Source organism: Amblyomma mixtum, chromosome 3 (assembly GCF_055824585.1).
Source record: "Amblyomma mixtum isolate Tamu chromosome 3, ASM5582458v1, whole genome shotgun sequence".
NCBI classification, from domain to species: domain Eukaryota; kingdom Metazoa; phylum Arthropoda; class Arachnida; order Ixodida; family Ixodidae; genus Amblyomma; species Amblyomma mixtum.
In genome coordinates, this window is record NC_143014.1 from 312466869 (window position 1) to 312538567 (window position 71699).

General features: G+C 48.6%; 1 protein-coding gene and 4 pseudogenes across 1 annotated transcript; all 5 read left to right on the forward strand.

The window, feature by feature from the left end:
• Positions 1 to 18796: 18796 nt before the first annotated feature.
• LOC149355628 (uncharacterized) lies at positions 18797 to 19891 on the forward strand (annotated as a pseudogene).
• Positions 19892 to 25649: 5758 nt separating this feature from the next.
• On the forward strand, positions 25650 to 26744 carry LOC149355629 (uncharacterized; annotated as a pseudogene).
• Positions 26745 to 33987: 7243 nt separating this feature from the next.
• On the forward strand, positions 33988 to 35299 carry LOC149355630 (uncharacterized; annotated as a pseudogene).
• Positions 35300 to 40368: 5069 nt separating this feature from the next.
• On the forward strand, positions 40369 to 41463 carry LOC149355631 (uncharacterized). Its single transcript, XM_089576147.1, has one exon. The coding sequence runs from the start codon at positions 40369 to 40371 to the stop codon at positions 41461 to 41463; it is 1095 nt and encodes a 364-aa protein (XP_089432273.1).
• A 5052-nt stretch (positions 41464 to 46515) lies between these two features.
• LOC149355632 (uncharacterized) lies at positions 46516 to 47611 on the forward strand (annotated as a pseudogene).
• The last annotated feature ends 24088 nt before the right edge of the window (positions 47612 to 71699 follow it).

A 71699-nucleotide genomic window follows, 5' to 3' on the forward strand; every position in this document is an offset into this window, starting at 1 on the left:
AGGTTGAATTTAAGTGAATTAATATGAAATATTGGTGAATTAAGGTGAATTATAGTTCATTAGGTTGAATTAAGAGTGAATAAGGCATGAATAAAAGTGAATTATGGGTGAATAAAAGGTGAATAACGTGTGATGGTGGTGAATTATCGTTGGTTACTATAGCAGCTAATGACATCACGTTATGTTGGCACAGTAAAGAGGGGCAACGAGCGCCGAGCAGGCGTCATTGCTTTCACTTTACTAAAATGCTGGCTACCGCAGTAATTTCGAACTTTTTTTTGCTTAAAGTTAGGCACCCGCCGCAGTCTATCAGTAGTTAAGCCGCTCGGCTATCATGCCGGAGAACTCGCGCTCAGTCCCGACCGCGGCGGTCGCGCTTTGTTGGGGGCGGAAGCGAACAGGCGTCCGTGTGCTGTGGGATGTCGGTGTACATTGAAGATCCCTGAGTGTCCGAAATTAATCCGTACCCCTCCACTACGGCCCTTATCGCCTTCTTTCCTCCATACCCTGACCGCGCGGCTGAGGTGTCCACTGAGAAGTGAGACCATTACTGCGCCATTTCCTTTCCTCAAAAATGGCTGTGGCTCAGCTCGGCTGAGCTGGGTTATACGGAGTGTAAGAAAACCGAACCAGTGACTGATGTCGACGCGGAGACGTTGGCGGCATGCGCCGCCCTTTTACGCTTGAGGAGGAAATGATCCTATGAAGAATGGCGTTCAGATACTCGGCCATACTGCCGCCTCAAGTGTGACCATCGAGAAGTGAGAAAACTACTGCGCCATTTCCTTTCCTTAAAAACTACAAACTTTTAACGTCGCAACCACTTCAAAATGGGACTCCCTAACAATATCGCTACGGCTGGCAACACTGTCTACAGACATGGCCAATGTCCCGCTGATGCACTTGACCTCGGCACTGCGGTGTTGCAGCTAACCGTAAGCTGCACACTGCGGCTGTCTCCCTCGATTCAGCCATGCGCAGACTGAGCTCGTAAGAAGCTTTCTATTCTTTCTATTCTTGATTGGGCCGCCGCGGTGGCTCAGTGGCTATGGTGCTCGGCTGCTGGCCCGAAAGACGCGGGTTCGATCCCGGCCGCGGCGGCTGAATTTCGGTGGAGGAGAAATTCGAGGCCCGTGTACTGTGCGATGTCAGTGCACGTTAAAGAACCCCAGGTGGTCGAAATTTCCGGAGCCCTCCACTACGGCGTCTCTCATAGCCTCAGTCGCTTTGGGACGTTAAACCCCATAAACCAACCAACCAACCTATTCTTGATTGACGCCGACAACATGCACTCAGCATTTAAAGGTACAGAAAATTACGAGGAACTTTAGCGGCTAAAGCGGTGAAAGGCGAAAGCCTGAGTGCTGCATTCTGCTACGCGATTGTTCATTTCACATTTTGTCTAGTGCATTAATTAACTTCCAATTAATAACGCTTAATCTTTGCCTTTTAGAGTGTAACGCGACAGCGTGTTGTAGCGCTGCCAGGGAGTCCACGGAACGCCACCACCCGTTCGGCGCGACGCGTTGCCCTTTGAACGCAACGCTTTTTGAGGAAAGGAAATGGCGCTCTAATTCTCTGTCATCTCGGTGGACACCTGAACCGCACCGTACAGGAAGGGAGCAAGTGGAGTGAGAGAAGAAAGAGAAAGAGGGGCAGTAATGAAGAAAATGAAAATTGTATTTGAGGAAAGGAAATAACGCAGTAACTGTCTCACATATCTCAGTGGACATCAGTCGAAAATTGTATTTGAGGAAAGGGAATTGCGCAGTAACTGTCTCACACATTTCGGTGGACACCCGTCCAAATTTGCGCGCAGTGACGTCACGACCATTTCGACCAATCAGAAACGCGGACAAATTTGCTAACACGTCTTGGTCACGACAGTATGAGCCATTAAAGGCTTTCGCCTTAATACGTGTGCTCTGAAAGGTGCAAATTACTGAGATGATCTATAATGTCATCGATATCCGGTGTGTTGCTGCAACAGTTCCTCCATGTTATGCTGTAGTACGGGAAAAGTTGCTCCAGTGTGGTCGCAGCTATTCGTTAACTGCATGGTTTATTTGAATAACGTATATAATCGCATAGGCATAGTAGAGAGTTGCTATTCTCACTGCCTAAATCTGTAAATTTAGCTGTTACGCCAAGGAGGTGTAAAGCAAACAAAATTAAAATGTGCTATGGGTGTCTAGGTTACAATTGCGGTGAGTGAAAAATTGGTTTTGAGGAAAGGAAATGACGCAGTGACTGTCATATATCTCGGTGGACACCCGTACCACGCAGTAAGGGAAGGGAGGAAGGTGGGAGTAAAATAAGAAAAGGGTTCCGTAATGGAGGTCTCCGGGTAATTTCGACCAATTGGGGATCTCAATGTGCACTGACATCGCACAGCACACGGTTTCGCCTCCATCGAAATGCGGCCGTCGTGGTCGGGTTCGAAACCAAGTACTCCGGCTCTAGAGGAGGCGGTGTAAAAAGTCTCTTCTCGCCTTTGAAAAAATGAAGGCGCATAGCTACTTTTTCGTTTATAATATATTTTAGAGCGCTCGCCCTAAGCTGCGGACTGCTATCGGCGAAATCCGTGATTGCGGCTAGAGCACTCCGCAATAAAAAAGGCTTTTACGCGACAGCGTGTACAGCTCGTTCGGTCGAAAAGCCGTCGGCGTCGTAGTAGTAGCTGTACTTGTAGTTGTCGGCACCGCGCGTTGGAAAAAATCGTATCATGCCAACCGTTGGCAGCAGAATGTTCCGAATTGTGTCATACGATTCAGCGTTTCGTGCGATAGCATAGACTTAACAATTCAGTTAGAGCCTAGCTCGCGGCAGGGATTCAAACCGGCAACCTATAATCGGGAGCTGCGAATGTCCACCGAGATATGTGAGATACGGTGTCATTTCCTTTCCTCAAATACAATCTTCATTTCCTTCATTACGGCAACTCTTCTTTCACTGCCACCTTCCTCCCTGTGCGGTTCAGGTGTCTACCGAGATGGCAGAGAATTACTCCGCCATTTCCTTTCCTCAAAAATGCGTTGCGCTCAAAGTTGTTTCCAGCGGGCAAGGCGTCCCGCCTATCGGGCGATGGCGTTTCGTGGACTCCCTGGGAACGCTGCACCATGCTGTGGCGTTCCACTCCTAAAGGCGAAGCTTAAGCGTTCTCAAATTTCCGCCCTCTGCGAGGCGAGCGCCTCCGGCTCTACTGTAGCCAGAAAAATAACGGACAGCTATAGAAATTATTCAACCTCTCCTTCCACATCACCAGTTTGTCTTCTTTCTGTCAGTCCTTTACCTCTTTTTCTCACGGCCAGTGTCGCCATCCCCGGCAGTCACCTTTCCTTCTAACCAATTTAAGTGTCGACGCGCGGCTTCCTCTGCTTTCGTTCGCCCGATTGCGCGATCCATTTATGCGATGCACCGCCTTAAATGTGTATTTTTATGCCCTCTATTTCCGCAAATTAAAGGATTGCCGCAACGCATCCTTGGGATCAGTACCGTCACGGCTATCTTTGCTCGAGCCGCGAGAAACGTAAAGGTGAGTTGAGCAACCAGGGCGGCACAGTTGCATGTGTTCTATTTAAAGTGCTGGTAGCGCACAGCGATGGTTTGATCCAGCTGCAGCGCTGTTGTGTCTGGTTCGGGGTCTCCGTTCGTCGTCTACGGGCTCTCCTCCCGTACCTCATTTCCTGCCACCAGGTTCGCTCCATCCCAGGTTGTGAAATACATAGTTTTATCTTCCGTGACGTGAGATATCCTAGAGTATATTTTACGGGTTAATTGGTTTGTTCATAGAAGGTTGTGGCCAAGTACTACACCAGGGTGGCCAAATCCTGTTCTGGTGAGGAAGTGCGTTGTCGGTACTGGTCACCGAAATCAGGCCGCACTCCAAGCCTGGTTATGCAATTCCATCGACACGCGGAGTTTTTTTTTTTTTTTTAATCCGGTGGAGAATTGTGTGGCACCAGGATTCGAACCCCGGTCCTCTTGCACGCGAGGCGGATGCTCTACCTCCACGCCATCGCTGCAGTTAGACAGGCAGAGCAGAACGGTGGGGCTAAGAATTAACATGCAGAAGACCAAAGTAATGTTCAACAGCCTAGCAAGGGAACAGCAGTTCGCAATTGGTAGCGAGGTGCTGGAAGTAGTAAGAGAATATGTCTACTTAGGGCAGGTAGTGACCGCAGATCCGGATCATGAGAGGGAAATAACTAGAAGAATAAGAATGGGGTGGAGCGCATATGGCAGGTTTTCTCAGATCATGAACGGTAGCTTACCAATATCCCTGAAGAGAAAAGTATACAACAGCTGTATCCTACCGGTACTCACCTATGGGGCAGAAACGTGGAGGCTAACAAAGAGGGTTCAGCTTAAGTTAAGAACAACGCAGCGAGCTATGGAAAGGAAAATGATAGGTGTAACGTTAAGAGATCGGAAGAGGGCGGAGTGGGTGAGGGAACAAACGCGGGTTAATGACATCTTAGTTGAAATCAAGAGGAAGAAATGGGCTTGGGCAGGGCATGTAATGCGAAGGCAAGATAACCGCTGGTCCTTAAGGGTAACGGAGTGGATTCCAAGAGAGAGCAAACGTAGCAGGGGACGGCAGAAAGTTAGGTGGGCGGATGAGATTAAGAAGTTTGCGGGGATACAGTGGCGGCAACTGACAAAGGACAGGGTTAATTGGAGAGACATGGGAGAGGCCTTTGCCCTGCAGTGGGTGTAGTCAGGCTGATGATGATGATGATATTTTACGGCGGCGCGCACAGGGCCTCCTGGTTTCACTTGACCAAGAGAAGGCGTTCGACTTTTTAGAGCTCAAGTATATTTACGGTACGCTGGATGCCTTTGGTTCCCTACCTTCTTTCGTGCTTCTCATTAAAAAAATGTACAGAGATATTTCAAGCACACTGTTCCTCGATGGCCGGAAAAGTACCGCATTTGATGTTGGCCGCGGCGTCCCTCAAGGTTGTACGCTCCCCCCCCCCCCTTTTGTTCGTCTTAGCATTAGTGCCTTTCCACTTGACAGTCAATCGCCATTCCCTTATTAGAGGTCTGGCTTTGCCAGGCAGCGAAGTGGTACGCGTCTCCGCTTATGCAGATGACATCACTCTCTACTTAGCTGATGAACGCATCCACCTTGAAAGATTAAACGTTTTTTTGAGTTCGCCTCTTTTTCTGGGGCTGCACTTAATTACTCGCAGATTCGTTACTTATTTGTGGGGTCTCCCCACACTCCTATTACATCTGCGATACCTTTGTAGTAGCGCGCAGATGCACATTTTAGGTGTGACCTACCAATTCTAGGAGTGTGTTATGAGAGGCTAGTTGGTAAGACATTCTGAAGAAATGCCTGTCTGCATCTTTTCTGTGTCCTGTCTCCTGCGTAGTTTTATTCTTCAGAGTGATCTACCAGTGTGCTGGAATATGGGATGGTGTGTGGTCTTCGGTCGTCGAAGGCATTACAGCTCGTGTGCGAAGGGCGCAGACGTTTGACCTGCCTCTGCTTGAGAGGCACTACCTAGTTCAGTCCTTCATGCTCGGTGCCTTCTGGTACCTTTGCCACATTGTTAAACTACCCCTCCGTGTCATAAGGTGGGGGCATGCAGACTGCAGTTTTTTTTTCTTTTTTTTTTCTTGCTCAGGCGGAACCGAGCTTGTGGCTCGTGCTGTTCTTGGACAACCACGGGAGAGAGCAGGTTTTGCCTTTCCAAATTTCTTCATCACGTCTCGCTGTCAGCTTTGAAGGGTATTTTGCGTTTCTTGCTAGGAGACGCGTCTCCGGCGCGAACCCTGACTCGGTACTTTTGGGGCTATTCTTTACGCTTTTTTATCCCGCGGCCCCTGTTAATCATGGACCTCAGTTAGAGCAGCCTACCGCTTTCTATGCTTTGTCAGTGTCCTTTTTCAGGCATGTAAGAGCAGAGAGAGAGAGAGAGAAACTTTATTATAAAAAGAACTCAGGGCACGCCCCTCGGTCCCCACACGACCGCACTGCACTCAAGTTTTTATGTTCCTGAGGTCTATATCACTGGCAGCCTGGCCGATGGCGATGGTCTGCACGTCCGTGTCCTCGGAGCGCTGTCATGGTCTCCCAATCCTCCCAGGTCTTGAAGGTCTTGAATGAGTGCATGCGCTCCTTCGTGAATCCCCGATCCGAGGCCACCTGAGCCCAGTTTAAAGAACCTCAGGCATTTAAAAGGCTGGTTGCCTAGTTTCCGGTATTTCCGGAGTGCGCAGGCACCCAATCAGCTCCACATGGCGGGGTGGGGGCGCATTGGGCGAGTACAGTATGCCAAAAGCAGGGACGTTGACTCGGCGTCGAGCAAAATTTCGAATCGCACTTAGACAGCAGCATCCGATGTCAACATCGTCGCAGACCGAGTGGTGGACGTTAGGGGCAGCCGCCGCGGTGGCTCAGGGGTTAAGGCGCTCGTCTACCGAGCCGGAGTAGCCAGGCCCGAACCCGACCGCGGCGGCCGCGTATCGATGGAGGCGGAACGCAAAAGGTGCCCGTGGGCTGTGCGATGTCAGTGCACGTTAAAGATCCCCAGGTGGTTTCGATTATTCCGGAGACCTCCACTACGGCCCCTCTTTCTCTCTTTGTTATTTCACTCCGACCTTCCTTCCTTCTCTTACGGCCGGTTCAGGTGTTCACCGAGATATGTGAGACAGATACTGCGCCATTTCCTTTCCTCAGAAACCAATTTTTACATTATGGACTCGTTATTGTTGCCTGTTGTGACGGCGGTTCGCCGCTCAGCGATGCGCCACGTTCAATGAGCGCGACAGCGTCGACACCTCTCCCAGGCCATTTACCCGACTTTGCCTGGCAACTTGGCTGGGCAGTGCTGCCTACTTGTGATCGGTTCGAGTGGTGGGGTGTGTTACACTCTAGTACCTCTCCAAATTTCCCGCTCCCGGAGTCTAATCGCCCCGCTACAGTTACCTGCGTGGTAGCGTGTCTCTTTTGGCGCTCGGTTCATGCGGGATTCCGTGGCCGGGGCCTTTCGTGTTTCGTCACCCGCGGCTGCTTACCAAGAGGCCGTTTTGCTCACCTGTTAATTGTTGCGGATCTTCTTAGTTTATGGCGCAGTCGATGCGCCGCGGCCGCTGGTGGCTTTCGACGCTGCGCTGTGTAGCCAATTCTTAGCTGTCTTCGGCTGGAACTAATAAGTTTTTGTCTGAAGAACTCATTTTCTTGGAAGAGTTTTTCCCGAAATGATCATGCACATTTATTTCCGTACACAACGATCACCTTGCTCTCGTTTTTAGGCAAAACTGGTGCTAAAGTATTTCTCTCTGTGCCAAACTATTACCGTTTCACTCTTCTGTCAATAGGCATGCTATCCTGTTTCATATCGCCCACCATCCATTGCTCTTTGTTACTTAAAGATGCATACGGTACCTCTTTAATTGGCTCACTTTACTGCTTAGTGTCATGTCTACTTTTGAATGTGAATGTATCCGGTAAAGAAAGTGCTGGCAGCGCACAGGGGTGATTTGATTCGCCTGCAGCGCTTTTTGGTGCCTCCTAAGCGGGAGGTTGGGCAGGTGGTGAATGGATCAGTTATTGAAAACTCGGTGTTTCAGAATCGGCTGAAGTGACAGTGTACACTTCAGCGTGTGGTTATCAATGAAAGAAAGAGGTTGGGAGGGAGCGGGAAATGGAAGCATGTGGACGTGACGAGGGGTTTTCAGTGTTTAGGTGCGAAGAGGGAACAGGACACGAGCAATATGGAGAGACACTTATCCGGGAGCAATGATTCTTGGATTAAAGCGTTGCGGAGTCTACTGGAGTCTCTGGAGCGGTTTGCACAGGAATCTCTTTCGGTGGTTGCTTTCAGTTTCTCAGAAGCTGATTTTGTGTTCGGAATATTCTTAATGTTCGGCAACCGCACTGCGCTTTCTCACGAAGTTGCACACGCGACTGTACTAAAGCTTGTTCTCGGGCAAGTTTGTGCATGTCTTAGGTGGGAAACAACACACGAAAAACGAAGACGGGAAGAAGGTGACACGGAGCGCGAGTCCGTATCACCTTCTTCCCGTCTTCGTTTTCGTGCGCTGTTTCCCACCTAAGTCTTACTCAAGCAAGCTTCCCTCAAGAGAACAAGGCGAGTACAGGCTCTAAACAGGGGAGAAAATAGGACAAATTTTGTGCACCCTGATTTGGTGGGAGCACTACCTGTCCAGTCTGCCCATGGTGAGCTGGGATGCTGTTGGTGTAAGTAGACCTCTACCGGCCTGCCGCACTGGCTCACATGTGGCTGGTCTCGGGAGAAACATGCGGTTGCTGGCAGTTATAGGTGCAGCAGGCGCACACTGCACCTAACTGCCTGCCTACTGCCTGCCTGCACATAGCCTGCACACTGCGCGGGTCTCTCCCGACTCAGCCATGCACAGACTGAGCTCATAAGACGCCTCCTTTTCTTTTTATCCATGATAGACGCTGACAACATGTACTCGGCATTTAAAGGTACAATACGTGTGTCTTTAAAGGTGCAACTTACTGAAATGATCTATAATTGCCATCGACATCTATCGTTTTGCGGCAACTGTACCTCCATCGTAAGCTATAGTGCCAGCAACGTCGCTCCATTGTGAGCGTAATTACTCCTTTATTTCATAATTTGTTTGAATTACTTACATTATCGCATAACCACAGTAGAAAGTTGCTATTGTCAAATCCTTATTCTGCGAATTTAGCTGTTAGGCAGAGGAGCTGCAAAGCAAACAAAATTAAAATGTGGTATGGGTTCCCTGGTTACTTAGAACTGCGGCGTTGGCTTTGTTCGCTTTACACACACGCTATCTCCATCCACTGCACGTAAACATGGCTTACAAAGGCGTTGCCTCAATTGTCACTATGCCGGCTCGGAGGACCCGGCCGTGCAGACCATCGCCACCGGCCGTGCTGCCAGTGTTGTGGACCTCAGGAACATAAACACTTGAGTGCAGTGCGATCGTGCGGGAACCCAGGGGCGTGCCCCGAATTCCTAATGATAAAGTTTATCTCTCTCTCTCCTCAGTTCTCACGTGTGAGCCGAACACACACTGCTGGCAGCAGTTGCCTCGCGCTCGTAGCGTCCACTATGTTGGAAGAAACAGTTGGATCGAGTGCGCTTTTAGCGCAAAAGCACTGTTAGCCCCGACCCTGCCAAAACCGACTGTTTGCGGAAAGCCTCTGAGAGAGTCACGAAAAGAAAGGCGAATAACTGGCTCAGTTAGTCAGTGGACACTTTAGTCGCGCTTTGATAGAGAGGGATAGAAAAACTTTATTATTTGAAAGTTATTCAGGTCACGGCACTAGGACCCCGCACGACCCCACTGCACCCAAGTGTTTATGTTCCTGAGGTCCATAACACTGGCAGCACGGCCGGTGGCGATGGTCTGCACGGCCGGGTCCTCCGAGCGCAGCAGGGTCTCCCAGTCCTCCCAGGTCTTGAGGTTCTCTAGGTCCCGCGGGGCAGCATCTTGCGGGCAGCTGGAAAGGATGTGGGAGGAAGATACGAAGAGTTCCGGGTATAGGGTGAAGGCAGGAGTGGGATTGAGGGATGATAGTGGGCTAGGGTAAGGGGTGAGGGGAGAGTGTGTACTGTAGTCTGCGCCAGAGTGTTGTGCGTTTGTTGTCTACGGAGGTTGTCGTGGTGAAAACATTCATTAGGAAGGGACAGGAGGTATGCGTCGATCAGCCTGTAAGGGACCGATTCTTACAAGCACTAGGTCTAGCTCCCTAGTTTGGGACCCCAGTGGACGGGGGTTATAGATGGCTGGACACTCTGTAGGCCTGCGTCAGCTCGCTGAATGAGGGCGTGCGCAGCGCTCGTTCGTGAATCCCCGATCATTTGATTGATTGAACAACTTTTATTTTCATCAGAAAAGACATTGCTCCCAGACCCTAGCGCGCAGACTTCGGCGGCGGGGAGTTGCTCCCCCGCGGTTAGAAGCTTGCTGGCAGTCTTTGGTTGGTAGCGGCGGCGTCTTCCGCCAAATGGATGCTGGTGCGCTGGAGCTCAGGTTCCGGGCTTCTTGGCAGAGTCTCCCGATCGATAATTTTACCCGTTCCGGTAGAATTTGCGCACTCCCAGACTATGTGGTCGAGGGTCCGTCTCGTCCAAAGTGTGTGGATCTATCATGCGACCTCAGCTCTGGATGCACGCGGTACGCCCATGCTGCGTTCATAAAAGTAATTGTTTGTAGCCGCCTCCACTGGGCGGCCGGAACCATGGAGAATTTCAGCGAAAAACCCAATTTGAACCCAAATTTGAACTACAAAATATCGCTTGATTTTTACCCCCCTCCCAATTCTGCAAAAATAAAACCCGAAAACGAAGAGCCCTAAATACAACTAGCCCATATTTAAAGTCTTCACAGATAATGGTCGTTTGCTTTATAGGGTTTAACGTCTCAAAGCGACTCAGGTTATGAGGGACACCGTAGTGGAGGGCTAGGATAATTTCTGCAACCTGGGGTTATTTAGCGTGCACTGACGTCGTGCAGTACACGGGCCTGTAGCATTTCGCTACCATCGAAATGCAATCGCCGCACGCGGGATCAAACCCACGTCTTTCGGGTTAGCAGCCCAGCAGCATAACCAGTGAGCCTCCGCGACTGCTCTTTATAGCTAATGAGAAAGCATTTGATTCGGTCGAAATATCAACAGTCATGACGCATTACGGAACCAGGGCATGAAAGAGGCGTATGTAAAAGTGCCGGAAAATAATCCGACTCCGTAGCTGTCATAGTCCTTCATATAAAAAAATAAAATCCCAATAATAGACAGTGTCAGGCAGGGAGACGCGATTTCTTCAATGCTATTCACCGCGTGTTTCCAGGAGGTATTCAGGGAACTGGATCGATAAGAGTTGAGGATAAAAGTTAAAGGCTAACACCTTGGTAATCTGCAGTTTGCGGATTACCTTGCCTTCAAGGGACGAATTGCAGAGCATGATCGAGGGCTTAGGAGGAAAAGCAAAATGAAGGTCCTAAACGATCGAATGAAGGAAGTAAAAGTAATGTTCAGCAGTCACCGCCATCATGAGACACGGAAGGGAAATAAGAAAGAGCGTAAGAAATGGCTGAAGTGCATTTGGCAGGCACCATCTTGTCATGAATGGCAGCTTCCTGGTGCCCTTAAAAAGGAAGAGTACAACACTTGTATCTCTCAAGAACTCAGCCAAGGGGCGAAAACTTGAAGACTAACGAAAAGGCTTGAAATTAAATTTACGATTCTGCAGCGAGTTGTCGAAATAAAATGATGGGCGTAACGTTAAAAGACAAAAGGGCAGAATGACTCAAGGAGCAAAAGCTAGGTAATGATACCCTAGTTTAAATCAAGCAGAAAAAAAACTAAGGGCCGTCAATGGAATTGATGCGGAGAAAATTCGATAGCATTCTTCTTTCACTCGCGACTCTATTCCATTTCTAATCCTCTTCCAGTTGTGTCATCTTCCCATCTCATATTGTGTCATCTCTGGTCGTGTATTAACTCCGCCTTTGGTAGCTACACTCTAAGCGTTTTTTCGTCCTTTTGTAACGAAAGTTGCTCCTTTCGGGGAGAAACTGCATTGCCATAACCATTAGTCCTTCACTAGAATAAATGCAGAGAAGCTAACCGTTAGTGTCTCCATGAATCAACCCTAGGGCTCAAATGTTCGTCCGGAGGGAGCAACGACGAGGTGCAACCGAACAGCTGATCAAACAAGCCCGGGCGGCAGCGATAGCCACTGGGGTCCTGAAATGAGGACACCACCCGTTCTGTAACCTTTCATTTTCTTACTTTCTTTTACTTTTTTCAATAAATGTTTTCCACAACAACAACACCCTAAGAGAGTAACAGCTGAACGAAGGGAAAAAAAATGTGCCGGTGGTGGGAACTGAACCGCTGTCTCGTGGATTGAGAGCCGGGCGCGCTGTTCACTAGAGCACAGCTTTCTTAACACGATATTTATTACACTGAAATAATGTTCTAATTACATGAACTATTTACAAAGCTTTTAGGACACTGCATGAAAGCGTGTGAAAAAAAGGCAGAGCCACATAGCACTAGACTGCAGGTAAGGCTGAGCACGCCACGAAGAGGGAGTGCCACTCTCGATTAAAGTCTGTCTGTTCATACACTTTCCTCAGATGAACAATCATTTGGCAGAAATGAGACTTCATAGAAACAACTGATTCACACTGTCTGTCCATCAATCTAGTTTTCTATAAGCTGTGTAGTCTTATCGGGAAAAACATATCAAAGGTTCATCAGCGTATTGCACTCCGGTAAGGTATCCTAAAATATGAGTAGTCAAATAAATTCGCTGTTTCAAGTTGCGTTGAAAAACATCCCAGAACAGATTTGATCCTTACAATTCGTGAAGCAATGTTCAGTTGTTCAGGAACGTCACAGAGGCGGCAGTTTAAAGAAGACACGAAAATGCCCTTTTTCTGAAGCCAAGTCTTCTCGGGCAATGTTTTCGTATCTAGCTTGTACAATGTCTTAGTTCACAGTGAACTTAACTTTTTCGCACCCGTGTGAGTACACCATGTTCCAGCAATCCAAAGTACATCGAGCGGTAAAGAAGAGGAGAACATGAGGGAAAAGCATCAAAATAAAGTCATTATAAAAGGTTTTAGGGACACTGAAATATGATGAAAAACGGACTGTCAGAAAGCGCACAGAAAAATATTCCTCATGCATAAGCCTCCGGCCATAAACAATGCTGCCCAAAGAAGTTAGGGGACACAAATCAACGTGGGAAAAGCATTAATTAAATTTGTGTGCAAAAACGCTGGAAGTAACATGCGGGAAATGTCGCTAAAAAACAAAGCGAACAACAATCTGCCGCACATACAGATGGACTAAATCTAGCCCGCCTGCGCTGACATGTCGGAAAAGATAATCACCTGTTCTATTATTTACGCAATGCGTGGCTGTTTTCTTGTCATACGTTTCGCAGCAGGTTTTGCTGCACCTTAAAACGTAGAAGACGCGCTCATAACGACGTTCTTCACGCAAGAACGGTGATCGAGCCGTGTGTGTATTGACGCACAGTGCTTCGCAGCCAGGGGTGCTGTGATCACGCCAGACTTCACTCGCTGCCTTTCGGCGGCATATTGGCGTGGTCTTCTTTTCCGCCGCTACCGCCGCGGGTGTGTGGTGCCTTTCCGACTGCGCCCGCGCCGTGGACCGGCCGCTTGCCACTTTAGAGCGCCGCTTCGCTGCCCAACATTATGAAGCTGTAGGCGCTAAATTTTCATTGACCGTAGTCGCAGGAACTCAGTCTACTGCTAAAAAATCGGCTAATGTGAAAAATAATTGTATTATATTCGTGGCGGGTGTATCCAGAAAAACAAGGCCGTTCACTTTCGTGTTTATTTCAATGTGACTTTTTCATGTCATTGTTCTTTTTTTGAGTGTGTATGCCGTTGTCAAGCAACTTCAGTCTATCACATCACGAGCAAAACCTGGCTCTTCGGCCTCTCCGTTTTTGCAAAAATATCATGTCAACGGCATAAGTTTCGCGTTTGCATTTTCATGTCATATGTGCAGCTAGTATAAAACACATTTGGATAGCTAACTTGCGCTGACCTATCAAACCCATATATTTCCTCAGTAGACACTTCAAACAATTATATATATTGCTTCTTTTTCTAATGCATACGCCACTAATGTGCGTAGCAAGCAAACTATAGTCACTGTGGCATAATACCAGCGCCCACGAAATATAATCCGCCACCGCGCGGCTCCACCCCGAAAAAAAAAAGCACAATATACCTTAATTCAATGGGTTTTCTGTGCCGAGTTTGGTGCACGTTTCAACCTCACAGAAGTTCTTGAGGTGCTTTCGTGCTAGAGATTCGATGCATATCTCAATAAACAGGTATCTTGGGCCTGTAATGCAGCCAAATACAACCGCGGGTAGTTCATGATCTGTGACTGTAACTTACTGCTGCCTTTATGGCTCATTAAATCTCCTACGAAAGATCCGCCGCGGTGGAACAGGGGTTACGGCGCTCGGCTGCTGACCCGAAAGACGCGGGTTCGATCCCCACCGCGGCGGCTGAATTTCGATGAAGGCGAAATTCTAGAGGCCCGTGTGTTGTGCGATGTCAGTGCACGTTAAAGAACCCCAGGTGGTGGAAATTTCCGGAGCCCTTCACTACGGCGTCCCTCATAGCCTGAGTTGCTTCGGGACGTTAAACCCCAATAAACCAAACCAAACCAAATCTCCCACGAAAGGCGCTGAAGGCCCGCCGCGGTGGCTCGGCGGCTTTAGTGTTCGGCTGCTGATCCCAAAGTCGCTGGTTTAACACCTTCCGCGGCGGCCGTAATTTGATCGAGGCAAGATACAGAAACGCCCCACAGGACCCCAAACAAGAAATAAGGACTCCAGGTGGTGTGAATTAGTCGGGAGCACTTCTCTACGGCATCTTTCATAGCCCATATGTTGGTTCGAGGCATTAAATCGCACACTTTACAATTTTTTAGGTGCTATAGTGTCGAGAAACTGCTTTATTTCGTTCTAAAGACGCACGCTTTGGCAGCGGCGTTGTGACTGCCACAGGTTTGGTTTGGTTTATTGGGGTTTAACGTCCCAAAGCGACTGAGGCTATGAGAGACGCCGTAGTGAAGGGCTCCGGAAATTTCGACCACCTGAGGTTCTTTAACGTGCACTGACATCGCACAGTACACGGGCCTCTAGAATTTCGCCTTCAAGAAATTCAGCCGCCGCGGCCGGGATCGAACCCGCGTCTTTCGGGCCAGCAGCCGAGCGCCGTAACCACTGAGCCACCTCGTCGGGGCTGACTGCCATATCAGCCACACACAGGAGCCGCAGCGAGCGAATGATAACCGCCGCCACACTCCGCGCCGCGCCATTTCACGATAGCCCAGTGGATTGGTAAGACCGATTCCATGCTCCTTACGTTCCTGGTTGCGACCGTTAGTGAACATATCAGCCCCCTCGAGCAAAAAAAATTACAAAATTATGCGCCGGCGTAAAGGAAGGAACAAAGTGAATAAAAACGCAGTAAACAGAACAGAACATGGCACCGACATTGGCGAGTAGAGTAAGTTTTCATTAACGGACACAACAGGCAGCGTCATACATCCGTCATTCGTTCATGAAAGCGTGTTGGACGGCGCAGTCGCACATTTGTGCTCATTCTTCTCAATATGGAAAGCCTGTTGTGTCTTCCTTTCAGTTTTCTTTCTAGCTCTTGCGAGGAATTGCTGTTTCTGGGTCAAGGTGACAATCAATTTTTTTTTTTGCGTTGCTCTCAATTTGCTGGCAAATTTCTTCCTGAGTTTATGGGCCAACAGCGTTCATGCCCTCTGGCGCTTTCACTGGAGCATCGGCCAGTTTGGCCTATGTACAGGTGCACTGCAAAATGGAACAAAAAAAAGCCACTTAGCACAAAAAAGACAAATTTTTCCCTTTATTTCTTGAATAAAGCTTATAATGAGTCTTGGATATTACACGTCAAGAGGAAAACTTGCTATAAAACATGAGAAGGTAGGCTTGTCGTGCATAAATACAGTTACCATTAATTAAATGCTAAAACTCTGTTCCTTCTCACGTTTCAGGGGCCTGTACGTCCTTTTCCGGGATAGCGGATTCTCATATATGTATTCCGAGGCACACTTCTTGTACATACGGCTGTGGTTTAAGGTAGAGCCTCTGCCTTAAATATTTGGTCATTATCTTTCAAGCTTCTGCGAGCTTACGTGCCGCACTGTCAAGTTTAGTCCTACTCATCGCTGGAACTTATCGCGTCCGTCATTGAACTCAGTAAAGTACAGTTCATGGTAATAAGAACACATTTACTGTGTCCGCTGCTTGAAAAACAACGTAGCCATAGTCAGTCTTCACCTATGTATTTACTTACCATAGCACAAACTTCTCCCGTATTGCGCTGTTCTGACTATCATAAAATATCAGGCAAAAACACTTTCCTGATGCACGTATGAAACTACACTACTTGTTCATAGAGGTGTATAATTTTTTGAGCGTTTGCCAAAAGAAATAGCCCCGCGCCTCATTCCTCCCATTTTTTCCCCCTTTCCTTCTCTCTGCTTGTAAATTGGCTGCTAAGATGGCGTCAATCATTTTAAGCTGTCTCTCTTTTGTTCAAGATTAGCTGAGGCAGTGTTGGCTTGGGAGGCCTATTTCGCTCCGGAAGCTAGCAAACAAACACGGTTCGGCACCCTCGCAACATTGCCTGTTGCGCCAGTTGCGCTGTTCGTCACAAGGCCAGGTACGCGACCGGGGGGCTTTCATACTCACTGCATGCTCTTTCTGAAGAAGACAGACCTCGCACTGAAATTGGCAGTGATGAAATAACAAATCACTTTCCAGAACAGGCGCTCGCGTGGTCGTGGCTGAGTATCGTGCAAACCTCGGCGCGGCACAGCGCAACTGGGAGGAGCGGATTTTTCTACGTATCGAAAGCGCGTCAATGCAACCAGCGTCACTCCGTTCCGAGAGGCGAAATGACAGTCATAAGGGCGACACCCCATTTTTCGCTCCCAACCCACTGACCGGCTTTTTGTCCTTCCCCCGCCGGGGCGCATCTGTCGGCTGCCCCACGTGTCGGCACTCAAGGGCAATCTCGCCGTGGGAATCCCCGGCGCTCGTCCGAGCACCACGGGGCACAGCAACACCGCTGGAAAGCTGCCTCACTTACGCTTGCATGGCCGTCGAGCAACGGCGTTCCAGAAATTCTGCACTGTTTACAAACCCCGGCCGTCCCCGGTGAAGCGGGGTGGTTTCAGCGAACCAGTTTGTGCAGTATGTCTCCGTGCAAGGCGGAGGCGCACCGGTTGGGCGAGCGCACTCGACGGCAGCGTCGGACAGTTCTCGCTACCGAGCGAATACCGTCGATGAAGCTGACGGAGTCTGCTCGGAACATTTAAAGAAACGTAGACAAGACTGTCCCATTGACATGCGGCGTGGCCTACCCCACATGTTTTTTTTTGTGGCTTTTTATTCACGGCGTTTTATTTCGTTCCCCACCAAGGGCTTTTAAGGGCTGTCAGGGAAGCCATCCAATTCACCGACAAAGTCTGTTTTCAAAACGCAGTAGGATTGAGCGTTGACAGTTTCATTTCGTTGTTAGAATTTTACATGAACTCGACCGCTCTTGTGTATGAAGGAAAGTTATTTGTTCACAAGAAGTACATTTGCATTGGCTATCCTGTTGCGCCCGTTGTTTGTGACATTTTTCTTTCTATTGTAGAAGCCGACATCAGATGCCACCTCGTTGATCCGCACGTAGTCTCTGTACGCAGGCACGTTGATGATTTCTTGGTTATTCCTAAGGAGATTTCTCAGCATGAGCTAGTCGCTGCGCTCGCAAGGACTATGTTATGTTCTCAGACCACAGCCAAGGTCTCAGTTTCACTAAAGAGCTCCCAACAAATGGTGAACTCCAGTTCTTGGATCTTAGGATACGGTTTCGTACAGATGACTTGTGTTGTATGTGTAATCTGCGTTCAGAGAAAGATTTGCTACCTTTTCGCAGGGCTCATTCGAAGCTCGTGAAGCGGGCGGCTGTTTCGAACTCCTTGCAAGCGGCTTTGAACAAATCATGCCCCATATAGTCTCGCCAAGTTTCAGCCCTCAAGTTGAGCTGTTAAAAGAAGCAGGATACCCCTCTTGTACGGTTTCTTCCGTGTGTGAAGCCATTCTGCAGAAGTTGAAGCAAGGTCCTCAAAGCATAGATCTAGTTTCGCGCAACCGTGTGGCTGTGATACCGTACATCCATAAGTCTCGCATAACCTTAAGAAAGTAGCAAGCAGACATAACGTTCAGGTCTGATTCTCAGCACCCCGCACACTTTCTAAGGTTTGCGCCATTAATAATTAATTAATAATAACAATCGGCTTGTACTGTGAAACATCAAAATAAGTTCACAGAGTGTAGGACTCGGATTGTTTACCAGATTCCCTTAAGCTGCCGGCTCGTCTACATTGGCCAAACACGTCGATGTCTCAATGAGCGTGCAAGCGAGCACTGCCGAAATCTGCGAAATAATAAAAGAAGCTTCCAAGTGGATCACTGCAAAGCAGCAATTGCCGTCCTGAGTAGGAGAAAACTATCTTCTTCAGGAGTGGCAAGGACAGGTTCGAGAAAGAGATGGTGGAAGCCTATTTTATCAGTGTAAAGAAGACGACGGGCATACGCGCGAGCCGCATGGCCATCACCCGGTGGCGTGTTCGCCAAATGCAGCCGGTACAGCCAGCGATGACAGCGCCGCCCACCGGCAGGTAGCAGCCACATTAAGGCTGGTTATAAATATTCATTCAGAACGACGGCTTGACATCGCCGCTATGGCGCAGTGGATTAGAGCCACGTGTTGCGTATGGAAGAGGTCGGCCGTTCGACTCCGCTCTCTGTACTGTAATTTTATTGTTTTCTGAATTTCATTTTTTTCAATTTTTTCCCTTTTAGGTCGCAAATCGTGATGCTTAGTGGCATATAACGCCGTTTAAGAGGATTTATTATCCCTTTTAGGTAAGCCGTTGTGACAATCTTCAGTCACCGTGATCAATTCACCGTGGTTTAAAGCCATGTGGCTGTACAGGCTGCAGTTGGCGAATACGCCACCCGGTGCACGCTCCTGGCTGGACTAGCTGGCCTCGGACTGCTATTGGCCCTGCTCCCGTGAAGAAGATTCAACGAAGCGTTCCTTTGGCGCGCGCGGTTAGCGTCAGAGGCGGTTCGGACAGAAACAGACGCTATGCTCCGGCGTAGCAGAGCTGGCTTTCGGAATTGTCCGCTGCCAGCCTGAAAACCGCCACGCTGCTTGCAGCATGAAGGAGCCTCGCAAAGGTCACTCTCGAAGCTGTCGCAGCGCTGAATGCCGCGCCGAAAACACGGGGGACGACCACCTCTTCAGGAATTCTCTCAGCAAGAGGTATCGTGGCCGAAGGCGAAGCAAAGACGACGAAGCTCAGCTGCTGGACGCCGAGTACGATGCCAGAAAAGAGAGCGGCAGCTCGCAACAGCCGGCGCGCAGCGGTAGCCAGCAGCCGGTGGCAAAGTCGTCGGGTGCGGTGCCACTTGCGATCACGCGACCGCCCAGGGGCCCTGTCCACGCCCATCCAACCAGAGGCCTTCTCCCGTCCCGACAGCAGCCTGCAGCGGACCCCGGGGTCCACGTCTCGCAGCCGGAGGAAGACCTGAGCACCAGGACCAAGCATGCTGCAGGACACCAGACTGGAGGTGCAGACAAACGCAAAGTGTCATCGGCAGTGCCAGCACTGCCACCGAGACCTGCGTCGTGTCAGCCGCACCAGCTGCCTGGGAAGTCAAGGTCGCTATGCGCAGCCGAGAGAGCTCAGCTGGCGTTCCCTGGTTGCCAAGGTCAGGAGGCGACGCCCAGCCAATCTCAGTCACGGGCGCGAGCGCGCAGCCCTTCGCGGGCGACGTGCGTTCTGTCGCTAGACGCCCTCCTCGGCCAGCTCTGTTCAGGCCATTGCAACATCGCCATGAGGGTCAAGGATCATCGGGACGGTGAGCACCACCACAGACAGCACGGGGAATGCCGGTCGCTCGCCCAGAAGAGCAGCAGAGAGATATGCGCCATGATGGAGGTGGCGCTGATGCCCTGCAGATGCCAGTTTGCAACAAGTTTCCCGACAAGCATAGAGGTCCTCATGACTGTGAAACATTCGTGCAGCACACACCCGTCGCTGTCGGAGCGAAGCCTGCAACGCGACAGCTCCATGGTCAGCGTGGTACACAGCAAAACGGGCCACCAGAAGCGCGCACCAGGCGATGGAGATGCGGCTGGCGCGTATGCCCGTCGTATTCCTTACGTCAGGAAAGAAGAGGGCAGATGCGTCAGCAAGCCATCCATTACGCCTAGCAACGAGAAGTTCACTCTGCTAGAAGGATTTTTGTAGGTTCTACGTTTTGTCGTGTACTCCCTTCGGCGTTTGGTGCTATTCTTCTTGACGATGTGCCGTTGTTTGCGCGGATTCCTGTTTGCATTTTCTGCCTTTGACGCAGACTTTGATCCGAGCCTGTTTTTCACTTTTTTTTCAATTTTTTTCATGTTTCTTGTTGGTCATCGGGTATTATTCATATGGTTGCTGGTTGATTGGTTCTGGTTGTTAAAGGTTTTTACACTCACCAAGCCTTTCGCCTTTTGTACCTTTGACGTGGCATTGGCCTTAAATCTGCATTCTTCAAATTTTTTTATATATTTCTTGTTGATCTTCTGGTACCACTCTTCAGGCGGTTGTATCGTTTTCGGTTGTTAAGGCTTTTCTTCGTCATGATCGTTTGATTATCATGCTGATGCAGCGCTGTTATATTTTTCTTGACGTTGTTTGTTTTTGTTCCGGATTAAAAAATAAAGTTTGTTACGTTGTTAAATATATCGTGCTTCATGTATTAGAACTCTTTCAGGGATCTGTTGTAATGCGTGCATTGGCTTCGTGAGTTTGCGAACGAGTTTGCATGGATGTTACGGCGTGTTGACTTAAAAAAGGTATGTTTGACGAGAAATAAAATTCAGTTCTAAGTTGGCTGTGGCCCTGTCGTGTATGTTTCTCTTTTGTCCCTGTATTTCGCGCCGTTTTCTTTGTGAATCATGAACCAACTAGCCCAAACTTGAGTTCTCACATGCTCCTACAGTTTAAAATTCGGTTGGCTTCCCAAACACCCATGTTATCCCATAGTCACAAAGCGCCCATCTAGAGCACTGTTTAAGAACAAACCGCTAGCTATCAGGCCACTGCGCTTGCGTTTTGAGGAGATGTGCCAGAACCTCGGCTCATTGAACACATTACCTGGCATAGCACAAAGACGAGAACCACTTTCTCCAAGGTACACTTTTGCTTCAACCCGTGAATTCTCCTCGTATATAATTCCGCAAAAAGCAAACTCCCTAACAAAATACAAGAATTTCTTGCACTACAGGAAAAATACAGTTGTCTGACCGACTATTATACTGATGATTTAAAAACAGATGCTTACGTTGGAAGCACAGTAATAAGAGCGAATGAGAAGAAAACAGTGAGACTTCCGCAGTGTTCATCGATTTTCATGGCTAATGTTGCGCTAGCTATATTAAAAATAGTAAACCAGAACCTTAGAAACAGTATTACTTGCATAGACTCCCTAAGTGTACTTGCAGCTCTCTACTTTACAAAGGAAGCCAAGGCTACGTAAAGTATGGGTGCTTCCCACATATATTTTTGGCCAAATTTAGCGACAGCGGTGTAAACACATTTACTCCCATGCGCATGAATAGTTGGAGGCAACGACAAGATGCACCCACTGACACGCAGATTCTGGTTGTCGGTCAAGGAACGGATTGTTTTACATTGTTAAAATAAATTATAAAGTTTCCACTGCATATCTGAAGCACCTTCATGCTGCTCTGCAACGACCTCTCGCAACAGTACGACTGAATCAAGCGTAGTGCTATCAAGACATCTGCACCAAACTTAAATTTTTCATCCGAAGAGGAAATCGTGAAAAATATTCAAAAGAATCTAAAGCAAAGTATTTCAGGCAGTTCAGTAATTTCAGATAATTGTGGCCTGTAGAAAAATTCAGGTTAGTTAGCCGAGCTGCATAAGATGTGCCGTGCAATTGTATTCGTGCTTTAAATAGCGCTTCAATGCAGGTAAAGCTTAACCACAAAGCAGTGTTTCTCCGGTGTAGCCTAAGCGTGTTGTTTATCAGCATCGACAGTCACCTCGGCACGCGAGGAAGACCGATTACGTCAGAGCGTACGGGCTGGCTGTGTGCAGTGCTCACGGCCGACTTTTGAATAAGCCGCCCCATTTCTGCTTCCCGTCATGTGCTCTAATATTTCATTTCAACTTGGTGGCATAGCTACAGCTTGGTGGCGCAGCTATATTGCAAAGAAAAAGAAAGGAGGACCAAGGCTCTCTGTTTGCCGGTAGACTACACAGGAACTCGGAAGACTTTCAGGCGTCCCTGCTGCGCCTTTCCGAGAAAATTAGGGGTATGGCCTGCTGTTTGCGCGATGGTATCTGTTCGGTCAGCTGGCATGATTTTGCAAGTAGTAGTTTTGCCCGCGGCTACGCATACAACTGCGTGACTCAGAACATTGACTTTTTTGTGACCACGGCGACGACAGTCAGTTTTCGTATCATTGTTAGGAATCTGCAGTTCTCTGTCCTCCTTTCGGCTCGTGTTCCCAGGAGCAGGGCGGCGACGACTCGTCAATGCGAAATGAGTAGATCACCTCGCGCTGTTTACGAACAGTGGGGCGTCAGGGGCCACCGTGGAAGGGTGTAAACTCTGGATAGTCCAAACATCCTCATTACTGTATAGGTTAGCCAGTGGCCTCTCCAGCGGGCCTCTCTAGGGAGCGGAATGGTGTAGAGCCTTGCGATGATGGGCATTTTTTAACTGAAATCGCCATCCGAGCGTGCTAACGCCGTGATCCAAGTCGGATTCGTGCAGCCAAACTATAGACCCAACGACAGATATTTACCTTTTTACTAAGAAAGATTAAAACGCGGTACTTAACGTTAATGAAGGGCACATCGCAGACCCTGTCAGCACTTTCTGGCTACCACTTTGCTCTTCGCTTGCCTTGCAAGCACGTTGTAATCGTTCAACAAGCAGTAGATGGTCATGACGCTTCTCTCGTGTTCTTAAACAGCACATTCTACTTGATAAGAACTAGACAGCAGTCAGGAAAAATTCGAGGGGACATTTAAGCTCCGCTTTAAGGGAATGACGCGATAGCATTAATGAGCTAATGCCCATATATACAAAACTGGTCATTCTCGATTTTACATTCATAGGTCCCTGGGAGTCCCCATACCCCTCCTGGCGCAGTGGTGCATCGGTTAAGCGATGCGCCACTGCCCTGCGATGGCAGGTGCTGCCACCGGTGGGGCTTGTGCGACCCAAGTTGCTCTTCCCGAGAAACCTTTCGCGGCCAGTCATTAATTTGACTCCCACCTGCTACTGTGGTCAGTTCACCCACAATAAGGTGGGCAGGTTACGGTGACGCCACCAGGTCTCGTGACCTTGGCGGCCCACCTAGGCTGCTTCTCCAGGAATTTTTTCGCTCTCAACGCCGACCACGACGGCGTCGGATTTTCTGCAAAGCGGGGACCTTAACCCTGTCGCGTTATGACTACAATTATCTGTCGCTAGCGAGAACTAATCCACCGCACCACGTAGCAAGCAGCCGAATTTGTTTACCACGAGGTTACGTCAGCCGCAAGTGCAATACGTAATACATCGCGTAGGCCGGGAGAGATCATCGAGGTTTCTAGACCTGATTGGTGCCTTACGAAGAAGCAAAATTTTAAGCTCCGTTGCTGCGTTCGGCTGCGTGTTTTGCAAAGCCCACATTGGCATCTTGGTGGTTTCACCTGCAGTTTGTATGTGCCTGGTCTTCAACAGTGTCGGTCGGCGCTGCGTTCAGCTCTGCATTCTCAGGCATGATTTCTGTAGTGCCGATGTATTTCTGCTAAGCCTTCCGTCTCGGCAATGTAATGACACTCAGTGCACGACTCTTGTTAAGCCCCTCCTTCGCCTTTTGTTTCCGGGAACAATTTACAAAGTTTTGGAGTTAGTGTCTCAGCATTGAAATTAGCTTATGGGTATAACTTGAATACCCTGCTTTTGAACCACACTCGGGAGCTGCTTGCTAATCCCTTGGGTGCAGTCGAGCTCGGTGTCCATGCAAAATGAGGTAAGGACAGTGTGACCAGAACCACCGCGAAAGAGAGCAACTCTGTCGGCCGTCAGCTCGTGCTTATGCCGCTCCTATTCAGGTCGAGAATTCTCGATTTTCCTTCGTTTTCGGCCATTCTCTGTAGTGCAGTAGGTGGTCTTGCTCCTGGCAGAAGCGCCAAAACGACCTAAAAGTCTTTGAAGAGTCACCGAAAGTACGTTTTGCTTGAGATTTCTATTGAACATGTTTATCTTCAAAAATTCTTTCATGGCTCTTGCACACGCTCATCCAGATACGGTGAGGTAGGCACTTTCTTATGCGTGGCCAGTGTTGTGGCTGCTGCACCGTTTCTTTCGCCTCCCCGCTCCCCCAATTTTTTTCCTAAACTTCTTCTTTATTCATCTGCAGCTTATTTTCTTCTTCTTTCTCATCCGCTGATCATGGTCTGACCGTCGTCTTCATTCCAAATCTATTTCTTTAGTTCACGGTAGAAATGTCAACTTGCAAATAGTTTCTACTCATTAGATGCTCGGCATTCTTGTGAATGCAGTTGTGACGAATGCTGGAAGCGCAACACGAGTTTTTCATATACTGCAGAATGTCTCCACAGCTATTCGATGCCCTGCTGTCATTCCATCAAAAAACGGCGCTCAGAAAAACACGGAAAATGCAAGGAGAACGGGCCTTTCTCCTTTTGCTTTCCGTGTTTTTCTGTGCGCCGTTTTTTGATGGCTCGTTACCAACTAGCCCAACTTTCTGCTTTACTCAACCTGCTGTCATTACTTACAAAGGACCTCAAGCGGGATTACATCATGTTCGTTGATCCGCACCTCGCTGATCCGCACGTAGTTTCTGTGCGCAGGTATGTTGAGGATTTCTTGGTTATTCCCAAGGAGATTTCGCAGCATGAGCTAGACGCTGCAGTCGCAAGGACTATGTTAGTGTTCACAGACCACAGCCAATGTCTCAGTTTCACTAAATAGGTCCCAACAAGTGGCTAACTCCAGTTCTTGGATCTCAGGATACGGTTTCGTAAAGATGACTTTTGTTGGATGTATGATCTGCGTTCAAAGAAGGATTTGCTACCTTTTCACAGTGCTCATTCGAAGCTCGTGAAGCGGGCGACTGTTTCGAACTCCTTGCAAGCGGCTTTGAACAAATCATGCCCCAAATAATCTCGCCAAGTTTCAGCGCTCAAGTTCAGCGATTAAAAGAAGCAGGATACCCCTCTTGTACGGTGTGTTCCATGTGTGAAGCCATTCTGCAGAAGTTGAAGCAAGGTCCTCAAAGCAGAGATCTGGTTTCGCGCAACCGTGTGCGGTAATACCGTACATCCATAAGTCTCGCATAACCTTAAGAAAGTAGCAAGCAGACATAACGTTCAGGTCTGATTCTCAGCACCCTGCAAACTTTCTAAGGTGTGCGCCATTAATAATTAATTAATAATAACAATCGGCTTGTACTGTAAAACATCAAAACAAGTTCACCAAGTGTAGGACTCGGGTTGTTTACCAGATTCCTGTAAGCTGCGGGCTCATCTATATTGGCCAAACACGTCGATGTCTCAATGAGCGTGCAAGCGAGCAGTGCCGCAATCTGCGAAATAACAAAAGAAGATTCCAAGTGGATCATTGCAAAGCAGCAATTGCCGTCCTGAGTAGGAGAAAACTATCTTCTTCAGGAGTGGCAAGGACAGGTTCGAGAAAGAGGTGGTGGAAGCCTATTTTATCAGTGTAAAGAAGACGACGGGCATACACGCGCGAGCCGCATGGCCATCACCCGGTGCACGCTCCTGGCTGGACTAGCTGGCCTCGGACTGCTATTGGCCCTGCTCCCGTGAAGAAGATTCAACGAAGCGTTCCTTTGGCGCGCGCAGTTAGCGTCAGCGGCGATTCGGACAGAAACAGACGCTATGCTCCGGCGTAGCAGAGCTGGCTTTCGGAATTGTCCGCTGCCAGCCTGAAAACCGCCACGCTGATTGCAGCATGAAGCAGCCTCGCAAAGGTCACTCTCGAAGCTGTCGCAGCGCTGAATGCCGCGCCGAAAGCACGGAGGACGACCACCTCTTCAGGAATTCTCTCAGCAAGAGGTATCGTGGCCGAAGGCGAAGCAAAGAAGACGAGGCTCATCTGCTGGACGCCTAGTACGACGCCGGACACGAGAGCGCCAGCTCGCAACAGCCGGCGCGCAGCGGTAGCCAGCAGCCAGTGGCCATGTCGTTGGGTTCGGTGCCACTTGCGATCACGCGACCGCCCAAGGGGCCCTGTCCACGCCCATTCAACCAGAGGCCTTCTCCCGTCCCGACAGCAGCCTGCGGCGGACCCCGGGGCCACGTCTCGCTGCCAGAGGAAGACCTGAGCACCAGGACCAAGTGTGCTGCAGGACACCAGGCTGGAAGTGCAGACAAACGCAAAGTGTCATCGGCAGTGCCAGCACTGCCACCGAGACCTGCGTCGTGTCAGCCGCTCCAGCTGCCTGGGAAGTCAAGGTCGCTATGCCCACCCGAGAGAGCCCAGCTGGCGTTCCCTGGCTGCCAAGGTCAGGAGGCGACGCCCAGGCAGTCTCCGTCACGGGCGCGAGCGCGCAGCCCTTCGCTGGCCACGGGCGTTCTGTCGCTAGACGCCCTGCTCGGCCAGCTCTGTTCAGGCCACTGCAACATCGCCATGAGGGTCAAGGATCATCGGGACGGCGAGCACCACCATAGACAGCACGAGGAATGCCGGTCGCTCGCCCAGAAGAGCAGCAGCGAGATATGCGCCATGAAGGAGGTGGCGCTGATGCCCTGCAGATGCCACTTTCCAACAAGTTTCCCGACAAGCATAGACGTCCTCATGACTGTGGAACATTCGTGCAGCACCCACCCGTCGCTGTCGGAGCGAAGCCTGCAACGCGACAGCTCCATGGTCAGCGTGGTACACAGCAAAAAGGGCCACCAGAAGTGCGCACCAGGCGATGGACATGCGCCTGGCGCGTATGCCTGTCGTATTCCTTGCGTCAGGAAAGAAGAGAACAGATGCGTCAGCAAGCCATCCATTACGCCCAGCAACGAGGAGTTCACTTTGCTAGAAGGATTTTTGTAGGTTCTTCGTTTTGTCGTGTACTTCCTTCAGCATTGGGTGCTACTCGTTTTGACGATGTGCCGTTGTTTGCACGGATTCCTGTTTGCATTTTCTGCCTTTGACGCAGACTTTGGTCCGAGCCTGTTTTTCACTTTTTTTTTCACTTTTTTCCATGTTTCTTGTTGGTCATCGGATATTATTCATATGCTTGCTGGTTAATTGGTTCCGGTTGTTAAAGGTTTTTGCACTCACCAAGCATTTCGCCTGTTGTACGTTTGACGCGGCTTTGGCCTTAAATCTTCATTCTTCAGCTTTTTTTCTGCATTTCATGTTGATCTTCTGGTATCACTCCTCATGCGGTTGTATTGTTTTCGGTTGTTAAGGCTCTGCTTGGTCATGATCGTTTGATTATCATGCTGATGTAGAGCTGTTTGTTATATTTTTCTTGACGTTGTTTGTTTTCTGTTCCGGCACAAATAAAATTTGTTACGCGGTTAATTATCGTGCTTCATGTATTAGATCTTTTTCAGGGATCGGTTGTACTGCTTGTATTGGCTTCGTGAGTTTGCGAATGCGTGATTGCATAGATGTTAAACGTGTTGGCTTAAAAAAGGCATCTTTGACGAGAAATAAAATTCACCGTAAACCTTAAACCAGTTGTAAGTTAGCTCTGGCCCTGTCGTGTATGTTTCTCTTTTGTCCCTGTATTTCGCGCCGTTTTCTTTGTGAATCATGAACCACCTAGTCCAAACTAGAGTTCTCACATGCTCCTACAGTTTAAAAGTTGGTTTATTTCGCAAACACCCATGTTATCCCATAGTCCCAAAGCGCCCATCTAGAGCACTGTTTAAGAAGAAACCGCTAGCTATCAGGCCACTTCGCTTGCGTTCTAAAGAGATGTGCCAGAACCTCGGCTCAATGAACACATTACCTGGCATAGCTCAAAGACGAGAACCACTTCCTCCATGGTACAATTTTGCTTCAACCCACGAATTCCACTTGTACATAATTCCGCAAAAAGCACTCTGTAACAAAATACAAGAATTTCTTGCACTACAGAAAAAATACAGTGGTCTGACGGACTTTTATACTGATGATTTAAAAACAGATGCTTACGTTAGAAGCACAGTAATAAGTGGAAATGAGAAGAAAATAGTAAGACCTCCACAGTGTTCATCGATTGTCATGGCTAATGTTACGCTAGCCGTAATGAACCGCCCCATTTCTGCTTCCTGTGATGTGCTCTAATAATTCATTTCAGCTTGGTGACGCAGCTATATTGCAAAAAAAAAATCTGTGCCTCCCCCGTAACCGAGAGTAGGGTAAGCATGAAATGCAGAACGATGCAGAAGGGTACGCGGACATGACGAGACGCAGGCCTGACAAGAATGTATATGCAGCGCGTTCGAAACTGTCTAAAGTGCGTAGAGGCGAAAGCGTTTTCGGCACCACGTTGCCTACGTGACACTGGTGACGTCACCACTAGATTACGTCATACATAATTGATGACTAAGTAATGACAAATTACTAATTGGTGACTTTTTCTAATAATGGCAAAATGCTAATTAACTGCTAATAAATGACGCTTAACCTTCGGCTTTAGGAGTGGAACGCGAGAGCGTATTGTAGCGCTACCAGGCAGTCCACGGAACGCCACCACCCGTTCGGCGCGATGCCCTTCGAACGCGACGCTTTTTGAGGAAAGGAAATGGCGCAGTAATTCTCTGTCATCTCGGTGGACACCCGAATCGCACCGTAAAGGAAGGGAGGAACGCCACCACCTGTTCGGCGCGATGCCTTGCCCTTTGAACGCAACGCTTTTTGAGGAAAGGAAATGGCGCAGTAATTCTCTGTCATCTCGGTGGACACCCGAACCGCACCGTACAGGAAGGGAGGAATGCCACCACCCGTTCGGCGCGAAGCTACCGGCGCTTGTATGCCGGTCCTGTAGTAGGCCTTAGAGTGTCTCGTTAAATCTCGTTAAATCTCGAACGGTCCCCGGATGTTCTCGTTTCAGTGCCCGGATGAGTGGAATTCAGTGCCCGGATGAGTGGATTTCAGTGCCCGGATGATGGCTCTCGAGTCTCGGCGTGACGCCACCACAATGCCGACAACGGGAGCTAAAAGCATTTCATGCTTAAAAAGAAGACCAAGGCTCTCTGTTTGCCGGTAGAGTACATAGGAACTCGGAAGACTTTCAGGCGTCCCTGCTGCGCCTTTCCGAGAAAATTAGGGGTATGGCCTACTGTGTGCGCGATGGCCAGCTCTGTTCGGCCAGCTGGCATGGTTTTGCAAGTGGTAGTTTTGCCTGCGGCTACGCATACAACTGTGTGACTCACAACATTGCCTTTTTGTGAGCCCGCCGACGACAGTCAGTTTTCGTATCATTGTTAGGAATCTGCAGTTCTCTGTCCTCCTTTCGGCTCGTGTTCCCAGGAGCAGGGCGGCGAAGACTCGTCAATACAAAATGAGTAGATCACCTCGCGCTGTTTACGAACAGTGCGGCGTCGGGAGCCGCCGTGGAAGGGTGTAAACTCTGGATAGCCCAAACATCCTCATTACTGTATAGGTTAGCCAGTGGCCTCTCCAGCGGGCCTCTCTAGGGAGCAGAATGGTGTATAGGTTTGCGATGATGGGCATTTTTCAACTGAAATCGCCATCCCAGTGTGCTAACGCCATGATCCAAGTAGGATTCGTGCAGCCACACTATATACCGAACGACAGATGTTTACCTTTTTACTAAGAAAGATTAAAACGCTGTACTTAACGTTAATGAAGGGCACATCGCAGACCCTGTCAGCACTTTCTGGCTACCACTTTGCTCTTCGCTTGCCTTGCAAGCACGTTGTAATCGTTCAACAAGCAGTAGATGGTCATGACGCTTCTCTCGTGTTCTTAAACAGCACATTCTACTTGATAAGAACTAGACAGCAGTCAGGAAAAATTCGAGGGGACATTTAAGCTCCGCTTTAAGGGAATGACGCGATAGCATTAATGAGCTAATGCCCATATATACAAAACTGGTCATTCTCGATTTTACATTCATAGGTCCCTGGGAGTCCCCATACCCCTCCTGGCGCAGTGGTGCATCGGTTAAGCGATGCGCCACTGCACTGCGATGGCAGGTGCTGCCACCGGTGGGGCTTGTGCGACCCAAGTTGCTCTTCCCGAGCAACCTTTCGCGGCCAGTCATTAATTTGACTCCCACCTGCTACTGTGGTCAGTTCACCCACAATAAGGTGGGCAGGTTACAGTGACGCCACCAGGTCTCGTGACCTTGGCGGCCCACCTAGGCTGCTTCTCCAGGAATTTTTTCGCTCTCAACGCCGACCACGACGGCGTCGGATTTTCTGCAAAGCGGGGACCTTAACCCTGTCGCGTTATGACTACAATTATCTGTCGCTAGCGAGAACTAATCCACCGCACCACGTAGCAAGCAGCCGAATTTGTTTACCACGAGGTTACGTCAGCCGCAAGTGCAATACGTAATACATCGCGTAGGCCGGGAGAGATCATCGAGGTTTCTAGACCTGATTGGTGCCTTACGAAGCACCAAATTTTAAGCTCCGTTGCTGCGTTCGGCTGCGTGTTTTGCAAAGCCCACATTAGCATCTTGGTGGTTTCACCTGCAGTTTGTATGTGCCTTGTTTTCAACAGTGTCGGTCGGCGCTGCGTTCAGCTCTGCATTCTCAGGCATGATTTCTGTAGTGCCGATGTATTTCTGCTAAGCCGTCTCGGCAGTGTAATGACACTCAGTGCACGACTCTTGTTAAGCACCTTCCCCGCCTTTTGTTTCCGGGAACAATACAAGGTTTTGGAGTTAGTGTCTCAGCGTTGAAATTAGCTTATGGGTATAACTTGAATACCCTGCTTTTGAACCACACTCGGGAGCTGCTTGCTAATCCCTTGGGTGCAGTCGAGCTCGGTGTCCATGCAAAATAAGGTAAGGACAGTGTGACCAGAACCACCGCGAAAGAGAGCAACTCTGTCGGCCCTTCAGCTCCTGCTTATGCCGCTCCTATTCAGGACGGGAATTCTGGCTTTGCCTTCGTTTTCGGCCATCCCTTGTAGTGCAGTAGGTGGTCTTGCTCCTGGCAGAAACGCCAGAACGATCTAGTCTTTGAAGTCTTTGAAAATTCACCGAAGCTACGTTTTGCTTGAGATTTCTATTGAACATGTTTATCTGCAAAAATTCTTGCATGGCTCTTGCACACACTCATCCAGAAACGGTGAGCTAGGCACTTTCTTATGCGTGGCGAGTATTGTGGCTGCTGCACCGTTTCTTTCGCCTCCCCGCTCCCCCAATTTTTTTCCTAAACTTCTTGTTTATTCATCTGCAGCTTATTTTCTTCTTCCTTCTCATCCGCTGATCATGGTCTGACGGTCGTCTTCATTCCAAACCTATTTTTTTAGTTCACGGTAGAAATGTCAACTTGCAAATAGTTTCTACTCATTAGATGCTCGGCTTTCTTGTGAATGCAGTTGTGACGAATGCTGGAAAGGCAACACGAGTTTTTGATATACTGCAGAATGTCTCTACAGCTATTCGATGCCCAGCTGTCATTCCATCAAAAAACGGCGCACAGAAAAACACGGAAAATGCAAGGAGAACGGGCCTTTCTCCTTTTGCTTTCCGTGTTTTTCTGTGCGCCGTTTTTTGATGGATCGTTACCAACTAGCCCAACTTTCTGCTTTACTCAACCTGCTGTCATTACTTACAAAGGACCTCAAGCGGGATTACATCATGTTCGTTGATCCCCACCTCGTTGATCCGCACGTAGTTTCTGTCCACAGGTATGTTGAGGATTTCTTGGTTATTCCCAAAGAGATTTCTCAGCATGAGCTAGACACTGCAGTCGCAAGGACTATGTTAGTGTTCACAGACCACAACCAATGTCTCAGATTCACTAAAGAGGTCCCAACAAGTGGTGAACTCCAGTTCTTGGATCTTAGGATACGGTTTCGTAAAGATGACTTGTGTTGGATGTATGATCTGCGTTCAAAGAAAGATTTGCTGCCTTTTTACAGTGCTCATTCGAAGCGCGTGAAGCGGGCGACTGTTTCGAACTCCTTGCAAGCGGCTTTGAACAAATCATGCCCCAAATAATCTCGCCAAGTTTCAGCGCTCAAGTTCAGCGGTTAAAAGAAGCAGGGTACCCCTCTTGTACCGTTTCTTCCATGTGTGAAGCCATTCTCCAGAAGTTGAAGCAAGGTCCTCAAAGCAGAGATCTGGTTTCGCGCTACCGTGTGGCGGTAATACCGTACATCCATAAGTCTCGCACAACCTTAACGGGTAACCGACGATTTTTCGATGTTCATCGATCGAAATGAAATTTTAAGTCTGCATTCTATATAGTAGTCTGATGTCTCATGTAAAATTTCGCACCTGAAAGCGGCGTAGTTTTTCCGCAAGCGAATTTTGAAGACAAGCGCTGCTCGACGCGAGAGGCACCCATTGATCGAGCAACTTCTACAGGCCACACTGTTCTGTGACGTCACTGGCGAGTCAGCTTGTCAAGCTGGTCGGGCGCGCGCTGGCGTTGGCAGTGCAGGGGAAAACTGAAAATTGGTTTTGATGAAAGTAAATGGCGCAGTAACGGACACCCCAACCGCGACGTAAGAAGGAGTGAAAGAAGAAAGGAAGAAAGAGGTGCCGTAGTGGAGGTCTCCGGAATTATTTCGACCGCCTGTGCAATTTCGCGCCATCTCAACGTGCGTGATGTGATGTGTACACCAGAGTGATGGGTCACGGCAACTTCTGTTGTGCTGTCGGGTGCATAAATTCATCTGTGACAACGGGCGTGATCTACCATAGGTTTCCTAGAAATAAGAACTTTCGCGACAAGTGGGTGAGAGCTGCCCGCCGTGTCAACTGGTCTCCGAGGAAGCATTCCCGCTTGTGCTCGGAACATTTCGCGCCAGATTGCTATGAAGACAGCATGTACTTCAGAGAGAGCTTTGGACTCGCTAAGGTTTCGTTCAACCGACGCTTGAAGGCATATTCTGTGCCAACGTTATTCGAGTACAACCGCCCATCGCAGCGGCCAGCTGAACGAAGCGCGGCCGTCAAGAGGGAGCGGTATGTTGGATAATGGCGTGAACTCACTTCCAAAAGCTCGCCGTCGAGACAAAGCTTCGCAAAGAGAACACTGTTGGTGGTGCATGCCCCTGTAATGACGTTGCGCACCGCGGCAACGTTCGGGCAGCAGAATCTTTCATCAGGCTGGGTCGGCCGGCACTCGCCACACGAACAGCTGTCAGCGGGAGCATCACATTAACTTTTGTTCTGACGACTGTGTCACAAATGCATGCACGAGAAATGACTCAAATCAAGTAATCAAATCAAATAGTAATAATTCAATCAAAAGTAATAAATCAAATGACTCAAGTCAAGTAAATGACTCGAGTAACTTCTCCGAGTTCAGAACGTCTCCATGCTGCAGGTGCGCAGCCTGTGGTGTGACTCGGCGGGCTCGCGCGGCGGTGGATCAAACCTGCAAGGTGTCTCGTCCAGTCCAAAATCGTCGAATGAGTCGTCTTCTAAAGACTCGCTGGTCTCGGAAAAGCTGTTCTCCGCGCTTTCAGTCATGTCGACTGCGCGGCTCAGGGTAGTTGCGATATCTTCGGGGACTTCGCAGCGCGGCGAACCCCTCAGTGACGTCACAGTCAATACCGCACGAAGGCACTTCCTCGGTTTCGGTTTTGCGGTTTCGGTTTCGAGTTGTGCGTTTTTTGCTGTTTAAATATTATTTTAGGGTAACTTTTGAAAACCTTGCATCGTACACATTACAGGGGGCTCTTAGGAACACAAATCAGCGATTAATTAAAATGGCTGAAAAATCGCCGGAGTTGCCCTTTAAGAAAGTAGCAAGCAGACAACGTTCAGGTCGCATTCCCAGCACCCCGCAAACTTTCTATGGATTGAGCCATTAATAACCGAGAAAATCAATCGGCATGTACTGTGAAACATCAAAACAAGTTCACAGAGTGCAGGACTCGGGTTGTTTACCACATTTCCTTAAGCTGCGGGCTCATCTACATTGGCCAAACGCGTCGGTGTCTCAGTGAGCGAGCCAGCGAGGACTGCCGAAATCTGCGAAATAATAAAGCAAGCTTCCTAGTGGATCACTGCAAAGCAGCAACTGCCGTCCTGAGACGGAGAAAACTATGTTCTTGAGGAGTGGCAAGGACAGGTTCGAGAAAGAGCTGGTGGAAGTCTATTTTTATCAGTGTAAAGAAGACGACGGGCATACGCGCGAGCCACATGGCCATCGCCCGGTGCACGCTCCTGGCTGGACTAGCTGACCTCGGACTGCTATTGGCCCTGCTCCCGTGAAGAAGATTCAACGAAGCGTTCCTTTGGCGCGCGCGGTTTGCGTCAGCGGCGGTTCCGACAGAAACAGACGCTATGCTCCGGCGTAGCAGAGCTGGCTTTCGGAATTGTCCGCTGCCAGCCTGAAAACCGCCACGCTGCTTGCAGCATAAAGGAGCCTCGCAAAGGTCACTCTCGAAGCTGTTGCAGCGCTGAATGCCACGCCGAAAGCACGGGGGACGACCACCTCTTCAGGAATTCTCTCACCAAGAGGTATCGTGGCCGAAGGCGAAGCAAAGACGACGAGGCTCAGCTGCTGGACGCCGAGTCCGACGCCGGACACGAGAGCGGCAGCTCGCAAAAGCCGGCGCGCAGCAGTATCCAGCAGCCAGTGGCCAAGTCGTCGGGTGCGGTGCCACTTGCGTTCACGTGACCGCCCAAGGGGCCCTGTCCACGCCCATCCAAGCAGAGACCTTCTCCCGTCCCGACAGCAGCCTGCGGCGGACCGCGGGTCCACGTCTCGCTGCCAGAGGAAGACCTGAGCACCAGGACCAAGTATGCTGCAGGACACCAGGCTGGAAGTGCAGACAAACGCAAAGTGTCATCGGCAGTGTCAGCACTGCCACCGAGACCTGCGTCGTGTCAGCCGCCCCAGCTGCCTGGGAAGTCAAGGTCGCTATGCCCAGCCGAGAGAGCCCAGCTGGCGTTCCCTGGCTGCCATGGTCAGGAGGCGACGCCCAGGCAGTCTCCGTCACGGGCGCGAGCGCGCAGCCCTTCGCTGGCCACGGGCGTTCTGTCGCTAGACGCCCTGCTCGGTCAGCTCTGTTCACGCCACTGCAACATCGCCATGAGGGTCAAGGATCATCGGGACGGCGAGCACCACCACAGACAGCACGGGGAATGCCGGTCGCTCGCCCAGAAGAGCAGCAGCGAGATATGCGCCATGAAGGAGGTGGCGCTGATGCCCTGCAGATGCCACTTTCCAACAAGTTTCCCGACAAGCATAGAGGTCCTCATGACTGTGGAACATTCGTTCAGCACATACCCGTCGCTGTCGGAGCGAAGCCCGCAACGCGACAGCTCCATGCTCAGCGTGGTACACAGCAAAAAGGGCCACCAGAAGTGCGCACCAGGCGATGGACATGCGCCTGGCGCGTATGCCTGTCGTATTCCTTGCGTCAGGAAAGAAGAGAACAGATGCGTCAGCAAGCCATCCATTGCGTCCAGCAACGAGGAGTTCACTTTGCTAGAAGGATTTTTGTAGGTTCTTCATTTTGTCGTGTACTTCCTTCGGCATTGGGTGCTACTCTTTTTGATGATGTGCCGTTGTTTGCGCGGATTCCTGTTTGCATTTTCTGCCTTTGACGCAGACTTTGGTCCGAGCCTGTTTTTCACTTTTTTTTCACTTTTTTCCATGTTTCTTGTTGGTCATCTTATATTATTCATATGGTTGCTGGTTAATTGGTTCCGGTTGTTAAAGGTTTTTACACTCACCAAGCCTTTCGTCTTTTGTACGTTTGACGCGGCTTTGGCCTTAAATCTTCATTCTTCAGCTTTTTTTCTACACTTCATTTTGATCTTCTGGTATCACTTCTCATCCGGCTGTATTGTTTTCGGTTGTTAAGGCTCTGCTTGGTCATGATCGTTTGATTATCATGCTGATGTAGAGCTGTTTGTTATATTTTTCTTGACGTTGTTTGTTTTCTGTTCCGGCAAAAATAAAATTTGTTACGTGGCTAATTATCGTGCTTCATGTATTAGATCTCTTTCAGGGATTGGTTGTACTGCGTGTATTGGCTTCGTGAGTTTGCGAATGCGTGATTGCATGGATGTTACGGAGTGTTGGCTTAAAAAAGGCATGTTTGACGAGAAATAAAATTCACTGTAAACCTTAAACCAATTGTAAGTTAGCTCTGGCCCTGTCAAGTATGTTTCTCTTTTGTCCCTGTATTTCGCGCCGTTTTCTTTGTGAATCATGAACCAACTAGTCCAAACTAGAGTTCTCACATGCTCCTACAGTTTAAAAATTGGTTTGCTTCGCAAACACCCATGTTATCCCATAGTCCCAAAGCGCCCATCTAGTGCACTGTTTAAGAACAAACCGCTAGCAATCAGGCCACTGCGCTTGCGTTCTAAAGAGATGGGCCAGAACCTCGGCTCACTGAACACATTACATGGCATAGCTCAAAGACAAGAACCACTTCCTCCATGGTACAATTTTGCTTCAGCCCACGAATTCCACTTGTACATAATTCCGCAAAAAGCACTCTGTAACAAAATACAAGAGTTTCTTGCACTACAGAAAAAATACAGTGGTCTGACGGACTTTTATACTGATGATTTAAAAACAGATGCTTACGATAGAAGCACAGTAATAAGTGCGAATGAGAAGAAAATAGTAAGACCTCCACAGTGTTCATCGATTGTCATGGCTAATGTTACGCTAGCCGTAATAAACCGCCCCATTTCTGCTTCCTGTGACGTGCTCTAATAATTCATTTCAGCTTGGTGACATAGCTATAGCTTGGTGACGCAGCTATATGGCAAAACAAATGAAGACCAAGGCTCTCTATTTGCCGGTAGAGTGCACAGAAACTCGGAAGACTTTCAGGCATCCCTGATGCGCTTTTCCGAGAAAATTAGGAGTATGGCCTACTGTGTGCGCGATGGTATCTGTTCGGCCAGCTGGCACGGTTTTGCAGGTGGTAGTTTTGCCTGCGGGAACGCCTACAACTGCGTGACTCAGAACATTGCCTTTTTTGTGAGCACGCCGACGACAGTCAGTTTTCGTATCATTGTTAGGAATCTGCAGTTCTCTGTCCTCCTTTCGTCTCGTGTTCCCAGGAGCAGGGCGGCGACGACTCGTCAATACGAAATGAGTAGATCACCTCGCGCTGTTTACGAACAGTAGGGCGTCGGGGCCCACCGTCGAAGGGTGTATACTCTGGATAGCCCAAACATCCTCATTACTGTATAGGTTAGCCAGTGGCCTCTACAGCGGGCCTCTCTAGGGAGCGGAATGGTGTATAGCTTTGCGATGTTGGGCATTTTTTAACTGAAATCGCATCCGAGCGTGCTAACGCCGTGATCCAAGTTGGATTCGTGCAGCCACACTATATACCGAACGACAGATGTTTACCTTTTTACTAAGAAAGATTAAAACGGTGTACTTAACGTTAATGAAGGGCACATCGCAGACACTGTCAGCACTTTCTGGCTACCACTTTGCTCTTCGCTTGCCTTGCAAGCACGTTGTAATCGTTCAAAAAGCAGTAGATGGTCATGACGCTTCTCTCGTGTTCTTAAACAGCACATTCTACTTGATAAGAACTAGACAGCAGTCAGGAAAAATTCGAGGGGACATTTAAGCTCCGCTTTAAGGGAATGACGCGATAGCATTAATGAGCTAATGCCCATATATACAAAACTGGTCATTCTCGATTTTACATTCATAGGTCCCTGGGAGTCCCCATACCCCTCCTGGCGCAGTGGTGCATCGGTTAAGCGATGCGCCACTGCCCTGCGATGGCAGGTGCTGCCACCGGTGGGGCTTGTGCGACCCAAGTTGCTCTTCCCGAGCAACCTTTCGCGGCCAGTCATTAATTTGACTCCCACCTGCTACTGTGGTCAGTTCACCCACAATAAGGTGGGCAGGTTACGGTGACGCCACCAGGTCTCGTGACCTAGGCGGCCCACCTAGGCTGCTTCTCCAGGAATTTTTTCGCTCTCAACGCCGACCACGACGGCGTCGGATTTTCTGCAAAGCGGGGACCTTAACCCTGTCGCGTTATGACTACAATTATCTGTCGCTAGCGAGAACTAATCCACCGCACCACGTAGCAAGCAGCCGAATTTGTTTACCACGAGGTTACGTCAGCCGCAAGTGCAATACGTAATACATCGCGTAGGCCGGGAGATCATCGACGTTTCTAGACCTGATTGGTGCCTTACGAAGCAGCAAAATTTTAAGCTCCGTCGCTGCGTTCGGCTTCGTGTTTTGAAAAGCCCACATTGGCATCTTGGTGGTTTCACCTGCAGTTTGTATGTGCCTGGTTTTCAACAGTGTCGGTAGGCGCTGCGTTCAGCTCTGCATTCTCAGGCATGATTTCTGTAGTGCCGATGTGTTTCTGCTAAGCCTTCCGTCTCGGCAGTGTAATGACACTCAGTGAACGACTCTTGTTAAGCACCTTCCCCGCCTTTTGTTTCCGGGAACAATACAAGGTTTTGGAGTTAGTGTCTCAGCGTTGAAATTAGCTTATGGGTATAACTTGAATACCCTGCTTTTGAACCACACTCGGAAGCTGCTTGCTAATCCCTTGGGTGCAGTCGAGCTCGGTGTCCATGCATAATGAGGTAAGGACAGTGTGACCAGAACCACCGCGAAAGAGAGCAACTCTGTCGGCCGTCAGCTCGTGCTTATGCCGCTCCTATTCAGGTCGGGAATTATGGCTTTGCCTTCGTTTTCGGCCATCCTCTGTAGTGCAGTAGGTGGTCTTGCTCCTGGCAGAAGCGCGAAAACGATCTAGTCTTTGAAGTCTTTGAAGAATCACCGAAACTACGTTTTGCTTGAGATTTCTATTGAACATGTTTATCTTCAAAAATTCTTTCATGGCTCTTGCACACACTCATCCAGATTCCAGATACGGTGAGGTAGGCACTTTCTTATGCGTGGCGAGTATTGTGGGTGCTGCACCGTTTCTTTCGCCTCCCCGCTCCCCCAATTTTTTTCCTAAACTTCTTGTTTATTCATCTGCAGCTTATTTTCTTCTTCATTCTCATCCGCTGATCGTGGTCTGAGCGTCGTATTCATTCCAAACCTATTTTTTTAGTTCACGGTAGAAATGTCAACTTGCAAATAGTTTCTACTCATTAGATGCTCGGCTTTCTTGTGAATGCAGTTGTGACGAATGCTGGAAGGGCAACACGAGCTTTTTATATACTACAGAATGTCTCCACAGCTATTCGATGCCCAGCTGTTATTCCATCAAAAAACGGCGTACAGAAAAACACGGAAAATGCAAGGAGAACGGGCCTTTCTTCTTTTGCTTTCCGTGTTTTTCTGTGCGCCCTTTTTTGATGGATTGTTACCAACTAGCCCAACTTTCTGCTTTACTCAACCTGCTGTCATTACTTACAAAGGACCTCAAGAGGGATTACATCATGTTCGTTGATCCGCACCTCGTTGATCCGCACGTAGTTTCTGTGCGCAGGTATGTTGAGGATTTCTTGGTTATTCCCAAGGACATTTCTCAGCATGAGCTAGACGCTGCAGTCGCAAGGACTATGTTAGTGTTCACAGACCACAGCCAATGTCTCAGTTTCACTACAGAGGTCCCAACAAGTGGTGAACTCCAGTTCTTGGATCTCAGGATACGGTTTCGTAAAGATGACTTTTGTTGGATGTATGATCTGCGTTCAAAGAAGGATTTGCTACCTTTTCACAGTGCTCATTCGAAGCTCGTGAAGCGGGTGACTGTTTCGAACTCCTTGCAAGCGGCTTTGAACAAATCATGCCCCAAATAATCTCGCCAAGTTTCAGCGCTCAAGTTCAGCGATTAAAAGAAGCAGGATACCCCTCTTGTACGGTTTCTTCCATGTGTGAAGCCATTCTGCAGAAGTTGAAGCAAGGTCCTCAAAGCAGAGATCTGGTTTCGCGCAACCGTGTGCGGTAATACCGTACATCCATAAGTCTCGCATAACCTTAAGAAAGTAGCAAGCAGACATAACGTTCAGGTCTGATTCTCAGCACCCCGCAAACTTTCTAAGGTGTGCGCCATTAATAATTAATTAATAATAACAATCGGCTTGTACTGTAAAACATCAAAACAAGTTCACAAAGTGTAGGACTCGGGTTGTTTACCAGATTCCTGTAAGCTGCGGGCTCATCTATATTGGCCAAACACGTCGATGTCTCAATGAGCGTGCAAGCGAGCAGTGCCGCAATCTGCGAAATAATAAAAGAAGCTTCCAAGTGGATCACTGCAAAGCAGCAATTGCCGTCCTGAGTAGGAGAAAACTATCTTCTTCAGGAGTGGCAAGGACAGGTTCGAGAAAGAGGTGGTGGAAGCCTATTTTATCAGTGTAAAGAAGACGACGGGCATACACGCGCGAGCCGCATGGCCATCACCCGGTGCACGCTCCTGGCTGGACTAGCTGGCCTCGGACTGCTATTGGCCCTGCTCCCGTGAAGAAGATTCAACGAAGCGTTCCTTTGGCGCGCGCAGTTAGCGTCAGCGGCGATTCGGACAGAAACAGACGCTATGCTCCGGCGTAGCAGAGCTGGCTTTCGGAATTGTCCGCTGCCAGCCTGAAAACCGCCACGCTGATTGCAGCATGAAGGAGCCTCGCAAAGGTCACTCTCGAAGCTGTCGCAGCGCTGAATGCCGCGCCGAAAGCACGGAGGACGACCACCTCTTCAGGAATTCTCTCAGCAAGAGGTATCGTGGCCGAAGGCGAAGCAAAGACGACGAGGCTCAGCTGCTGGACGCCGAGTACGACGCCGGACACGAGAGCGCCAGCTCGCAACAGCCGGCGCGCAGCGGTAGCCAGCAGCCAGTGGCCATGTCGTTGGGTTCGGTGCCACTTGCGATCACGCGACCGCCCAAGGGGCCCTGTCCACGCCCATTCAACCAGAGGCCTTCTCCCGTCCCGACAGCAGCCTGCGGCGGACCCCGGGGCCACGTCTCGCTGCCAGAGGAAGACCTGAGCACCAGGACCAAGTATGCTGCAGGACACCAGGCTGGAAGTGCAGACAAACGCAAAGTGTCATCGGCAGTGCCAGCACTGCCACCGAGACCTGCGTCGTGTCAGCCGCCCCAGCTGCCTGGGAAGTCAAGGTCGCTATGCCCAGCCGAGAGAGCCCAGCTGGCGTTCCCTGGCTGCCAAGGTCAGGAGGCGACGCCCAGGCAGTCTCCGTCACGGGCGCGAGCGCGCAGCCCTTCGCTGGCCAAGGGCGTTCTGTCGCTAGACGCCCTGCTCGGCCAGCTCTGTTCACGCCACTGCAACATCGCCATGAGGGTCAAGAATCATCGGGACGGCGAGCACCACCACAGACAGCACGAGGAATGCCGGTCGCTCGCCCAGAAGAGCAGCAGCGAGATATGCGCCATGAAGGAGGTGGCGCCGACGCCCTGCAGATGCCACTTTCCAACAAGTTTCCCGACAAGCATAGAGGTCCTCATGACTGTGAAACATTCGTGCAGCACCCACCCGTCGCAGTCGGAGCGAAGCCTGCAACGCGACAGCTCCATGGTCAGCGTGGTACACAGCAAAACGGGCCACCAGAAGTGCGCACCAGGCGATGGACATGCGCCTGGCGCGTATGCCTGTCGTATTCCTTGCGTCAGGAAAGAAGAGAACAGATGCGTCAGCAAGCCATCCATTACGCCCAGCAACGAGGAGTTCACTTTGCTAGAAGGATTTTTGTAGGTTCTTCATTTTGTCGTGTACTTCCTTCGGCATTGGGTGCTACTGTTTTTGACGATGTGCCGTTGTTTGCGCGGATCACTGTTTGCATTTTCTGCCTTTGACGCAGACTTTGGTCCGAGCCTGTTTTTCACTTTTTTTCTCACTTTTTTCCATGTTTCTTGTTGGTCCTTGGATATTATTCATATGGTTGCTGGTTAATTGGTTCCGGTTGTTAAAGGTTTTTACACTCACCAAGCCTTTCGCCTTTTGTACGTTTGACGCGGCGTCGGCCTTAAATCTTCATTCTTCAGCTTCTTTTCTACATTTCATCTTGATCTTCTGGTATCACTCCTCATGCGGTTGTTTTGTTTTCGGTTGTTAAGGCTCTTCTTGGTCATGATGGTTTGATTATCATGCTGATGTAGAGCTGTTTGCTATATTTTTCTTGACGTTGTTTGTTTTTTGTTCCGGCAAAAATAAAATTTGTTACGTGGCTAATTATCGTGCTTCATGTATTAGATCTCTTTCAGGGATTGGTTGTACTGCGTGTATTGGCTTCGAGAGTTTGTGAATGCGTGATTGCATAGATGTTACGGCGTGTTGGCTTAAAAAAGGCATGTTTGACGAGAAATAAAATTCACTGTAAACCTTAAACCAGTTGTAAGTTAGCTCTGGCCCTGTCATGTATGTTTCTCTTTTGTCCCTGTATTTCGCGCCGTTTTCTTTGTGAATCATGAACCAACTAGTCCAAACTAGAGTTCTCACATGCTCCTACAGTTTAAAAATTGGTTTGCTTCGCAAACACTCATGTTATCCCATAGTCCCAAAGCGCCCATCTAGAGCACTGTTTAAGAACAAACCGCTAGCTAATAGGCCACTGCGCTTCCGTTCTAAAGAGATGTGCCAGAACCTCGGCTCACTGAACACATTACCTGGCATAGCACAAAAATGAGAACCACTTCCTCCATGGTACAATTTTGCTTCAGCCCACGAATTCCACTTGTACATAATTCCGCAAAAAGCACTCTATTACAAAATACAAGAATTTCTTGCACTACAGAAAAAATACAGTGGTCTGACGGACTTTTATACTGATGATTTAAAAACAGATGCTTACCTGGGAAGCGCAGTAATAAGTGGGAATGAGAAGAAAATAGTAAGACCTCCACAGTGTTAATCGATTTTCATAGCTAATGTTACGCTAGCCATAAAAAACCGCCACATTTCTGCTTCCTGTGACGTGCTCTAATATTTCATTTCAGCTTGGTGACATAGCTATAGCTTGGTGACGCAGCTATATTCCAAAAAAAGAAGACCAAGGCTCTCTGTTTGCCGGTAGACTACACAGGAACTCGGAAGACTTTCAGGTGTCCCTGCTGCGCCTTTCCGAGAAAATTAGGAGTATGGCCTACTGTGTGCGCGATGGTATCTGTTCAGCCAGCTGTCATGGTTTTGCAAGTGGTAGTTTTGCCTGCGGCTACGCATACAACTGCGTGACTCAGAACATTGCCTTTTTTGTGAGCACGCCGACGACAGTCAGTTTTCGTATCATTGTTAGGAATCTGCAGTTCTCTGTCCTCCTTTCGTCTCGTGTTCCCAGGAGCAGGGCGGCGACGACTCGTCAATACGAAATGAGTAGATCACCTCGCGCTGTTTACGAACAGTAGGGCGTCGGGGCCCACCGTCGAAGGGTGTATACTCTGGATAGCCCAAACATCCTCATTACTGTATAGGTTAGCCAGTGGCCTCTACAGCGGGCCTCTCTAGGGAGCGGAATGGTGTATAGCTTTGCGATGTTGGGCATTTTTTAACTGAAATCGCATCCGAGCGTGCTAACGCCGTGATCCAAGTTGGATTCGTGCAGCCACACTATATACCGAACGACAGATGTTTACCTTTTTACTAAGAAAGATTAAAACGGTGTACTTAACGTTAATGAAGGGCACATCGCAGACACTGTCAGCACTTTCTGGCTACCACTTTGCTCTTCGCTTGCCTTGCAAGCACGTTGTAATCGTTCAAAAAGCAGTAGATGGTCATGACGCTTCTCTCGTGTTCTTAAACAGCACATTCTACTTGATAAGAACTAGACAGCAGTCAGGAAAAATTCGAGGGGACATTTAAGCTCCGCTTTAAGGGAATGACGCGATAGCATTAATGAGCTAATGCCCATATATACAAAACTGGTCATTCTCGATTTTACATTCATAGGTCCCTGGGAGTCCCCATACCCCTCCTGGCGCAGTGGTGCATCGGTTAAGCGATGCGCCACTGCACTGCGATGGCAGGTGCTGCCACCGGTGGGGCTTGTGCGACCCAAGTTGCTCTTCCCGAGCAACCTTTCGCGGCCAGTCATTAATTTGACTCCCACCTGCTACTGTGGTCAGTTCACCCACAATAAGGTGGGCAGGTTACGGTGACGCCACCAGGTCTCGTCACCTTGGCGGCCCACCTAGGCTGCTTCTCCAGGAATTTTTTCGCTCTCAACGCCGACCACGACGGCGTCGGATTTTCTGCAAAGCGGGGACCTTAACCCTGTCGCGTTATGACTACAATTATCTGTCGCTAGCGAGAACTAATCCACCGCACCACGTAGCAAGCAGCCGAATTTGTTTACCACGAGGTTACGTCAGCCGCAAGTGCAATACGTAATACATCGCGTAGGCCGGGAGAGATGATCGAGGTTTCTAGACCTGATTGGTGCCTTACGAAGCAGCAAAATTTTAAGCTCCGTCGCTGCGTTCGGCTGCGTGTTTTGCAAAGCCCACATTGGCATCTTGGTGGTTTCACCTGCAGTTTGTATGTGCCTGGTTTTCAACAGTGTCGGTCGGCGCTGCTTTCAGCTCTGCATTCTCAGGCATGATTTCTGTAGTGCCGATGTATTTCTGCTAAGCCTTCCGTCTCGGCAGTGTAATGACACTCAGTGAACGACTCTTGTTAAGCACCTTCCCCGCCTTTTGTTTCCGGGAACAATACAAGGTTTTGGAGTTAGTGTCTCAGCGTTGAAATTAGCTTATGGGTATAACTTGAATACCCTGCTTTTGATCTACACTCGGGAGCTGCTTGCTAATCCCTTGGGTTCAGTCGAGCTCGGTGTCCATGCAAAATGAGATAAGGACAGTGTGACCAGAACCACCGCGAAAGGGAGCAACTCTGTCGGCCGTCAGCTCGTGCTTATGCCGCTCCTATTCAGGTCGGGAATTCTGGCTTTGCCTTCGTTTTCGGCCATCCTCTGTAGTGCAGTAGGTGGTCTTGCTCCTGGCAGAAGCGCCAAAACGATCTAGTCTTTGAAGAGTCACCGAAGCTACGTTTTGCTTGAGATTTCTATTGAACATGTTTATCTTCAAAAATTCTTCCATGGCTCTTGCACACACTTATCCAGATACGGTGAGCTAGGCACTTTATTATGCGTGGCGAGTGTTGTGGCTGCTGCACCGTTTCTTTCGCCTCCCCGCTCCCCAATTTTTTGCCTAAACTTCTTGTTTATTCATCTCCAGCTTATTTTCTTCTTCCTTCTCATCCGCTGATCATCGTCTGACCATCGTCTTCATTCCAAATCTATTTTTGTAGTTGACGGTAGAAATGTCAACTTGAAAATATTTTCAACTCATTAGATGCTCGGCTTTCTTGTGAATGCAGTTCTGACGAATGCTGGAAGGGCAACACGAGTTTTTCATATAATACAGAATGTCTCCACAGCTATTCGATGCCCTGCTGTCATTCCATCAAAAAACGGCGCTCAGAAAAACACGGAAAATGCAAGGAGAACGGGCCTTTCTCCTTTTGCTTTCCGTGTTTTTCTGTGCGCCGTTTTTTGATGGATCGTTAGCAACTAGCCCAACTTTCTGCTTTACTCAACCTGCTGTCATTACTTACAAAGGACCTCAAGAGGGATTACATCATGTTCGTTGATCCGCACCTCGTTGATCCGCACGTAGTTTCTGTGCGCAGGTATGTTGTGGATTTCTTGGTTATTACCAAGGAGATTTCTCAGCATGAGCTAGACGCTGCAGTCGCAAGGATTATGTTAGTGTTCACAGACCACCGCCAATGTCTTAGTTTCTCTAAAGAGGTCCTAACAAGTAATGAACTCCAGTTCTTGGATCTTAGGATACGGTTTCGTAAAGATGACTTGTGTTGGATGTATGATCTACGTTCAAAGAAGGATTTGCTACCTTTTTACAGTGCTCATTCGAAGCTCGTGACGCGGGCGGCTGTTTCGAACTCCTTGCAAGCGGCTTTGAACAAATCATGCCTTATATAGTCTCGCCAAGTTTCAGCCCTCGAGTTTAGCTGTTAAAAGAAGCAGGATACCCCTCTTGTACGGTTTCTTCCGGGTGTGAAGCCATTCTGCAGAAGTTGAAGCAAGGTCCTCAAAGCAGAGATCTGGTTTCGTGCAACCGTGTGGCGGTGATACCGTACATCCATAAGTCTCGCATAACCTTAAGAAAGTAGCAAGCAGACATAACGTTCAGGTCTGATTCTCAGCACCCCGCAAACTTTCTAAGGTTTGCGCCATTAATAATTAATTAATAATAACAATCGTCTTGTACTGTGAAACATCAAAACAAGTTCACATAGTGTAGGACTCTGGTTGTTTACCAGATTCCCTTAATCTGCGGGCTCATCTACATTGGCCAAACACGTCGATGTCTCAATGAGCGTGCAAGCGAGCACTGCCGAAATCTGCGAAATAATAAAAGAAGCTTCCAAGTGGATCGCTGCAAAGCAGCAATTGCCGTCCTGAGTTGGAGAAAACTATCTTCTTGAGGAGTGGCAAGGACAGGTTCGAGAAAGAGGTGGTGGAAGCCTATTTTATCAGTGTAAAGAAGACGACGGGCATACGCGCGAGCCGCATGGCCATCACCCGGTGCACGCTCCTGGCTGGACTAGCTGGCCTCGGACTGCTATTGGCCCTGCTCCCGTGAAGAAGATTCAACGAAGCGTTCCTTTGGCGTGCGCGGTTAGCGTCAGCGGCGGTTCGGACAGAAACAGACCCTATGCTCCGGCGTAGCAGAGCTGGCTTTCGGAATTGTCCGCTGCCAGCCTGAAAACCGCCACGCTGCTTGCAGCATGAAGGAGCCTCGGAAAGGTCACTCTCGAAGCTGTCGCAGCGCTGAATGCCGCGCCGAAAACACGGGGGACGACGACCTCTTCAGGAATTCTCTCAGCAAGAGGTATCGTGGCCGAAGGCGAAGCAAAGACGACGAAGCTCAGCTGCTGGACGCCGAGTACGATGCCGGACACGAGAGCGGCAGCTCGCAACAGCCGGCGCGCAGCGGTAGCCAGCAGCCAGTGGCGAAGTCGTCGGGTGTGGTGCCACTTGCGATCAAGCGACCGCCCAAGGGGCCCTGTCCACGCCCATCCAACTAGAGGCCTTCTCCCGTCCCGACAGCAGCCTGCGGCGGACCCCGGGGTCCACGTCTCGCAGCCGGAGGAAGACCTGAGCACCAGGACCAAGCATGCTGCAGGACACCAGACTGGAAGTGCAGACAAACGCAAAGTGTCATCGGCAGTGCCAGCACTGCCACCGAGACCTGCGTCGTGTCAGCCGCACCAGCTGCCTGGGAAGTCAAGGTCGCTATGCGCAGCCGAGAGAGCTCAGCTGGCGTTCCCTGGTTGCCAAGGTCAGGAGGCGACGCCCAGCCAGTCTCCGTCACGGGCGCGAGCGCGCAGCCCTTCGCGGGCGACGTGCGTTCTGTCGCTAGACGCCCTGCTCGGCCAGCTCTGTTCAGGCCATTGCAACATCGCCATGAGGGTCAAGGATCATCGGGACGGCGAGCACCACCACAGACAGCACGAGGAATGCCGGTCGCTCGCCCAGAAGAGCAGCAGCGAGATATGCGCCATGATGGAGGTGGCGCCGACGCCCTGCAGATGCCATTTTCCAACAAGTTTCCCGGCAAGAATAGAGGTACTCATGACTGTGAAACATTCGTGCAGCACACACCCGTCGCTGTCGGAGCGAAGCCTGCAACGCGGCAGCTCCATGGTCAGCGTGGTACACAGCAAAACGGGCCACCAGAAGCGCGCACCAGGCGATGGACATGCGGCTGGCGCGTATGCCCGTCGTATTCCTTACGTCAGGAAAGAAGAGGGCCGATGCGTCAGCAAGCCATCCATTACGCCTAGCAACGAGGAGTTCACTCTGATAGAAGGATTTTTGTAGGTTCTTTTTGTCGTGTACTCCCTTCGGCATTTAGTGCTATTCTTCTTGACGATGTGCCGTTGTTTGCCCGGATTCCTGTTTGCATTTTCTGCCTTTGACGCAGACTTTGATCCGAGCCTGTTTTTCACTTTTTTTTCACTTTTTTTCCATGTTTCTTGTTGGTCATCGGATATTATTCATATTGTTGCTGGTTGATTGGTTCTGGTTGTTAAAGGTTTTTACACTCACCAAGCCTTTCGCCTTTTGTACCTTTGACGCGGCATTTGCCTTAAATCTGCATTTTTCAAATTTTTTCATATATTTCTTCAGGCGGTTATATCGTTTTCGGTTGTTAAGGCTTTTCTTGGTCATGATCGTTTTTCATGCTGATGTAGAGCTGTTATATTTTTCTTGACGTTGTTTGTTTGTTTTTTCGGATTAAAAAATAAAGTTTGTTACGTTGTTAATTATATTGTGCTTCATGTATTAGAACTCTTTCAGGGATCTGTTGTACTGCGTGTATTGGCTACGTGAGTTTGCGAACGCGTGACTGCATGGATGTTACGACGTGTTGGCTTAAAAAAGGCATGTTTGACGAGAAATAAAATTCAGTTCTAAGTTGGCTCTGGCCCTGTCGTGTATGTTTGTCTTTTGTCCTTGTATTTCGCGCCGTTTTCTTTGAGAATCACGAACCAACTAGCCCAAACTTGAGTTCTCACATGCTCCTACAGTTTAAAAATCGGTTTGCTTCCCAAACACCCATGTTATACCATAGTCACAAAGCGCCCATCTAGAGCACTGTAAGAACAAACCGCTAGCTATCAGGCCACTGCGCTCGCGTTTTGAGGAGATGTGCCAGGACCTCGGCTCATTGAACACATTACCTGGCATAGCACAAAGACGAGAACCACTTTCTCCAAGGTACAATTTTGCTTCAACCCACGAATTCCCCTCGTACATAATTCCGCAAAAAGCAAACTCCATAACAAAATACAAGAATTTCTTGCACGACAGAAAAAATACAGTGGTCTGACCGACTTTTATATTGATGATTTAAAAACAGATGCTTACGTTGGGAGCGCAGTAATAAGAGGGAATGAGAAGAAAATAGTAAGACCTCCACAGTGTTCATCGATTTCCATGGCTTATGTTACGCTAGCTGTAATAAAAATAGTGAACCAGAACCTTAGAAACAGTATTACTTGCATAGACTCCCTAAGTGTACTTGCAGCTGTCTACAAAGGAAGCCAACGCTACGTAAAGTATGGATGCTTCCCACATAGATTTCTGGCCAAATTTAGCGATAGCGGTGTAAACACATTTACTCCCATGCGCATGAATAGTTGGAGGCAACGACAAGATGCACCCACTGACACGCAGATTCTGGCTGTCGGTCAAGGAAAGTATTGTTTTACTTTGTTAAAATAAATTATTAAGTTTCCACTGCATTTCTGAAGCACCTTCAAGCTGCTTTGCAACGACCTCTCGCAACAGTATGACTGAATCAAGTTTCGTGCTATCAAGACATCTGCACCAAACTTAAATTTTTCCTCCGAAGAGGAAATCGTGGAAAATATTCCAAATAATCTAAAGCAAAGTATTTCAGGCAGTTTAGTAATTTCAGATAATTGTGGCCTGTAGAAAAATCCAGGTTAGTTAGCCGAGCTGCATAAGATGTGCAGTGAAATTGTATTCGTGCTTTAAAAAAGTACGAGGAACTTTAGCGGCTAAAGTTGTGAAAGGCGAAAGCCTGAAAGCTGCATTCTGCTACGCGATTGTTCACTGCACATTTTGTTGGTGCATTAATTGCCAATTAATGACGCTTAAGCTTCGCCTTTAGGAGTGAAACGCGACAGCGTGTTGTAGCGCTGCCACGGAGTCCAAGGAACGCCACCACCCGTCCGGCGCGATGCGTTGCCCTTTGAACGCAACGCTTTTTGAGGAAAGGAAATGGGGCTGTAATTCTCTGTCATCTAGGTGGACACCTGAGCCGCACCGTACAGGAAGGGAGGAAGTGTGAATGAAAGAAGAAAGAGGGGCCGTAATGAAGAAAATGAAAATTGTATTTGAGGAAAGAAAATTACGCATTAACTGTCTCACATATCTCAGTAGACACAAGTCGAAAATTGTATTTGAGGAAAGGAAATTGCGCAGTAAGTGTCTCACATATTTCGGTGGACACGCGTCAAAATTCGCGCTCGGTGACGTCACGACAATTCGGACCAATCTGAAACGCGGACAAATACGCCTTGCTCGTTGGTAAATTGGTTTTTGAGGAAAAGAAATGTATCTGTCTCTCATATCTCGGTGGACACCTAAACCTCGCCGTAACGGGAAGGGAGGAAGATGGGAGTGAATGGAGACACCGTATTCACTAGACGCACCTTTGTTCATTCCAAACCATCGAGCTGGCATGGCGGAGTGGTAGCGTGCTCGACTCCCACTCCGGAGACCGGGGTTCGATTCCCAAGCTCGGCCGATTTGTTACTCGGTTTTATTTATTTATCTGGTCTGACTAGAAAGGTTAATTAGACTAATTTGTTAAGTAAGCAATGAACTAAACTCAGTGGAACTTACTTGGAGCATCACTATAGATCCCCTTAATTGGTTGCATGGTTAGTAGCCAAAGTACAATTGGCCGCGTTTGAAATTCGCGCACTGTGACGTCACGCCCGTTTCGGCCAATTGAAAAGCGTGACATTTCTGTCGACAACTCCTGCTTACAACGATGAGGCATTAAAGGCTTCCGCCTTAATTGGGCTTCAATGCAGGTAAAGCTTAACCACAAAGCAGTGTTTCTCCGGCGTAGCCTCAGCGTATTGTTTATCAGCATCGACAGTCACTTCGGCACGCGAGGAAGACCGATTACGTCAGAGCGTACGGGCTGGCTGTGCGCAATGCTCACGGCCTATTTTTGAATCAACCGCCCCATTTCTGCTTCCCGTGACGTGCTCTAATATTTCATTTCAGCTTGGTGACATAGCTATAGCTTGGTGACGCAGCTATACTGCAAAAAAAAAAGAAGACCAAGGCTCTCTGTTTGCCGGTAGAGTGCACAGGAACTCGGAAGAACTCGGAAGTGCACAGGACTCGGAAAGGCGCAGCAGGCGTCCCTGCTGCGCCTTTCAGAGAAAATTAGGGGTATGGCCTACTGTGTGCGCGATGGCCCCTGTTCGGCCAGCTGGCATGGTTTTGCAAGTGGTAGTTTTGCCCGCGGCTACGCATACAACTGCGTGACTCAGAACATTGCCTTTTTTGTGAGCACGCCGATGACAGTCAGTTTTCGTATCATTGTTAGGAATCTGCAGTTCTCTGTCCTCCTTTCGGCTCGTGTTCCCAGGAGCAGGGCGGCGACGACTCCTCAATACGAAATGAGTAGATCACCTCGAGCTGTTTACGAACAGTCGGGCGTCGGGGGCCACCGTGGAAGGGTGTAAACTCTGGATAGTCCAAATTTCCGCATTACTGCATAAGTTAGCCAGTGGCCTATCCAGCGGGCCTCTCTAGGGAGCGGAATGGTGTAGAGCTTTGCGATGATGGGCATTTTCTAATTGAAATTGCCATCCGAGCGTGCTAACGCCGTGATCCAAGTCGGATTCGTGCAGCCAAACTATAGACCGAACAACAGATCTTCACCTGTTTACTAAGAAAGATTAAAAAGCTGTACGTAACGTTAATGAAGGGCACATCGCAGAGCCTGTCAGCACTTTCTGGCTACCACTTTGCTCTTCGCTTCCCTTGCAAGCACGTTTTAGTCGTTCAAAAAGCAGTAGATGCTCATGACGCTGCTCTCCTGTTCTTGAACAGCACATTCTACTTGATAAGAACTAGACAGCAGTCAGGAAAAATTGGAGGGGACGCTTAAGATCCGCTTTAAGGGAATGACGCGATAGCATTAATGAGCTAATGCCCATATATACAAAACTGGTCATTCTCGATTTTACATTCATAGGTCCCTGGGTGTCCCCATACCCCTCCTGGCGCAGTGGTGCAGCGGTTAAGCGATGCGCCACTGCCCTGCGATGGCAGGTGCTGCCACTGGTGGGGCTTGTGCGACCCAAGTTGCTCTTCCCGAGCAACCTTTCGCGCCCAGTCATTAATTTGACTGCCACGTGCTACGGTGGTCAGCTTGCTCACAATCCGGTGGGCACGTTACGGTGACGCCACCAGATCTCGTGACCTAGGCAACCCACCTAGGCTGCTTCTCCAGGAATTTTTTCGCTCACAACGCCGACGACGACGACGTCGGATTTTCTGCAAAACGGGGCCTTAACGCTGTCGCGTTATGACTACAATTATCTGTCGCTAACGAGAACTAATCCACCGCACCACGTAGCAAGCAGCCCAATTTGTTTACCACGAGGTTACGTCAGCCGCAGGTGCAATACGTAATACATCGCGTAAGCCGGGATCGATCATCGAGGTCTCTAGACCTGATTGGTGTCTTACGAAGCAGCAAAATTTTAAGCTCCGTTGCTGCGTTCGGCTGCGCGTTTGGCAAAACCCACATTGTCATCTTGGTGGTTTCACGTGTAGTTTGTATGCGCCTGGTTTTCCACAGTGTCGGTCGGCGCTGCGTTCAGCTGTGCATTCTCAGACATGATTTCTGTGGTGCCGATGTATTTCCGCGAAGCCTTCCGTCTCGGCAGTTTAATGACACTCAGTGCACGACTCTTGTTAAGCCCTTCCTTCGCCTTTTGTTTCCGGGAACAATTTACAAGGTGTTGGAGTTAGTGTCTGAGCGTTGAAATTAGGTTATGGGTATAACTTGAATACCCTGCTTTTGAACCACACTTTGGAGCTGCTTGCTAATCCCTTGGGTGCAGCTTGGGTGCAGTCGAGCTCGGTGTCCATGCAAAATGAGCTAAGGACACTGTGACCAGAACCACAGCGAAAGTGAGCAACCCTGTCGGGTGGCAGCTGGTGCTATGTGCCGCTCCTGTTGAGGTCGGGAATTCTGGCTTTTCCTTCGTTTTCGGCCATCCTCTGTAGTGCAGCAGGTGGTCTTGCTCCTGGCAGAAGCGCCAAAACGACCTAGTCTTTGAAGTCTTTGAAGAGTCACCGAAGCTACGTTTTGCTTGAGATTTCTATTGAACATGTCTATCTTCAAAAATTCTTTCATGGCTCTTGCACACACTCATCCAGATACGGTGAGCTAGGCACTTTATTATGCGTGGCGAGTGTTGTGGCTGCTGCACCGTTTCTCTCGCCTCCCCTCTCCCGCAATTTGTTTCTTAAACTTCTTGTTTATTCATCTGCAGCTTACTTTCTTCTTCCCCCTCATCCGTTGATCATGGTTTGACCATCGTCTTCATTCCAAATCTATTTTTTAGCTCGCGGTAGAAATGTCAACTTCCAAATAATTTCTACTCATTAGATGCTCGGCTTCCTTGTGATTGCAGTTGTGACGAATGCTAGAAGGGCAACACGAGTTTCTCATATATACTACAGAATGTCTCCCCAGCTATTCGATGCCCTGCTGTTATTCCATCAAAAAATGGCGCACAGAAAAACACGGAAAATGCAAGGAGAACGGACCGTTCTCCTTTTGCTTTCCGTGTTTTTCTGTGCGCCGTTTTTTGATGGATCGTTACCAACTAGCCCAACTTTTGCTTTACTCAACCTGCTGTCATTACTTACAAAGGACCTCACGCGGGATTACATCATGTTCGAGCCGCTTGAACCGAGTGAACGGCTCGCGATAGCTTTGAGGTTAGTGTGTCTTCAAAAGGCTTTTTCCTTACATCTTTAAAACTGGACTGAATTGTGCCATGGTAATCTTAGTACTTTAAAAGCAGCGACCGGTGGTCGCCGTTTGCCATCAGGGAAACTTGCAAGGCGCAGTACTTTGAAACCTACGTCCTCGTACTCTACATGCTCGACACACTCTCCTGAATAATGCACGACATGGGAGTTTGGAAAGCGCTGAAATATGTGTAAGGAGCCAGCGCCACACTGCGGCTACAGAAGACGCACGGGGTGGCGGACGAAGAAGAAAAAGGGAAATGATATATGGCGAAGAGAGCGTGCGGAGGGAGAGGGGAAGAGCACGGTCGGCGACGGATGTGGACGAGTTCTGCTGGCTCCCCGAGTTCCCAGGCTTGGGCTTCCTGGCCGCAGACGTCCTTGCTACCAGACCTGGACAGCCGTCGTCGAGAGCCTGGACCTCCAGACCCAGGCGCCGCTCTTCCCTTCCTGTCCGACAGGTTTTGAACAGGGGCCCCCTCCGTCGACACCGCAGCTTACCCGGGCTACCTGACCTGGGGGCCGCCCGGAGCCCACAGGTGTGACTACTTCCTGCGGCAGCGTTGAGGCCGCCGTGGACAACGCCGTCGACTGTTCCTCAACGCTGGGACGCTGACGCCTGCCTGAAGACTGCCCCGACGCCCAGCCACACCTCCTCGCTCGACGCACCAGGCTCACCACTGGGACACAAAAAAAACTTGAGTGTGCCTTTCCTTTTTTAACTGTCTTCCCTACCTTTCGCGAGTGTTTTGTTTTGCTTTCCCTTTTTTTCTCTTCTTGGTTCCTTTCAGTTCAATACTTAAAGTAGAGTTTCCTTTCCTCCAAATGCCGCCTCTTTTATTTCTTGTACCTTTAACGCATGAATTTTAACTCGTAAATTTAGCCTGCACTTTTTCCCCTCACAATAGGGTCTGTGCCGCCGCGATGGCTCAGTGATTACGGCGCCCGGCTGCCCGAAAGACGCGGGTTCAGTCCTGGCCGCGGCAGCCGAATTTCGATGGAGGCGAAATTCTAGAGGCCCGTGTACTGTGCAGTCTCAGGGCACATTAAAAAGCCCTAGGTGGTCGAAGTTTCCGGAGCCCTTCACTACTCCGTCCCTCATAGCCTGAGGCGCTTTGCGAAGTCTTACCCCCATAAACCAAACCAAACCGAAATAGGGTCTAGTTTCAATAAGCAGACACGCATAGAGGGCTTACACTGTAGGGCTTTGTATTTTTGGATGAAAGATGCGAAGTCCAATTACTACGAGCCTCAGATACAACGAACGCATTCCGTGCAACCGTTAGGCTCGTTATAAGAGGGCTGGGTTGTACACGGAGCCCCACGTGGAATTTCTTTACGCCTCGTAAAAAAAAAACTGCAGTATAATGACCCTTCGTCACATTAATTTCCTCCATTTCTTACACTGGACTCTACCAAGAACAGCAAATGACGCGCAGTTGTAATATGGCTGTTCTTTTTGTCTTTAGCGACCTAAATTACAATTCGACATGATAGCCACAGTCGGCCTCTTTTACTGAAACCGAAACTTTATGAGGAAAGAAACTTAACTATAAATTTCTTACCAGACGCACATGAGTCCTTTGCGGCCCTTAGTTCACTGGTGCCCTGCTCACCGTAACAGTTAAAGAACACACGTTTGGTGCCAGTACCTTTTTAAGAAAGCATTAGGATAGGATACACATGGAACTGTTGTGAAATTGCTCCAGTAGTTTTGTTAATTGGGCCATGTCCCTGAATATTTGGACATAAAGTGCTTATTGAATTTTACCGTCCTTTGTCAGGACTCTGTCAGTGAACCACGACGACTTCAAGTACTTTTCCTTGAGGTCATCTGATGCTATTCGCACCTTCGGAAAAAGTTGCGTGTCTGGCAACACTGAACAACATAAACAAATATGGCAGTCCTAGCCGAGTACCTGGCGGCAGTTTCGCTTCACGCTTCACTACGGCGTCTCTCATAGCCTCAGTCGCTTTGGGACGTTAAACCCCAATAAACCAAACCAAACCATCGATTTCTAGATTGTGGCGTGGAATCGCGGTGCTTTCTCGAAGGCGAGCGGATTGTTTTGGTCAACCTCTGATCATAATTGGACTGAAGAACCAGACTGATGAGCGCTCCAAAATCACCACCCTGTGCGTAAAAACGTCCCGATCGCAGTGTGTGCCGCTCCAGATTTCTTTTCAAGATAAACGCCTTTTCATAAAGCGCGCTGGAATGGGAGGCCACGGTACATGCCCAAGCGGTCTTTCTGAAACTTGAAAACTCCTGTGTTCGGAATTTATTCTTTGCTAGAGGCAAGTCGCTTTGCGGTTTTAACAAAACTGACCATGAAATCGATAAATGTTCATTTTAGATTTTTCTCAACTGCTTGACTGGTAGTACGCTGCGTTTCTCTGCAGTGGGCTACGGTTGCCTCCTTGCAGCTTGTATAAATGATTGCATGAGAAATGATGCACTAGCTGCGCTTGTCGTAAAGCTGCAGTTCCGCAAACCAATTGCGAAACCATGATTTGGCGCCTCCTGTGGTACCAAACAGTGTTGGCAGTGAATAGCATGCTCTTCGTGCAACAAGCGGCTCTGATGTAGTCTTTTTCGAAAAGTCAGTGTCATGCCCGATAAAGCAAGATAAGGTAAATTGTTTATCGAGAGGAACATGTGCAGGATCTTTTTTGCGCTTGTACATGGACCAAGCTGCTTTCGCAGAGCGATTCGCCGTCTGTATCCGATAGCCGATAGTTCCATCTTATGTGGGTCCGGAAAGCTCGAGAAGGGTAGGCAGCACTGAAACATACTGTGTTGACAGTTTGAAGCCTCCACTTTCAAGTGCCAAACATCAGCGGATTTAAAGTGAGGTGTGGGGGCGGGGGGGGGGAGGAGGTTGAGAAAACCAGAGAAATACAAAGGCTGGCGGAATCATCTGTGACCGTCATCATTAATCCCTAATTCGCCCAAATTACGTCGGCCCTGTTCTGCATACACCGCCGCTGTGACGTACGGCCGTGCACAGCGAGACACTGTCAGCTGCTCTAGCTGTCCGAAATGTAAGCCTCGTGGCACACACGTCGAGTGCAAGCATCAGTTATAGCAACGTAAACAAAGCTGACGCTAATACCGAAAGCTCGAGGGCATGCAAGTTCAACAGGCAAAGACGCCATGCCTACAAAACGAAACCGTGACCACAGCATGATCATCCGACATTAAATCGGTGATTACAAGTTGATGCTTACCAAGGATGAACAAGTCATCTCAAGTGAAATGCTTCGCACAAGCGTTAAGGTCGCGGCCATTTTTTTACAATCCTCGGGGTTTTGTCGACAATGGTGATTCGTGTGATTTCCTCGGGAAGCGATAAAATGACACTCTGCGGACTTTTCAACGAAATACACACGAACTAGGACACAGCAAAAGTATTGGCGTTCACTCTCACCCTTCACGCGGTCGTATCACAACTAGTCGCGAGTAGATATGCTGTTTTACAACGCACGAGTAACGAAAATCAAACATGCGTTACTATGCCGGACCTGAGTCGGTGGTTTCTCGCGCCAGCTGCTAGGTGGCGAGGAATGATGCCGACTTGCAAATGCCGCACCGTCGCCTCCTTGCAGCTAGCAATCACAGGGTCCATATTTCTGTCGACGTTATCATAAATGCAAAGTTTGGAATGCCTTGGTCATAATTATAAAGAAAATCCACAAGTTTGAATGACCTTTAGCAGTTGTCCGTGTCTTGTCTCTCGTCTCTTCAATTGTGCGCTAGGGTTTCTTTTTAAGCATAAATTACCAACACGTCCAAACCCTTTCTCTTTTGAACTGAGTGACGGGAAACAATTATTGAATTGTCAGCTACAAATTTATCAGCAGCAAATATCTCTCCTGCTTACGATTCAATGTGAACAGAGCCACAAACAGCTACGGCGTGTAGTTCTCGTGGAACCACAGATTAATGCAGTTCTCCTCAGTGTCTCTAAGACTGAGAGGGCTCGGCAACAGCACCTCAGGCACAATTCTGAGCAACCCATTTCGCTTCTTGCGCAGGTTTTAACAATCTTGCTGCCCGCAAATTGTCATACTCGGGGATGGTTCCTCAAGATCGACTTCATACCAAGCCACTGGCGTTGGCTTCGAGCTTCCAGCATGTGGCCCTCTTTGCTTTATCAACGACCTCATCATGCCTTCCGTGACCGGTTCTCCGACGGCGCCATCTTTGGTAACGTCACATTACGGAGGCACCGTCGCCTGTATAAGAGGGTTTCCACCGCCACTTGCATTAAGTGGGCTCGTTAGGAGCACCTCAGGCATAATGCTCAGCAACCCTTTTAGCTTCAATACGCAGGTTAGTGAATACTTATCTGCCTATTGCTAACGTAGCGACAACTGATCTTTGTTGCTGCTGCACTGCCTAAGCGCATAAAGAATCTGTTAGCGTAGGTTTTCTCTTTCGAAGAGGATCTTTAAAAGTGTAGCGATGTAGAATCAAACCCAGGACCCGATATGTCTGAAAACGAAATGTTTCTTGGGCTAAAACACTGTGACTTCGTCTGCCAATGACTTTCTTGCAAAACAGGGTACTTCTGAAGCAAAAATCTATGGCTTGATATAGAGGACTATGGGTTTATGGGGGTCTAACGTCCCAAAGTGATTCGGGCTATGAGGGACGCCGTAGTGTAGGGCTCCGGAAATTTCGACCACCTGGGGCTCTTTGACGTGTACAGACATCGCATCGTACACGGGCCTCTAGAATTTCGCCTCCATCGAAATTCAAGTAAAACTCTTGATCAAACTCTTGAAATTCGACCACCGCGGCCGGTATCTAAACCACGTCTTTCGGGTTAGCAGCCGAACACTATAACCACTGAGCCACCGCGGAGGCGACATAGAAGATTATAAGTTTCGAAGACGTGGTAGTCACTGTCAATACTTTAAAAACAGAAGTAAAGAATCTGAAGTCCACTATTACTAAGCTTCGCCGATGTATTGCAATGGGGTGGTGCACCCCACCGGTATTCAGCGCCTGCCCAGGCCTCGCCGAGTGGGGCCTCCACAGGGTAATCGAACCCCCTGGCAGAGGCAGCGAAAGCTGCGCCGCCAACTCCGAAAGAGGGCCCGTAGACCTGCGAGTCGGGAGCCCACAAGGTCTCTTCCAACACAGAGAGGCGTACCACTCGTACGCCCGTGGCTTCACAGGATTCCAGCGCCTCCACGGTGGCGATGGATACCACCCACGGCACGGCTGTGTTGGAAGAGCGGCGTAACTCTATAGAGAAAAAAGGGAAGCCAAGAATAATGCGTCCTGAAAACTAACCTATTCCCCAATACCCAGCACACTTAAACATGTCATTTTTGGTTCAATGGAACTGTAGAATAATACTGAGAAACTACACAGACATTCAGATATACTTAAATAAATATCGTCTATAGCTCTGTGTCTTCAGGAGACAAACCTAAGGACAAGACACACAAATACCTTGAAAAAGTTCCACATTTTCCGACGAGATAGAAAACAGGCGAACAGGCTCTCAGGTGGCGTCGCAATCATAACGCAAAGCGGCGTCCCTTGCTGTCTTCTATGACATGGAGAAAGTGTGCGACACCACTTGGAGGTTCGGCATACTCCGCGACCTAGCTGATCTAGGAATTCAGGGCAGTATGCTGAACTATTTGCGCGACTTTCTAGCAGGTCGTTAATTCTAAGTACGTCTAGGTACTACCCATCAGTGACTTCCAGCCAGAAGGACGGTGTGCCTCAGGGGTGCATTCTGATGCACAACACTTTTTATAGCAAACATGAACGGCATAGCGAAAATAATCCCCAAGTCGATTATGTATTCATTGTATGTAGATGATTGAAAATTGTGTGTACATCCTAAAGCGTATCAATATTTGATAGAAAGATACAGATAAGCGTAAGCAAATTGGCTAATTGGGCAGCTAGAATTAGACTGAAGTTTTTCCTAGCAAAATCAGCGACTGTGCTGTTCTCGCTCAAACGAGGCTTGCAGACGGACCCCACCCTATACCTGAATGACGATGTGTTACCACTAAAGCAGGAAAACAATTTCTTTGGATAACATTTGACAAAAAGCTCACATTGATACCTCACATAAACAACTTAAATATGAAAGCACCTCGAACCCTCAACGTACTCAAGGTACTTTCACGAAAACGCTGGGGTACCGATAGAACTTGCCTTTTTCAGATTTGTCGCTCTCTAGTGCGCTCCTGCTTAGGTTATGGATCCGTAGATTATGTTTCGATCCGGCCATCATATTCGAAACGACTGGACCCAGTTCACAACTTATGCCTTCGTCTTTCAACCGGTGCATATAGAACGTCTCCCATAAATAGCCTTTATGTATACACAAATAAACAATCCCTAGCAGACAGAAGAACAGTGTTCACAAGCGCATATGCACTGAAAATAACATCTCTACCGAAACATATTTGTTCTCCGATTGTTACAATGCGCACCTCCAGAACACTGCCCAACACTAAACCGCTATCAATCATACCTCTGCTGCTCCGTTTCGAGCATAATTGCCAAAACTTGGAAATACTTGACACCCTTCCTGACGTCGCCTCAATGCGCGACCCACTGCACTCATGGTACAGCCTTCACACTGTATGCGAGTTCACGTTAACACACTTCCGCAAAAAACAAACACCACTCGAAGACATATTGAGGGAGTACCGGGCACTACAAGCCCTGACAGCTCAAAAAAAAGCAGCATATGTCACAAGTGTGGTTGTACAAAGAAACTGGCAAAAAAATATTACGGCTTCCTAACTGTGCATTACTTTTTACCGCCGAATGTTATGTAGTATCTGTAGCTGTAGGCAGAGTAATAGCAGCGTTCAAAACAGCATAATCTACACGGATGCACTTCGCGTGCTCACGGCATTGTATTCCAGAATTCCTGTCTAACCGTCAGTAGGAAAAATATTACATAGCATGCAAAAAGTCAGAACACAAAGATACATAATAAAATTCTGCTGTGTGCAGAGCCATCTTGCAATAGATGGTAATCAAAAAGCCGACTTGTGTGCTGCAGAACCTCGCAGGCATGAAATCAAAAAAGTCAACATGCCCCATAGAGACTGCATGAAATTAATACACAGTAATCTCAAGGCTAAATGGTAGGAAGCCTGGGACAGTGAAATAAATAACAAACTGTTTTTGGTAAAGCTCGTACTGGATGAATGGAAAACCTGCAGTCACCAGGAACATTTCATGACGCCATAGGAAGCATAAGAGGGTTCTCACACAGCTTCCACCCTCGCCGTTCGATGACGTTCTACGTCACACCTGCGGTAACTCAGGACGTGCTACGTCCGCCGCTTATGAACGTGGGTGGCGCTGTTGAACACTCTCAAGGTTAGGTTATTTGTAAACATAAATACTCCCGAAAGCAGAAGATGAGACAGCCGTCGCCGTAGTTCAGCGGTAGAGCACCGGACGCGTAATTCGGAGGTCGTGGGTTCGGATCCCACCGGCGGCATGTGGTTGTTTTTTCTTCTGCTTTTATAATCGATTAGGTTAAAGCGATAATATATTCAGCAATAATCTAAATCGAACAACAGCACGAAATAAATAAATAAAACTAAAAAATCCCCTGTGTCCCTTGGTTTCTGTGGCTGTTGGCTTCTCTCGTATTTATAACGAGCCCCTCATTCCCCTTCCCTTGTTTGCCTAATTTCATAGAAGTAATTTATGTTTCTTTTTGCTTTTTCACATTATCTGCGGTGAATGCCAAGGTGACCACATTTCATAAAAACTTTGTAACAGTGTTTCCTTTTAATTATTTAATCACGATACCACCCAGTCTGCCCACTGCCGCTCATATGGAATGAAATAAACAGCCAGATTACAAGCGACGAAGCGCTGTTGGTACTGCCTTAGCCGTACTGTATGCGTCTCAGATTGCACTGTTCACTTCATGATGCTTCATAACCAACTAGCCCGCCAAAACGTCTTCTCACCTAGTCAGACTTCGTTTTCTCAGATATCTAATTTCTCGTATAGTCATGCAGTCAAGTCATTTCGGCGAATAGCAAAGGCGCAGAAATTTCCTTGCCTTTTCTACTCACAGAGTATGCATGCTAGTGTATAGCCGTAAACGCTGCGAGACTTCGATTGCGCCCTTAGCGGCACGGCCCAGTAATGTGTGTTTTTAGACGCATGCATACGTCTCCCACTTGTTTTTTCCTTAAAGGAGAGGGGGGGGGGGGGAGGTTGCTTGTTTTCTTGCTCTCTTCCTTTGTGCATTTGCGGCAGGCGAAATGGAAGAAGCAGCTGATAGTCAAGGCTGCATGCTCTGAAGTTCTTATCCTGTCCTCTGCGCCGTGGTTTCTCACGTACCGGTGGCTCTGCGCCACAACGAGAACACAAACCGACAAAGAGGTCCGGCACAAATGCGCTGTTTTCCTCCTCCTTCGGCTACAGTGACCCTGTGGTGAAAGCAACTGCAAACAAGGAAAACACAAAAAATATTTCCGATAACAGAGAGCCCTCAGCGACGGATCGTAGAAAGGATACAAGTTGCAACAAAGTCACGCCTCTAGGATCGTCTAGCACCGATTACAATGCTCCACGCCCGCTTGTCTGCACTTTCGTGCCCGTGTTGATATCTTTGTTTCTACATGTTCTCTTAGCTGCACAATGCCACCGGTTGTTTTCGGTCGTTGCACCGTCATTTCAGGTTAGCTTGCTCGCGACTGCCCCTTGTGAAGCCAGGTTGCGCTCACACAGGCGCACAATCAAGCATCGCCCTATCTGCCGAGTACACACCATGCATCACGAGGACGGGATCTGTTACACGCCCGCATTTGCACGGGTAACGTACTGCGTGTCATGTTTACCTGAACAGTGGCCCAGTGTGTCATGTACAACACTATAGGCACGCTTGGTCAGCCTTGGCAATTATATATATATTTTTAGCTGAAAATAATGCCATAATTGTTGCCCACATTTTTCGACTGGAGGGAAAACTGATTAACCTATGGCAGGACTGCAGTCTTTTTCCTGTCTTGTACTGCACCATTAGTGGGTAATAGCTGGTTGACCTCTTTTCTACGCAGTTTACTGCAGGCGAGAGAGGACATGCTCAAGAAAACATCCGAGCTTATTAACTGTAAGTGAATGAATCCACGCGTCTGCTCTTATGCAAAACACAGGAGCTACAGAAATCCCCAATTTCGCAACTTGATAATCGCTTTAAAATTCAAGGTATCGCTTAAAACTGACTCTGATGTCAAGAAGAGGCAAATATTAATCGCGGACCGTTTCGAAGGTGAATGTAAAATGAAATCTACTTTCACTGCCAACTTTAATATTATTTGCAGTGGTCCTACCCAATTCAATTCAGACATTCAATAAACACGATATTCTCATGCCGCCGCGGTGGCTCAGCGGTTATGGTGCTCGGCTGCTGACCCGAAAGACGCGGGTTCGATCCCGGCCGCGGCGGCTGGAATTTCTTTGGAGGAGAAATTCTAGAGGCCCGTGTACTGTGCGATGTCAGTGCACGTTAAAGAACCCCAGGTGGTCGAAATTTCCGGAGCCCTTCACTACGGCGTCTCACATAGCCTTAGTCGCTTTGGGACGTTAAACCCCATAAACCAAACCAAACCGATATTCTCATACAAAAAGGCTTATTCAGAAAGCTCGCACTTCTTTTCTATCGACCTATCATCCATAAAAAAGATTAGATTCCTGGGGACTGGGGCTATTTTTGAACCGATGCACATGCCAGTTTTTTTTTTTTCAAGAAATCCCTCAATCTTCTTCGTAAAAGATAGATGAAGAGAAAAGTAAACGCTAAGGAATCAATGAATCGATGTTTATTCCCAATAAATTGGGCAGAAAAACTCTTCTCAGTCTTTGGTCACGAAACGTGCAGATCGTCAGCCTCATAGACGCGTTCTGGGAATTTAGCGCGGGCTTTAAGAGGCTGCCCATCGAATGTTCGTAGGATGTATTTCATCTTTCTATCGATCTTTGTGTCGTTCTGTACATTTCTACAACTGCCGATATTCTCTCCCACGATCTGGGCAAAGCTGCTTTCAGCATTAATGTGCCTTTAATTATTACACGCATTGGAAAAGATCTCTTGGGCACTGCAGTAATGCAGAAGAATGACCTTTAGCAAGCTTTTACTGGCCACACCGGGCGAACCAAGGAATGAATGAAACAAGAAAAGGAAGGCACATCGCACAGCCCAGTCCCATGATCACGTCCCAAATCTTGCGCTGACGCTATCAAAGCACACAGTGCTGAGACAATCTAGGCATATAATGCTTCTTAGTATACCAGGCAGCACGTAAAACATCTTTTGGGGGGATATATTAAGCATTATGCAATCATAAATAGCATATACAATTTCAAAGAAAAAAATCGAGCACAGAAGGAAGAAATACTAAGTTTCCCACTCAGAAAATGAAGGAAAATGAGAGCTCGCATATTACAAAGCAAATTTGAACGCTCTTTATTTTACTCCATCATTTTACACCATGATTTTATGCTACAGGGTTTCCCTGAGTTAAATAAAAATATCAGGTACGTAATCATTTACGGTTTTTGTCTATACTTTGTAAACACTCGAGGTTTAACATATTTTTGCTACATTCCATAACGCTACATTTTTTTTTTCCAGCAGTTTAAAACCATTTGATTTATAACAGCGCGCCAGCACATGACACGTAAATAGCGTATGTACTGGAAGTATTCCGATGGTACTTGCCTGTCTGCATGTTCTAGTTATGTGCCGCCTGCCATTCTGCTGACAATTCTACTGCAGAAAAGCGCACGGAAGCACTGAATAAAGGTTTAATTGCTTGCTTCTTATGGTCACGACAGCTACCATGATCGATTATGTAATTATATGTTCCACTGCTGCCTTGCACAAGGTGTTTCATGTATCTTGACCCAAAGATTTAAAAAAGCGGTGCATAGTAGCTGGGCGAAACAAAAAAGAACATAGTTTCCTGTTGTGTAGTGTCGTCAGAGTATCTTTTTTTAAACTGCGCTTAATTAGTTAATCAGCTGAGATAAATTATGCAAAATTTTAATTATTCAGTGTAGAGTCACGTGCGTTTTCCTATGTTGCAGAGGGTGGTAAGAAACAACGGATCGATTTTTGTGGGTGCGACGTGTTTCTCCTACGTAGTACTTTTTCGACATTTAATGAAAGCCTCTAATTATGAAAAAAAAATGGCAGTGGCTCAGCTCTGCTATGCCAGGATATACGTAGCGTAAGCGGCTAACTGCCAAGCGACAACCTCGGAGTCTGAGGAATTGAGGATTTCCAGTCTTCTCCGCCGACTGGCAGCGGCCCGACTCTCTTTAAACTCCATGTAGAGCCCTCTACATCAACCGCATGTCCCGCGCATTATATACGCATGGTGCGCCCTCCTCGAGCATGCGCAGTAGCGCGCGGCTGTCGTAAACGCAGCGGCGGGCGCACGCGGCCCCGGTGCGTCTGCCGAGACTGTGACGTCACGGATCTGGAATGCGCCGACCGGCGGAGCGTCGGAGAGAAGCGCGCGCGCCGGCTGCGGCGTGGGTGACGCAGATTCGCCTCTCGTGACGTCACGTTGCTGCCGCGCATGCGCAGTGTGGTCGGCGCAGAGGGCACGCGAAGCTGCTTCCAACCTATTGAACAAACAAAACGTGCGCGATGACCGTGCCCAACCGAGCGGCGGCGCTCAGTTCGGCGGGCTAAAAAATTGTACACATAAAGTAAACGTAGGTGACCCTGAACAAACATTTTTAGGTAAGGAGAGCTGGAAAACTTGCTCCTGGGATACGGCCCCAATCTGTCGCCACTTTAATCTCAAAGAGACGCAATCGCCATCTCTAGGGTGGTGAGAGCACTGCGTTAGTATTCTTGGTTTTCTCTTCGCCACCTCGACGCCCATTGGCTGCGCTTGGTCATGTGGTCAGTTAGCTGCATAACTGGTCTACGCTGGCCCACGTCGCGCATCGTCTGCGCCGTGTGCGGCTGCTTCTAGCCGCGCGCCGCTATCTATGTTCACTGCTTGGATTTTGTATACGTATTGATAAGTTCGCGTGCGCTGTACGCCTGGGGTACGAGAGGGCAGGATTCTTTTGGGCGTAGATCTGAGCCGAAACTGAAAGCCCTTCTTTCCCCGCTTATACATGGTAAAATCGAAGAAACACTACGTGCCTCTTGCCCTCTCGTAGTTTGGCTTGGTAAAATTCTTCACGTGGGTGCATAATGCGGCTATGCACAGTAGTTTGCAGGTCCGCTTCGTTAGCCTTGTGCTAGCGCGTCAAGGCCAGATTTGGGACGTAATCGCTGGGCTCCGCTGTAGGATGGGCTTTCCTTTTCTTCAGTAAAATGAGCATTTTGGTGAGTAGGTTGCATTCTCTAGACATAACAGTAGCGCATAAGAACCATTCACAAAAGGAAGGAAACACATACACGCGGTGAAAGCCCTTTTCTTGTTTCATTCTGTCCTTCATGAGGGAGTACGCCGGTTGCGCCAGGTAAAATCATACTGAAGGTCACCCTTTTGCATTACTATGAATCACTTAGAATCGCTACCAAGGCGTATAATAATTTAGAGTATACACTGTTCTTGAATACAGCTTTACACAACCTGCGGGAGCAGACGGGCACACTGCAAATGCAGAAGGCGACATAAGGAACGTAAGAAAAAAATTAAATGTAGCCTGCATTTGAGGGCAGTATGTTAAGGCCCGCGCTACGTTAGTTGAGGATGTGTAAGCTACCGGTGAGGTCAACCTTGCGACTGTTCTGTCGGCTGTTGCTCGACACTTATGTATTAATTAGATGCGACAGTTTTCACAGATCATTGCCCTAGCAGAGCTACGCCGCCACGCACACTAGGACCCACAATAGTCAATAACTGCTGCTGTCATCGTTTCGTTTATGGTTTATGCGGGTTTAACGTTCCAAACCGACTCAGGCTATGAGGGACGTCGTAGCGGAGTGCTCCGGATAATTTCCACCACCTGGGGTTCTTCATCGTGCACTGACATCGCACAGTAGAGGGGCCTCTAGCATTTCGCCTCCTTCCAAATTCGACAGCCGCGGCCGGGAACGAAACCACGTCTCTTGGGCCAGCAGCCGAGAGCCATGACCACTGAGCCACCGCGGCGGCTGTCATCATTTCGTGTCCACATAAGTGTCTTGCAGGAATCTTAGAAGAAAGCGGGAAGCCACTTTCCTGTATTAAACGGTTCCGCGCGTAAAAACAATGTCTTGAAGTGAACCCCGTGGCGCTCTTGAGGTAAACGAGTAGGGAACAGCTTTCCGTGTTCTAATCTGGGTGGCACAAAAGGTAGTGTTCCACACTGTTAAGGAAAAGGCAGTGAAAAGGTAGTAAGTGCAGCAGTTACTAACTCTCACTTGGTTTTCCTACTTTTTTACTATTTAGTACTCTCTTGAGAAGAGGACGAAGAAGCTGCTTGATCTGTTGTCTCCTCGGCTCCGTAATTTCACTTGATCTTGTCTATTATCAGCTGCGGCCGGCGGTCCGTGCTGTTCCGGCGGCCACCGCGCGCTGCCGGCTCCTGCGGCCGTTCGGCTGTTTTTCGGTCGTTTCTGCAGCTTGGAGTTGTCCACCCAGTGCCCTGCTGTAGCTGGCCGCGGCGCCTGCCCTCATCAGGAAAACACTCGCTTTGTCCGGCCTACGGCGCTGGGAGACTCAGGTGGGCCGTTCCATCACCCTCCCGCGCGCGGTCGCGGTCCTCGCCGGCTCCATTTTCTGGGGCGCTGGCCATTTTTGGCCGCGTTTTTCGTGACGCTCCGTCTCTGGGCCTCGCACTGAGGCTTAGCCCTAGCTAGGTGTAGGGCCGGCCCATCCTGGGTCTCTGGTGTTCGCAATTCTCCGCCGGTTTTTTTTTTTTTTTTAGAATGAGCACACTCCATGGAACTGTACGAACAGGCCTGGGGTGCGGCCTGTCGGCACGGCCTGTGAATAGAACCGAACACGAACTTCCTCACCAGATAAGGATTTGGTCACCCTGGTGTAGTACTTCGCAGCAACCTTCTATGAACAACCCCATTGACCTTAAGTCCCCAGTGGCTGCGGAGCAGCTGACCGGGGCGGCGGTCAGACCTGATGCGCAACGGAGGGTGCTAAGAATAATTGGCTCCGGACAGGCCGGCATTGGAAACTGAACCTAGCAACGTTTAACGCAAGAACCTTATCCAGTGAGGCTAGCTTAGCAGTGCTGTTAGAGGAGTTAGCGGGTATTAATTGGGATGCCATAGGGCTTAGTGATGTTCGGACAGATGAGGCGTATACAGTACTAAATGGCGGGCACGTACTGTGCTATCGTAGATTAGCAGACAAACGAGAACTAGGCGTGGGATTCCTCATCAATCAGGATATAGCTGGAAACAGAGGAGTTTTATATTATTAACGAGACGGTGGCAGCTATTGTAATCAGGCTTAATAAGAGGTATAAGCTCAAGGTGGTGCAGGCCTACGCGCCTACATCAAGCCATGATGACCAGATCATTTAAACCTGCTATGAAGACGTGGAATCGGTGATGACCAAAGTAAAATCACAGCACACTGTACTGATGGGCGACTTCAGTGCGAAGGTACGCAAGAAGCAAGCTGGACAACGGGTGGTAGGTGACTATGGCATAGGTTCTAGGAATAGCAGGGGAGAGTTATTAGTACAGTTCGCAGATAGAAATAATTTACGGATCATGAATACTTTCTTCCGCAAATGAGCCAACATGAAGTGGATGCGGAAGAGCCCCAATGGTGAGACAAAAAATGAAATAGACTTCCCACTGTGCGCGCACCCTGGCATCATAGAGGATGTGGAGGTCCTCGGAAAGGTCCGTTGTAGCGACCACAGAATGATAAAGTCTCGTATTAGCTTAGATTTGAAAAGGGAACGGAGGAAATTAGTGAAGCAGAAGCGTATTAACGAGTTCGCATTAAGAGGGAAAGTAGAGGAATTCAGGATTTTGCTCCAGAACAGATTTTCCGCTTTAACTGAAGATTACCGTAATGCTGAAACAATGAACAATCACCTCACAGCTACCATTACGAAGTGCGCCGTAGATGTAGGCGGTAAGATGGTTCGACAGGATACCGGGAAGCTATCTCAGGAGACTAAAGATCTGATTAAAGAACGGCAAAGCATGAGGACGTCTAACTCCACAGACAGAACAGAACTCGTAGAGCTGTCCAACTTAATAAATAAGCGCAAGGTAGCCGACATCAGGAAGTTTAACATGGAGAAAACAGCGCATGCTCTAAAGAGCGGAAGTAGTCTAAAAGCACTGAAGAGAAAACTAGGCATAGGTAAAAACCAGATGTATGCGATAAGAGACAAAAATCGTAATGTCATTAGCAATATGGATACGATAGTTAAAGTAACCGAAGAGTTTTAAAGAAATCTATACAGCAGCTATTGCAATCAGAATGTTACTGAGAAAGGCAGTAGAGGAGAGCACTGGGACATCCAGCCAGTAACGAAGGAGGGAGTAAAGAAAGCCTTAGGAGCAATGCAAAAGGAGAAAGCAGCTGGTGAGGATCAGGTAACAGCAGATTTGTTGAAGGATAGAAGAGAGATTGTGCTCGAAAAACTAGCCACCCTGTATACGCAATGCCTTGCGGCCTCGAGCGTACCTAGAGCTAGGGAAAACGCTAACATTATTTTTATACATAAGAAAGGAGACGTCAAAGACGTGAAGAATTACAGACCGATCAGCTTATTGTCTGTTGCCTATAAGGTATTTACTAAGGTAATCGCTAATAGGGTCAGGACAACCACCTAAATGATAAGCAGGCTTTCGTAAAGGTTATTCGACAATATTCACGCTATCAATCAGGTGATACAGAAATACGCAGAACAAAACCAGCCCCTATATATAGTGTTCATTGATTACAAGAAAGCATTCGATTCAGTACAAACCTCAGCAGTCATGCAGGCATTGCGGAATCAGGGTGTAGAAGAGTGTTAAGTGAAAATATTGGTAGATATTTATAGCGATTGCACAGCTACCATAGTTCTCCATAAAGTCAGCAATAAAATTCCAATAAAGAAAGGTGTCAGGCAGGGAGACACGATCTCGCCCATGCTAATCACTGCCTGTTTACAGGATGTTTTCTGGGGCCTGAGATGGGAACAGTTAGGGATAAGAGCTAATGGAGAATACCTAAGTAACCTGCGATTCGCTGATGACGCCTTGCTAAGTCGCTCAGGACATGAACTGCAAAGCATGATCAATGAACGGTGGGGCTAAAGATTAACATGCAGAAGACCAAAGTAATATTCAACAGTCTAGCTAGAGAACAGCAGTTCGCAATTTATGGCGCGGTGCTGGAAGTAGTAAGAGAATATGTCTATTTAGGGCAGGTAGTGACAGCTGATCCGGATCATGAGAGGGAAATAACTAGAGGAATAAGAATGGGGTGGAGCGCATATGGCAGGTTCTCTCAGACCATGAATGGCTGTTTCCCAATATCCCTCAAGAGAAAAGCATACAACAGCATTATCTTACCGGTACTTACCTATGGGGCAGAAACGTGGAGGCTAACAAAGAGGGTTCAGCTTAAGTTAAGGACAACGCAGCGAGGTATAAAAAGAAAAATGGTAGGTGTAACGTTAAGACATCGGGAGCGGGCGGAGTGGGTGAGAGAACAAACGCGGGTTAATGACATCCTACTTGAAATCAAGAGGAAGTGGGCTTGGACAGGGCATGTAATGCGAAGGCAAGATAACCGCTGGTCCTTAAGGGTAGCGGAGTGGATCCCAAGAGAAGGCAGGCGTAGGAGGGAGCGGGAGAAAGTTAGGTGGGCGATTGAGATTAAGAAATTTGCGGGAATACGGTGGCCGCAACTGGCAAAGGACAGGGTTAATTGGAGAGGCATGGGAGATGCCTTTGCCCTGCAGTGGGCATAGTCCGGCTGATGATGATGATTATGATGACTCTCTTGAAGTTATAGCTAGTAAAATTAGCCCTTGCTACCTTTTTACTAACTATGGTCGCTCGTTGGTACCCTGTAAGTAACAGTTCCTTTCACCCTAAAATAAAATCAAAGAATGTAACTGACAAAGACTGTCACCCTTTCTGTTTGTTCTGCAGGGACGTGGGGTTAGGTAGACTAAGCTGTGTCTTCAATCTCAACTTCATAATAAACGTTGGTATCTTAGCTCAACGGATAACAGCCACTAGTCAGTAACTGAGGGAGATTTTCGGAGTTTATAAGACGGAGAAAGATTTACCTGTGCACGCGCAGTGCGCGTGTCACGCGTGTGCGACCCTTTCTGGTTTGTGCGTTTCCTGCATTCTGGACCATTTTGTGTGCCCGGTAAGGTTGTTTTCACCTCGCATTCTTTGTACATGTAATGCGCAATAAGTCTAAACCTGAGCATCTGATAGCTATGACTGGTTTCGGGAATTAGTCAAATTGACCATGCAGCTTTTTTTTCTTTTTCCAATATGCACATACTTAACAAGCCACTAGCACACCATACGAAGAACCTATAAACATATGCGAAACGTTTCTGCCTATTTTCTTGGTAAATACCACTAACTTTTTGTTTGCGACTGTGGTGCTCTTCACTAGCTTCTTGGGGTAGTAACTTTCACTAATTGTGGCTTTACTACCGCCATTTATTAAGAATGTAGTAACCCGTGTGACAAGTAATTGGTTAGTATACTTAGTGAATTCTGCGACTTTTTTTAAAAGTGTAATATATGCTTCCCATTACTAACTGCAGGTAGTGAATAGGTAGCAGACATTACTGTCTTTCCCGTTACTGACTGCGGTTAGCAGCCGTTATTAACTCAATGGGTTAGTAACTGTTACTAACCTTTCCTTTACTAGCTGCAGTTTCTAACAGGGTAACATATGTGACAACAAGTTACTACCCCAAAGTAAATAAGTACTTCTAATTTTTCTAACAGTGTATATCCCCGCACACACCACATGATCTACACAGCGCTGAAGATGCCTGACCAGTCTTATGCATCCACGCTGGGGTACAGGCAGAGCCAGTGCGAATGCGGTGCAGCAGAACGGCTTGAAGCCTCCTTAGACCGTGGCTCACGCACACGGGTGGCTTTTGGGTGGGCACCACAGCGATTTGAAATGGCTGAGAACCGTTTCTTTGAAGAATCTCTTTGGATCCTGAAGAGTCTTTCTTTACAGATCAGCAAACAGGGCCGCATGGGCGAGGCGATCCGCCACCTCGTTGGCCAAAACAGCTACATGTATAAAGTACCCACTGAAAACGTATACAGAAGCCTCTGCTGCGCAGTTGCTGCGCAAAGTGCAGAGAACTAAGGGTCAGCCTAGCCGTGGGAAAACCACGCTCTAATCTTTGAAGAGCGCATTTCGAATA

What these genes read in the sequence shown, in the direction of transcription:
- LOC149355631 (XM_089576147.1), top strand. Translation starts at nt 40,369, where the DNA reads ATGAAGGAGCCTCGCAAAGGTCACTCTCGAAGCTGTCGCAGCGCTGAA.